At 42.9% G+C, this 71,870-nt stretch overlaps 2 protein-coding genes across 2 annotated transcripts; one reads left to right on the top strand and one right to left on the bottom strand.

Moving 5' to 3' along the window:
• Positions 1–11,869: 11,869 nt before the first annotated feature.
• Positions 11,870–33,713, top strand: TSPAN13 (tetraspanin 13). The gene is made up of 6 exons (XM_074984657.1): positions 11,870–12,042; positions 23,902–24,069; positions 27,466–27,546; positions 31,135–31,248; positions 31,610–31,720; positions 32,363–33,713. The coding sequence occupies exons 1-6, from the start codon at positions 11,980–11,982 to the stop codon at positions 32,435–32,437; spliced, it is 612 nt and encodes a 203-aa protein (XP_074840758.1). The 5' UTR covers positions 11,870–11,979; the 3' UTR covers positions 32,438–33,713.
• Positions 33,714–40,386: 6,673 nt separating this feature from the next.
• Positions 40,387–50,205, bottom strand: AGR2 (anterior gradient 2, protein disulphide isomerase family member). Its single transcript, XM_074986198.1, has 8 exons — positions 50,147–50,205; positions 48,176–48,331; positions 47,758–47,821; positions 47,480–47,532; positions 47,099–47,172; positions 46,630–46,693; positions 42,168–42,251; positions 40,387–41,288 (listed from the first exon to the last, which is right to left on the bottom strand). Exons 2-8 carry the CDS (start codon positions 48,321–48,323, stop codon positions 41,239–41,241), a joined length of 537 nt encoding a protein of 178 aa, XP_074842299.1. The 5' UTR covers positions 48,324–48,331; positions 50,147–50,205; the 3' UTR covers positions 40,387–41,238.
• Between the last annotated feature and the right edge of the window lie 21,665 nt (positions 50,206–71,870).

The following is a 71,870-nucleotide window of genomic DNA, read 5'->3' as shown; positions in this document are numbered from 1 at the left end:
AAGCGAATACAGAAGTTTTTCTTCAGAAAGACAAAGGGAGAAGAAACAGGTAAATATTATTGTCAACTTGACCAAATGCTTAGAGAAACCAAACCCAAATAAAAAATTGCCTAATGTTTTGTTTCAGAGGAAACTCTTTCATATCCGGCATTCTCTTATCCAGGACTCTCAAATCACTGGCATTTTACCCAAAAGTAAATTTTAATTACATTTACTATAAATACAGTATAGTGAAAGTAAATATAGCAGATACATTAGAGCTGTGTCTACACGTGCACAAAACACTGAAATAAGCGGCCCTTTTTCGAAAGAGCGGGAGGAGTGTCCACATGCGTAACACCGTATTTCAAAAGGAAATCGAAAGAATGGGGCACAGACGTCGAAATCCGAACCTCGATCCCAGATCAGAAAGATCATCCCCTTTCAAAATACTAAATCGAAAGAGTATAGACGGTCCACAGTCCGCTTTTTTGAAATATGGGTCCACCGTGGCGCTGGTCAGCGGGAGCACAGGGCCACTCCAGCCAGCAACAACAGGGCTCTATGGTCCCTGCCCTCAACTGCCTTAAAGCTGCATGCACGCAGCAAACTTGTGGCAGGAAGCTGAGAGCGTGCTAGGAGCAGCCTCTGCATGTGCTCCAGCCCCAGCTCCAGCGCCACATTATGGCCAGCAGCCAGCCCCCCGGCGAGCCCCAAGGCCCCCCCTCCGAGCACCCACAGGGCTCCCAGGGAGAAAAAAGAAAAGGGCCCCCTCCTGGACAGAGCAGGAGTGTGGGACCTTCTGGGCCTGTGGACGGAGGAGGAGGAGGCCCTGCACAAGATGGGGGTCAAGCAGTGCAATGCCGCTGCCTTCGGCCGCCTGGCTCAGGGCCTCCAGACCAGGGACCACCCAGAGCGTACCACAGAGCAGGTACGCGCCAAGGTAAAGGAGCTGCAGCACGGCTATTCCCGGGTCAGGGACCAGACCACCTGCTCTGGGGCAGCTCCAGCCACATGCTCCTTCTTCCAGGAGCTCTGGGGCATCCTGGGGCCTCAGGACAGCTCCTCTACCCTGTCATTCCTGGACACCTCGGCCGAGGAGCTGCAGCTGGAGGAGGAGGAGCAGTCTGGACCGGGGACCCAGGAGGGTGAGGGGACCACAGAGTGGTTGAGTGAGGAGGGGGGACCTCACCATCGTCCTCCCCTCCTGCTCCTCCAGCCAGGCGACTGGGAGCCGGACATCCCCAGATGTCGCTGAGGGACCCTCCAGTATGTACAGGGAGGGGCACACACATGCTCCACAGGTGGGGGCGATGCACACAGGCCAGCCCCCACATGAGATGCAGCACCGTGCAGTGGCGCACCAGAGATGCCCAACACCTGCCCTCAGTGGACAGCGCCTCAAACCGCGCAGGGGCAGCAGCCGGTCAGTGCCGGACAGCACCTGGGGCTTGCACACCGCAGGCCGGGAAGGGCCACCTGCAGGAGAGATCCCTGGATGCACCCGCAGGCCGGGAGGCCCAGCCTGTGGCGGGGGGGGGGGGTCAGTGCCCCTGCGGGGGGAGTGTCCTGTTGGGAGGCAGGGTCCCCATGGGGTGGGCTCAGGTGGGTGGACAGGCCACAGCTGGGTCCCCTCCGTCCAGGGCACACTACTGACATGCTGTCCCCCTCTGCACACAACTGCACCATCCGTGGGCCGGGAGAGCCCTGCGCCATCCCTCGTCCTCGAGAGCCCCCCCACAGCCCTCAGAGGTGCCTGAACGCCACCCCACACGGCGTGCTATTGGGGCCGTGGCCGGAGAGCCCCCCACTGGGCTAAGAAGGACCCAGCCAGCCAGCCAGCCAGCCAGCGCCAGGCCGAGGTGGCCAAGCAGCACATGTGGCTCACTGAGGCTGAGATGTAGTGGCGAAGGGCAACTTGGAGAGGCTGTTGACCACCTTGGAGAGCATTGGCCACACCCTCTGGGACCATGAGGCCAATGTTGCCCACCTCCTGGCCCCCCAGCAGCTCCCCCCGCTGAGCTTGCTCCCCCTGCTGATCTTGCCCCCCCGCCCCCGCTGATCCTGCACCCTCCACCCCCAACAGGCCCACTCTTCAGCATTACCTGCCAGTGCTCCCCACACCCTCTCATCCCCGCCAGGGACCCTGCACCCGTGGAGGCAGGGGCTCCAGGGCCCGACAGGGCTCATGGCCTACCACCCCTGCCTTGGAATGAGCCCCCTGCCCCCCTCCAGGTTAGGTTCCCACCTCCTGTGCATAGGTGACAAGAATAGTCTAGATAAATGTTTATCTTAATGTTCACCGTGCCATGATGTGCTCTTCAGGGGGATGGTGGGTGGTGGATGTGTGGGTGTGGTGCTGGTGGGGGTGGGGTTGGAGGGGATGGTGGGTGTCAGATGTGCATGGGAGGTGAGTGTGCATGTGGATCAGAGGTGGCCGTCGGCAAAGGCCTGCCTGAGGGTCTCCCTGATGCGGTGGCCATCCCGGTGGGCCTGGTGGATGGGGGCAGTGCCCAGTTGCTCATAGCCGGTGCCAGCCGGAGGCCCCCCCCCCCCCCAGGAACATAGGCATCCTCCTTTCCCTCCACGACACTGTGGAGGATGCAACAGGCACCCACCACCAGAGGCATGTTGAGGACCCTGACCTCCAGGTGCATGTGGAAGCACCCCCACCACCCCTTTAGGTGCCCCAAGGCCCACTCCACCACATTGCAGGCATGGTTGAGGTGCTAATTGAATGCCTCCCGGGTGGGGTCAAGGTGTCCCACGTACGGCCTCATGAGCCATGGCTGCAGGGGGTATGCCGCATCTGCCACCATGCAGAGCGGCATGGTGACGCCCTCCGCCACTGGGATCTCCCGCTGGGGGACTGGCCCCAATGCACCGGCAGAGGCCAGAGTTCCGGAAGACCCAGGCATTGTGGGTGCGGCTGGTCCAGCCCACACAGATGTTGGTGAACCGGCCCCTCGTGTCCACCAGGGCCTGGAGCACCGCTGAATGGTAGCCCTTGCTGTTGACGTACTAGCCAGTGCTGTGTGGCGTGGTGCGGATGGAGATGTGCGTGCCATCCAAAGTGCCAATGTAGTTCAGAAAGCCCAGGTCCTGGAAGCCGGCAACGGTGTTTTCCAGATCCCCCAGGTGGACGACCCTATGGAGCAGCATCGCATTGATGGCTCTGACAACCTGCATAGGGGAGAGGCGGACATGTGCTCTAGTGCAGGTGTGGTGGCCGTCTCCCCCACAGCTTGGGCCCATTCGGCCCCCCTTCCATCCAGCCCGTGCCCCAGCCAGCCCCCTGGCCCCTTGCAGTGGTGGGTTCTCCCCGCCCCAGCCTCCCCCACCTGCGGGGGACAAGTGACCTAGCCCCACCTTACCTCCATAAGTACAGCCCCAACGGTGGCCTTGCCCACCCTGAACTGTTGTCCCATGGAGCGGTAGGAGTCTGGGGTGGCCAGCTTCCAGATGGCGATCGCGTCCTGTTTCTCCAGGGTGAGGGCTGGCCGCATGCAGGTGTCCCGGTGCCGGAGCGTGGGGGCAAGCGAGTGGCAGATCTACTTGAAGGTCTGCCTCGACATGCAGAGTTCTGCAGCCACCTTTCTTCGCCCCACTCCCCCAGCACCAGGTGCTTCCACCAGTCGGTGCTGCTGGGGTGGGTGCAGAGGTGTCAGGACCCCTGGGGGGGGACACCCACCAGTGCCCCGGGTGGGGGAGCCCCATAGCCCCAGGGGGACCACTCAGCCACCCAATTAGATCAGGTGCAGCTGCAGCGATGGTGCACAGCACTGCCAGCAGGGTGTCTATAATGAGGGTGTCCTCCTGCAGGAGCTGTCGCTGTGCCTCCATTGTGGGCATGGTGGGCTCTGCAGGGCTGGGAAAGGCTGGGCAGCACTTGGCTCATGCGGAGTGGAGGGTGGTGGGAGAGGCCCTTTAAAGGGGGCAGGTGGCTGTAGCCCTGGAAGGGCTTGTTGGCCATGGGACCCCGTCCGCGGCATTTCCTGCCTCCCGTCTTTCGAAAGAGGGCTTGTAGCCGTGTGGATGCTCTCTGTTGAAAGACCTAGACAGCACTTCGAAAGAGCAGATCGAAATGCCGATCTGATAATGGCATTGAGTGCTCTCTTTCAATGGTCGCTATTTCAACTGCCAAACTTCAGTTTTCGCCCTTTCAAAAGGGTGCTCACGTGTAGACCCAGCTTATTAGTTTACAGTGTACAATACTACTGTTGTTGGTAAAATACTCTTCATACATTTTTGTTCATTTCTTAATATCTAATCTTGTTTTTCTTTAGTGTTACGCATTGCTAGGTATATGTCTCTATTATCCAGAGTATTTGAATATCCAGCAACTTCCCAGTCTCAGGGCTCCCGGATATGAAAGTGTTTACTGTAGTTGTTCCCCTAAAATGCAAGGAATATTTCCCCTAAAATGCAAGGAAAGATTGCTTTCTGTAACAGTTTGTGAGGATGCATTCACAAAAATAAACAGGTGTACTCTCACTAAGCAGCTCAAACTACTAGCTTGACTCGTGCAAAAAAAAAAAAATCAGCATGATTTTGGTTAGGAATACAGACCCAACACCTGCAATCATTTCCAAACCCTATCATCATATGGTATTTCCACAGTTCGACCTCTCAGTGAGTAATTATTTAAAAACTGTGTCTCCCTAAACCATTTTACAAGATTATCCCAATAGTAGGTTGGTAATTTGACTTTATGAACAAAGCTGGAAGAGAGTATGGACCAGACCACAGCTGTTATGAACTGTCATAACTTCACTTCCTTCAATAAAGCTATGGCAGGTTATACCAACTGAGATCTGAGCCTAAGAGTTTGGTTGCTGAGGTGGTGTTGGGTAGGGATGCAAGCCATGTTGCAGTAGCCATGTTTGGACATATTCATATTTGAAAAACAATTTCAAATGTTATATACAGCTAAGGGCCCAATCCTGTAGAAACAAATTCATGGTCTGTGAGACAGTCAACGTCAGTGAGACTATTAGATCTTTTATGAGAACCACTGCCATTAATTAATAAAAGCTGGGGCATCTCTTAATTATTAACAGAAGAAATGGATCTTCCAAGAAGAAAGACAGTAGGTAATGGTTTTGAATAATTCAGGACTATGACAAAGCTTTGGAACAATAATACAGTAACTTTATAACTGGGTGTTCGCATGAGTCCAACAAAACACCTGAGTGTCAGTTTTTAAGATCTCTATTTCTCTCCCATAAAGGTTAAAATCTCTTTACTATTTTGTACAGAAACAAAATAAAGCAATTTTGGAAACCTCCTCCAAACATCTGGTAATATTCTGACAAATAAAGACAATCACCTATCTTTCTACTGTACTGGAAGATACCCAATGTGAATATATCATTTTATATTGGAAAGTTAGGCTACATACAACTATAGTGGATCTAAGAAATTGTTATATGATTGATCCGTAACACACATAATAAAAAAAATAATAAAGGAAACACCTCAATTAATTTGATTGAATTCAGAGCAAGTATAAAATGGTACAAATTTACACTAGCTTAAACTAGGTCTGCATTTGGCTCAAGCACTGGTTATAGTCAGAAAGCATCTTGATGGAGCTCCATATGGGCCAAATACATCCAAGCAATCAGGTTAGTTATTACAAAAACACATTTTCATTGGATCATTTTGTCATCTTACTGCTGTCAAGTTTAAAAACAAACCACCAACTTTAAATATAAACACTCAATAGCCTTTAATTTGTGGTCTGAAACATTGCTAGATTGTAACTTAACGCCTTGTTGGCAACTGAAAGGTAAATATTCATCAGTAAGAGCATGGGGAATTCATTACTATTGTCTGAGCAAACGTGTGAAGTATTTAATTGTAAAACCCTGGTAAAACATGAAAAAGCATGTGGGAGGGGGAAAAAAAAAGGCAAAGAGACTAGATCACCATGACAGACCAGAAAAGAAAAAGGCAGCTGTTGTTCAGCCTTTTTTGCTTTGCTGCTGGCTGGGATTAGCCATCTGAAAGCTTTTCTCAAAAGAGACAGGACCCAACCAAATTACATTAAATAAAATGTGTTTGCAGTGCCTTCTCAAAATGTCTTACAAACTGCTGTAAAATTGTCAGAAGGAAAATGCAATTTTCTACGTTTACCCAGACCTGGCCCTGCAAGTTTTGTTCCAGCATGCAGAGATGACAAAGTTACAGTGGTCTGTCATAAACGAAGAATGTATGACTGCCTTCTTATCTCTTTGTAATGTCCTGACAGAATACTAGAAAGCCTCAACTCTGCAACGGTTATACACATTTAGCTTTATTCCTGTTAGCAGTCACCCTGATTTCAAATGTAGTAAAGTACACGCATGAAGTGTTTGTAGGACTGAAGCCTGAAAGAGTATTAATAAAATTGCTTTATGCAGCAGTAGGTGTCCCATTCTATTGAACTCAGGTAAAAAAGATCTTGGTTAACCAGAAGTTAAGCCTAGATCTGGATGAGTTTTTAAAAAAATCACATAAACATCTCTAATATATTTATTTTCCCCTTCAGCTATCGAAATACTTTTTTCACATTTTGGTGTTCTCAAACAGCATACACAGGAAACCTACAATATTTTAATGTAGTTAAAATAACAGAATGCATGGAAATATACAATTAATACCCTTAAAATATTTTTAAATAAAAACATTTCCTGTGCACACGTGGGGTTGTATCATCACTTAGGGCATGATCTCTCTCTTTCTCCCAGTATTAGTCTCAATCTCAAAATGCCACAGAAAACTTCATCTTCTTGGGGAGTCTGAAATGCCACAGAACCCCTATTTTTTAATTTATGAATAAGCAAAAAACTTAACAATAGACAATGGTTCCTCACCATTCACAAAGCATGTTTTTGTTGCAAAGTTTAAAGGTGTCTGGAAACATATAGTTCTTGTACTTACGTATACAAATGTCTTATGTAGAAAAAATAAAATCATGCCACTTACGCTGAAAAAGCATAAATTAGCATAGGTGCATCTTATTTTCTATAAGGTATTCTTAGTATGTTAGGTCCCCGCTATCCTATTAACACAATGTATTACAGTGTTTTATTAAAGGCAACTGGACTCAGAGGTTACATCTACATCAGAGGGTTTTTTCAACAAAACAGGAGTTTTGGGGACAAAACCTGCAGAGCATCCACACTAAGTAAGGTACAGCCTTCTGCCCCTCTTCCACAAGGCAGACTGCCTTTCTCAACAGAATCTGTCTACAAAATGTCATGTGGATGCTGTGGGGGGGTCCTCTGTTGACAGACAGGGCTTCCAGGTCACTGGGCTGCTCTGTCTGCTGTGCTTCCAGTTGGAAGTTCCATCAAGAGAGGACCAGCCCCTCTCTGTCAACAGAGCTGACCACTTTTTCGATCCGCTTTTGTGCGTGGATGCACTCTGTCAACAGAAGATTTTTCTGGCATTGATTTCTGTCAACAGATCACTGTAGCACAGACATATCCAGAGAGTAACGGGATTCCACCTCCCCATTCCCATTCCCACTCCCACCCGTAACGTATCAGAACATGATCAGGGACCTTAACATGATTTTGTACAACATTTGTACAAAAATTGTAAATAAAGTTATAAAGTTGTAAATAATTATTGCTCATTTTTTTTTAAAAAAGGGCAGGTAAAAAGGACCTGAGCAGAGCTTACAACAACCAGCAATCTAACTAGGAAATGTCAAGCACAGATTCGGTACAGAGGACATTTTATAAGAAACCATTAAAACTCTTTTGTGACTCAGATTAGGTTTCACTGGTATCTCCCCTTTTGCATTTATTAATCTGCACCACTTGGGCAGGACTTGCACCATATTATTTCACGTTGAGTATGCTGAAAATGTGCACACCTGGACTGAGGTAGAGATGGATGAAGGAAAAATACATGTTGAGAGTTTCTGGGTCAGGTTAAAAGGGGTGAAAAACAAGGGTGATGTTATGATAGGGGTCTACTACAGACCACATACCCAGGTAGAAGAGATGGATGAGGCTTTTTCTAAACAATTAACAAAATTATCCATAGCACAGGATTTGGTGGTGATGGGGAACTTCAACTACCAGACATGTTGGGAAACTAACATAGCAAGGCACAGACTATCCAGAATATTCTGGGACTGCATGGATGACAATTTTTTACTTCAGAGGTGGAAGAAGCTACTGGGGGGAAGCAGTTCTAGATCTGACTTTAACAAATAGGGAGGAACTCACTGAGAATTTGAAAGTGGAAGGTAGCTTGGGGGACAGTGACCATGAAATCAAAGAGTTCATGATTCCAAGAAATACTGAAAGGGAGAACAGCAAAATAGAGCCAATGGATTTCAGGAAAGCAAATTTTGGTAAACTCAGAGAGCTGGTAGGTAAGGTCCCATGGGAAGCAAGATTAAGAGAAAAACAACTGAAAAGTGTTGACAGTTTTTCAAAGGGACATGATTAAGGACCCAAAAGCAAGCTATACCGTTGCATAGGAAAAATACAAAGTACAGTTAAGGTCTCAGAGTACGTGAGGGTTCCGTTCCATGCACCCTCGCATAAACCCAGATTTCAGACAAGTTGGGGTCTGGCTTTTTCCTGGGTAGAACACAAGTTCTGCAGCCGGGGAAGCAGCAGAAAGGTAAGTCCTGGGGTAGGGGTGGTAGCTGGGGAGGGTTAAGCCCTGGCGGTGGGTTGGTGCTGTGGGAGGATGAGGTATGAAGTTGAGTGCGGGTGATGAGCTGGGCTGCGGGGGAGAGAGGGGGGGCAAAGAGTTGAACCAGAACCAGAGCTGTGCCTGGGTGGTGAGGCGGTGGGGGGGGGGGGCGGGGTTGCACTGGAGCCGCAGGGGGTTGGCAGCTTGTGAGGCAGCAGGGGGGTTGCACTGGAGCCACATGGGCTGGGCAGCTTGTGAGCCAGTGGCGGGGTTGTGTCAGAGCCATGCAGCGTGGGGGAGGGGGTGGGCGGGCAGGCAGCTTGTGAGCTGGCAGGGGTGTTGCACTGGAGCTGTGCGGGGTGGCAGGGGTGGCTTGAACCAGAGCCACTTGCAGGTGGTTTAATCCAGGCCGGGACATGGGGTCAGGGTCAGACGCGTTAGAGCGGGGTCGCCTACTCTGAGTTCGCGTACTCCGAGACCTTACTGTATGGTAAAAGACTGCCTTGGCTTAGCCAGGAGATCTTGCATGATCTCAAAACCAAAGAGGAGTTATATGAGAAGTGGAAATTAGGAGAAATTATAAAAGATGAATATAAGCAAACAATACACATATGCAGGGGCAAGATTAGAAAGGCCAAGGCACAAAACGAGCTCAAACTAGCTAGAGAAATAAAGGCTGTGGCCATTTTGAAGATTACTTTCTAGCCGTGGCGCTTTGAAATCCCCTTTGAAATCCCCTTATTGCCCTCAGCTGAGAGGAATAAGGGTATTTGAAAAGGTGCAGGGTCCTTTCGAAAAGGACCCCGTGTAGCCACGCCGAGCCACGAGCATTCGAAAGCGGCACTTTCAAAGCACCGTGGCCAGAAGTGCCCTAATGTTAATGAGACGCTGAATATTCAATTCAGCGCCTCATTAGTAATCTTCAAAATGGCCATTTGCATGGCCATTTTGAAGTTTTGGCCAAGTGTTGCCACAGCCAAAGGGTAACGAGATATCAGTCTATAAATATATTAGAAGCAAGAGGAAGACCAAGGACAGGGTAGGCCCACTACTCAGTGAGGAGGGAGAAACAATATCAGGAAATTTGGAAATGGCAGAGGTGCTTAATGACTTCTTTGTTTTGGTTTTCATCAAGGCTGATACAGAAATGCCTAACATAATGCATGCTAGTGGGAAGCAGGTAGGTTTAGAGGATAAAATAAAAAAAGCACAAGTTAAAAATTATTTAGAAAAATTAGATGTCTGCAAGTCACCAGGGCCTGATGAAATGCACTTTAGAATACTTAAGGAGCCGATAGAGGAAGTTTCTGAGCCTTTCGTTTTCATCTTTGAAAAGTCTTGGAAGTCGAGAGAGATTCCAGAAGACTGGAAAAGGGCAAATATAATGCCCATCTATATAAAGGGAAAAAAGAACAACCCAGGAAACTACAGACCAGTCAGTTTAACTTCTGTGAGGGTAAAGATAATGGAGCAAATAATTAAGGAATTCATCTGCAAACATCTGGAAGAAAATAAGGTCATATGTAATAAGCAGGATGACAAGTCTTGTGGCTAAGGGAGAAGCAGTGGATGTGGTATACCTAGACTTTAGTAAGGCATTTGACACCGTCAGGCATGATCTTCTTATCAATAAACCAAGCAAATACAACTTAGATTGGTCCACTATAAGGTGGGTGTATAACTGGCTGGATAACCATTCTCAGAGAGTAGTTATTAATTGTTCGCAGTCTTGCTGGAAGGGCGTAACAAGTGGGGTTGCACAGGGCTCTGTTTTGGGACCAGTTCTATTCAACGTCCTCATCAACAATTTAGATATTGACATAGAAAGTATGCTTATTAAGTTTGCAGATGATACCAAGCTGGAAGGGGTTATAACTGATTTGGAGGATAGGCTCATAATTCAAAAGGATCTGGACAAATTAGAGAAATGGTCTGAGTAAACAGGATGATGTTTAATAAGGACAAATGCAAAGTACTCCATTTAGGAAGGAACAATCAGCTTCATACATGTAGAACAGGAAGCAACTGTCTAGGAAGGAGTACCGAGGAAAGGGATTTAGGGGTCATAGTGGACCACAAGCTAAATATGAGTCAACAGTGTGATGTTGCTGCAAAAGAAGCAAACATGATTCTGGGATGCATTAACAGGAGTGTAGTGAGCAAGATAGGAGAAGTCATTCTTCCACTCTACTTGGCGCTGATTAAGCCTCAGTTGGAGTATTGTGTCCAGATCTGGGCACCGCATTTCAAGAAAGATGTGGAAAAATTGGAGAAGGTCCAGAGAAGAGCAACAAGAATGATTAAAGGTCTAGAGAACATGTGCTATGAGGGAAGACTGAAAGAACTGGGCTTGTTTAGAAAAGAGAAGACTTAGAGGGGACATGATAATGCTTTTCAAGTACCTCAAAGAGGGTTACAAGGAGGAGGGAGAAAAATTGTTCTCTTTGGCCTCTGAAGGTAGGACAAGGAGCAATGGGCTTAAACTGCAGCCACTGAGTTTTAGATTAGACATTAGGAAAACCTTCCTAGCTCTCAGGGTGGTTAAACACTGGAATAAGTTACCTAAGAAGATTGTGGAATCTCCATCACTGGAGATATTGAAGAGCAGGTTAGACTGACACCTATTGCAGATTCTAGGTGGTGCTTGGTCATGCCAAGAGCACAGAGTGACCTCTTGAGGTCCCTTCCACTTCTAGTGTTCTATGAGTCTGTCTCGTTCTCTAGCACCCGATGAGCACAGTAACAGTGCAGCTCTGCGGGCACCCTGCTTGCTAGCCATGCTGCCCTGGCCTCAGACATGCAAACCCCAGTGAGGAAGAGGCCTCACCTGCCACCGCCTGGCTAGCGCCACTAGTTCCAGACCTGAGCGCGGGAGATGCACGGGGGTGAGGCTCGGCCCAGTGCCCACTGCTACACAAGCTGGAGGGCACAGATACAAGCCCCGAGTGAGCGGGGAGCTCGCAGAACAGATGCACCCCTCTCTCCCCATAACGCCTCCGGCTGGCAGCGGCCCGCAGCCTGTTACACCCTAGGGTACAACTCCAGCTGCAGCTCCAGCTCCAGCTCCAGCTCCCGCCGCACTCACCTGGGCTCCTCGGGCGGCAGCCGGGCCCCTCCCGTCCCGGCTCCGAGCCGCTGCCGCTCCCCCAACGTTCTACTCATTTGCATATTTCACCTTTGTGGTCGAAGTGCAGCCAATCACCGAGCGCGGCGGCGAGCGCAGCCCCTCCCCCCCACCGGCCCGGGGTGCCCAGGCCTGGGCCGGCACAAGCGACTCCGCGGCGAGCCCGTGAGCAGCGCACTGCGGGCTCCAGCCACCCCTTGCCCGCTGCAGCCGCCGCGCAGGGCGCCGGCGCCATGGTGTGCGGGGGTTTCACCTGCTCCAAGAACTGCCTCTGCGCCCTCAATCTGCTCTACACGGTGAGCCGCTCCCCCCGCCCCCCCGCGCGGCCCCGGGGTAGGGCAGCGCAGAGCCCCGACTAGCCGCTCTCCCGCCTGCAGGTAGAGGGCGAGCACCTCCCGTGCTGCTCAGCCTCGCCGTCTGCGGCGAGAGAGGCCGGGGCGTTGCTCCGGTTGTGCCCCTCCACTAGCCGCAGGCTCCGCCGTTGCGGGAGAGCGCCGCGTGTCCAGCCCGACCTGGCTCGCTCGGCCTCCCAGTGCTGTGGAGCCTCCGAGCTCAGCAGCTGCTCCTAGCGAGGCGGCACCTGCCGGCAGAGCCGAGGAGACCGGCCGGGGAGCAGCAGCTGTAGGAGTCTGGGTGTCCGGCTTCCCTGACTGTCTCTCTGCAGGGGGAGGGCAGCCTTGAATCTCCTCGGATCGTCTGGCCTCGCATCGGGCTTGGATGGGGATGATGCCGAGATCTAGCTGTGGCTAGGGCTGTGGGGGAGGGGAGGAGCTGGCATTGGCATGGGAGCCTTTTCTTCTGGAGCAATAAACGCTGCAGCGTTCAGTGGAATCGGTGTGGTTGCTAATGCTCACAAACTCCCTTAAAAAGCCATCCTGTTGAGCTGGCGTCTGGTAAACTCGAGCAACGTGTCTTGTTTCAGATCAAAATCCACCGTCCTCTCCTTGAGACCGGTGGTGTTTATCTTGCTTAGTTAGTAACTGCTGAGAAATGCACCTTAGGCTCTGCAAAGGTTGTTTTTTTTTTAAATTTTCCCCTAATTTACACCTGACTAAATATTTTTCTTGTCTCACCCTGCATTTATTTTCTCCTTATATTATAACACAGGGCAAACAGAAGAAGTGAGAAAACAGCACTCCAAAGTCTGAATGTCATGTGGTTAAAGTTAAAAGTATTTCTGCTTGCACCTTTTTATATAGCTCTCCTTAACCAGTCAAGGAATGAGGATGACTCCTTTTTATCTTTTTCCCCCAGAGTGCTTAATATAGTTCTAAAATAGGTACCTTTGGCATGATTATATGTAAATGTGCTGTAGTTGTATGTCCTTTAGGCTCTGCAGAATCTTTTATCTAGGCTGCAGATGAGCAAGTTCATTCAGTAGACACTTGTAACACAATGGGGCCAAAATGTGAGCCAGCCTCCTGCTATTGTAGCCATAGTGGTTTAGAAATGCCTATAATAATTTCATAAATACATTTCCTTTTTAAAAATAAGTGATATTTGAAAGAGTTATTGTGTAAGGGTGTAGGCTGTTTGGGGGGGAGACAAAATGGTATAAAATATGTGAATTTTAAAAGCTGTATGCGCAAATGATTAACTCACCTCAGAGCAGTAATTTAAAAACTACCCTCTAATTTTACCTCAACCCCCCCCCCCCCAAACAACGAAGCCGCTATTTCTAATATATAAAATAAAACATTTGCAGCAATATTTTCATACAGCTTTTTTGATGAGATGTCCTCAATCATTATGCCATTTATTTAACTTTTTATTTTTACAGTATTGCCAAATGTTTGTTAAAGTATGAGAATACCGGGTCAGCCTGGAAATCGGTGTTTGGAATCAGCTGTAGTTCTGCATACTGACACCCAAGATGGCACCTTCTTCTTTAGAATCTCTGCTTTAATTTAACTAGCAAAAATAACTCTCAAGCTGTTATGGCTGTGAAGGAAAGCTCAGATATGTGAAAATTGCAACTGATGCTAAGATGTTTTTAGTGCCCCAGCACTGGTCACTATGCAATTCCTCCTGTAAGGGAGGAAGGAGAATCACAGGTCTGCACAGTGTATTGAGCAATGTCTCATTTTGTGTCATGCCTGGAGTGGCGTTAGTAAGATAACACTGCTTTCCTCCTCATTTTCTTTTTCTCTTCTCCTCCATCCCTCAGTCAAGTAGTAGCTATGCCCAGGGAACCTAGCAGAACCTATGGGCAGATCAATGCCACCAAGGGGGGAGCTGAATTCAGAGAGCTGGGATTGTGCAAGTTGTCAAAACATAATCTAATTTGAGGTCTCATTTTGAGAGGTTCCTTTTATTTTGTTTGTTTTGTGGTTGGAAGAAGAACATTGGCACCTCCCTCCTCCACATTCCTTCTGGAAATGTAATTGTGGTTAAAAAAACAAATGGGACTTCTCCTTACAGTAAGGTTGAGTAAAATCTGTTGCATATGTTGTTTATTGTAACAGCAAGCCAAGCGCTCAGAGCTGACCTTGTAGGGCTTGATCCTGCAAGATACTGATTCTGCTCAGTTCCTAGAGAGCTGACATGACCATATTAAAAAACAAAGCAATCAAATGATAGCAGCAGTGCTGGTGACTTAAACTGATTTAAATTTAGAACTGAGAAAACATGGAGGGAAAAGCATGAATAAAAACAAACAGGATTTTACAAAAATGTATCCATTTCAAATAATCCAGTGGGTGAACAACATGATTGAAACAAAATTCTTTCCATCATATGAGTTGATGGTATCTCTAACAATTTATATGGCTAGAATTGGGACAGTATATCTCAAAATGTGACGTCTGTTTTATATTGCATAGTTATAGAGAATTCTGGAAATTTCAGTTTCTGACTGTAGCTTTGAACAGATTATAATTCATATTCAGTCTTTGTAAAATCTTAATTTTCAAAACAAAAAAGACAGGGTATTGTAAGTAATTTTTGGCATTGACTTTTCAGATACTATAGTGAAAATTAACTTTTGTTGAATGTGACAAATCAACTGCTGTCTCTTGTCTCTTGTCATCTTGTCTCTGGTATTTGTAGGTATGCTGTTCCCCTACATCTAGCACCATCTCTACCCAAGGTAATTTTAAGGTAGCTTTATGGTATGGACTCAATTTTGATATCTATGCCAAATGATTATATAGAAGCTTCTTCTCAATATTCAGTCCATATTCTTGTTAACCTAAACTAAATCATGTTGATTCATTGCATGGCTTGTGACAAGCTTGTGCATATTTGAAGTGCACAACATCACTGGGACTGTTTTGAAGAGTCGTGGGACAGACTTTCAAATGTGCCTGGCTTTACCATACATCAGTTTATTACCAGATTTATGACAGTTCCATTTCTTATTTAGTGTCATACACTGTTTATAGACCCAGGCAATTGCCATTGTTTATGCTCTCTTATTAACTGGCAGTGGGTCATGAAAATACTATGTGTAGAGCATGGTGTCTCTATTAAGCTACAGAGATGATAGAACATGAGATCAGACTTAACTTTTTGGTAGAAAGGCTGCTCAAGCAGGTAAAAAGTTAACCTCTCTTCTCTTTTTTTAATTAAATAGGTAGTAATAGACAGAAGGCTTAAAACAAAAGGAAGTATTTTTCACATATTGCACAGTCAAGCTGTGGAACTCCTTGCCATAGGATGTTGTGAAGGCCAAGACTAGAACAGGGCTCAATAAAGAACTAGATAAGTTGTGAGGGTAGTTTTGTCAGTTGCTATGAGTCAGGTTAACCAGGGATGCCTCAGTTTACTAGAAGCTAAGAATTGGCAGTGGGATATATCACTTGATTACCTCCTCTGTTCATTCCCTTTTAACAGCTACTATAGGCCACTGTCAAAAGACCAGATCCTTGGTTAGATAGGCCTTTGGTCTAACCCAGTATGGCTGTCCTTATGTTCTTCTGTTAAACTAGACAGACAATGTTAGCTGTTTCTACTGTGACCATACTACTGACGGTACAGGTTCCCTGACTCCACATATAGGTCTGGGGAAGCATGAGGAGCTGTGCAAGAATTGGAGAGTTACTAGGACCTACATGCAGCCTGTGCTCTTATCAAAGGAATGTATGGAAACTATGCAGGATTTCCAATAACTCAGGGTTTTGGCTATGTAGCCTTTCTCAAGGACTCTTCAGATGACATATGTGGCACAACAGGTGACCTAAACAAGACCTCACAGTTTGGCTTGGGTGTAGTAGATGGATGTAGGTTTGTGATGGTTTACTTTCCTGGTGCTGCTATGTATGCTTCTAAATTCTGTGTGGCACTGTAACTTTTGATAGTTTGAAGAGGAGATGGTTGGAGATGACTTGACTTGTAACCAGTAGTTTGGCTAACAAACTTAAGGCCAAAATTTCAAAAGTGTTCACTAATTTTGTGTGTGTCAGAGTGTTTGGGAGTCTCAGCCCAGCATCAAATACACAAAACCAGATTTCTGCTATAGTATTCACCTCCTTTATGCTGCTTTGATGATATAAGGAGAAGGAAACAGGCCTCTGAGAATATCCTGAGTGTAAGGAAGTGACTTGGTATATAACCACAGGGGAAATGCAAGAGTAATCTGTCTCTTCTTAGCCAGTGTAATGGTTCCTAGGCAGCATTTGCAAATCAGCACAATTTAGAGCAACCTTTAGGTTGGCCCTGAGCAGGGCCTAGAATGTGCAAGGCTTAAAGCTGCCTTTAAGGTACTCTACCATGCTATTCCTGCTGAGGAAAAGAATGTGAGAAGTGAATCCTCAGGTCTTTTGAAAATGTGGTACCAGATATCTCAGGTAGGCCACTGAAAACGACAACAAAAAGTAAAGCCCCTAGGTTTTCTACAGTTGGAAAAAATAAATGGTCCTTGAATACCTGTATCCAAAACATGGATTAAACTTCAGAGGCACTTTGTTACAATTCCTGTGAAAAAGAGATGATTCTTTCAGTCAAAAGCAGCAAACTCCACTTGCTCTGAATTAGCAAGTAGTGTACAGAGTTGAGCTGGACTGTCGTGATAGTGGCAGAACTGGCTTTTTTGCCTTGCGGCATTCCAGTCTTTTCTCAGATATACTGCCTGCGTCATGTCACAGGGCTGTTTAGCAGCTAGGCTCTGGTGTACATGTAATAACTTTCAGTAGAGAGTGGTGTTTCTCCAGTTTCATAGCTAAAATCGTCATTCCAAACTAATAGACACTTGAAGGTTTCTAGTCCAGGCAGTTAGTCTTTCATTTCGGCCCTTGTTCGCTGCTGCTGCTCCCCTGTAAGGCACACGCACACTCCGACAGTCGGTAATGCCCAGCAGCCACAGCCTTTTCCGTGCTCCAGTCTGCATATGACTCCTGCTCTGAGTTCAGCTTTACTCCAGCACCCTTTTTGTCCATCTAACTACTGCTTCAGCTTCTCCACCACAGTTATTGTTGCTGCTTCCAAACATAAACCAGACACTTCAGTCTGAACCTTTCTCCATATCTGGGCAGAGGAAAGAGGCAAGCAGTGGCCAATAATTATACATGGCTGAAGAACTGAATTCAGTTAGCCTGAATTGAAGCCTCGGGACACAAGAGTAGCCTATGAATTTGAGAGACGTTTCAGATCATGTGCAGAGGAACAGACACTGTATTCCAGACTCTGTTCGCTCTCAGATATTGATATATCTATAGCAGTGGTTCTCAGCTGGGGTAAACATATTCCTCCATGTACACAGATGTAGTCAGGATGTAGGTCAGTTTAGGATGTAGTCAACTCATCTAGAGCAGTAACAGAGAGGAAGCCATATTAGTCTGTTCTAAGAATAAACCAGGTAGCACTTTAGAGACTAACAAAATAATTTGTGGGATAGACCCACTTTTTCAGATCAATAACATTTCCAGTACAAACTGGCAGTTATTTCATTTTTTTTGGACTTCTGTGCTATATAACTGACAACTCAGATACTTGGAACTGAAGGGGATGTCTGAGGGGGAGACGTACTAATTGTCTTGCCTGAAATCATTACGAATGCCAAAGGGAGGGAAACAGTCCTTGTAATAGGTGAGATAATTGCTATCTCTACTGAGTGTTAATGTATCAAATTTGAGCATGAAGTCCAGTTCATATATCTCTTGGTAATCTGCTGTCAGTCTCTTTGTTGTAGGATGGATATTCTCAGGTCTTTAACAGAATGGCCCACTCCCTTGAAATGCTCACTGATAGGCTTATGTGTATTAAGATTCCTAATTGTTATGCATCTGTGGTTATGGTTTTAAGGAAAATGCTAAATATCTTGAAACTCCTGAAGTAATCAGTGAGTCTGGAGCATTGGGTCCCAACAGGTGATAACACAGGCAAAAGGTTCTCTCCGGCCACTTCTGTATGTGTCTTGGATTTGGAATATATCTGTCACTGTAACTTTTGGCTACATGAAATTGTGGAAGTATATATTTTTTTTCTCTAGCAAAATTGATCTTTGCATTTTAAAATCAGAAAGATGATGATGCTTTATAAACAATATTTTAAAAAGTATGTGGGAGGCAGTTTACCACCTCTTGGTTTTGAACAAGAAGTGTGTTTCTTGTTTTATTTTGAGTTTTGGATTAGAAAATTAGAATGGTATACTCCTGATTACTGCTATAGTGTGAGCGGGTGACTGTCTAGGTAACATGTTCAATGTGAGCTACATTGTTCAGGTATATGAAATATTCACACCTGTGATTGGCATAGCTATGGCAATCTAACCCCAGTATTGGATCCCCCGCTAAATGTTCCATGTAGTATGTACAACTGAACCACTCTCACTTTAACTTGAAGCATCATGACAAAAAGGTAGCCAGGCCAAATTTTAGTTAGTGGTAATGTGACCCATAAGTGGGATCACAATGCCACTCATGTTTGGCTATGTCAAGGGACTTCTGGGCCAAAGTGCATGATGCTGTGACCCACTTGTGCCAGGTCACGATGCTACTGTCCTTGGGTGTGAAGGAGGAAGAGAGCTCTCAAACATGGGGCCAGGAGCAAACTGACACCCTCGCACATCCAGCCTCTGCCCAGCTAGTGGGCATCCCTGCATTGATATGTACCGAGGTAATATGGATACCGCTGCGGGCACCACTGTCCAGTGTAGAAGGAAGAATGCTTCAGCCATTCTATCTACTGTTGCTCAGGGTGATGGTGTTTCTATAGCAAAGAAAAAAGCCCTTCCCTCTGTATAGGTTTCATGTATGTAGTGGGTTATGCCACTACAATCTCCAGATGCAGACATGGGTTTAATCTTCCATAAGTAATCACTGAAGATATCTCAAAGTATTAAAAGGAAAAAGTTTTTAATATTCTTTAAAGCTTGTTACTTTGAAATATGAATAATGCATGTACTGGAAAAGAAGCATTTGGATTTCCTACTGATGAGTTAAAGCACTTTTTTTTTTTTTAAAAAAAAAAGAGACTCATACATATTCCAAACTGTCTCTTCTCTTACCCTCCCTGCTAACAATACACACAACCCCCCAAAAAATACCAGTAAATTGCAAAACAAAACAGCAATTCCAGAACAGCTGGGTTGCTGACAGGAACTTGACTCTCTTTCTCTCTTTTTTTATTTAAAGATTGCTGGTATGAGTCTAGCCCAGCTTGTTAGTGACTGAACGTCATCATCATCTGTAAATGTTTCTGAAATGTGTTTAGTTTCAGTTCAGTTTTTAGTAAACAAGTAGTCATCACAAGACTTTCTAAGGCATCTTTGTTGTTCTCCTCAGACATATCAAAGATTTGAGTAGAAGAATGATTTTATTGCACCAGCTTTGTTCTGAGTGCTACAAGCTGTCATTCATTCTGGGAAGTTTCTGCTTATGTATAAATGCTGCTGTAATATTATGTGGGCTTTGGGGCACAGCTGAGAGAACAAATCCTGGGCAGATTTCTTAAAACTGGGCCACTTACAGCCCAAGCTGTAATTTTATCCTCAATAAGGCAAACCAAGCCAGCCGCAAAAGTACTTCTGCCAGCCCTACTGGCCAGCCAGAAGCTGCACAAGCAAACCCAGAGATTCTCCAGGTGCTCCTAATGCCCATCCAGCAACCCTCCTTACGCCAGTGATAGGCTATGAAAGTCTGTTTCACCAAAACCATACAGATTCTGCCAGGCTCCAAAGGGTCTAGCCGTATTTCCAGATCAGAATATAGATTCTAAAGGATTGGCACAGTGTGCTGTTTTGGGTAAGATCAAAGTATATATTGAAGTTTTATTAACAGAGAGAAAGAATAGGGTGAGAGAGAAAAATTGTCAAAGTGATATTTTAGATGCATCAATTGAAGCTACTGTTGCAGGCTATCAGTGCTAGATGCTGATGTTTTGAAAGTCTCTGAAAATACACCCCATGAGGGATGGGAACCCAGTTTACATAGGCTTAGTTCATAGGAACGAAGACAAAGATGGTCACTCTCTGGGCCATCTTTATAGCTGTCCATGTGGAGGGAAATATTCTTTTCTCGTGCCATAGACAGGGGAGGCTCACCTGACCAGGAGGCCAGCTGTGGCATTCAGCCGTTGGCTGCATCCCAGATGACAAGTCCCAAATCCCTGAGATGTGTGTTTGACATCTCAGTCTTTGTCCACCATCCTGGCTGGGAGGAGGCCATGCTTCCCATTGTGAATTCTTACCTCCAAAATATTTCTAATACAGTAAACCCTCGAAATACGCAGCTTGAATTTGCATGTAACTCACTTCAACGCAGGCTGAAGAGCCCCTTCTCTCAGCTGACAGCCACACTGCTAGGGGAAGGCAAAGGGAAGCAGCCAGGAAAATGACCAGCCTACCAAGGAGGGGAGGGGAGCTGGAACCCATGGGGGCTCCCCTCCACTGGCTGGAGCCAGGAAACTGACCAAGGCTGCTGCCCTGGTCAGTTTTTTGGCTCTGCAACAGGAGGGGAGCCAGGCTGCTGCCTGGTTCCCGGCTCTCTTCTGCTTGGGTGACCCAGGAAACTGACTAGCTCATGGCTGGTCAGTTTCCTGGTCCCCCAATGGCAGGGAGATGAGAACCAAGCAGCAACCTGGTTCCTAGCTGCTCTGCGCTGGTGGAACCAGTCATGAGCTGGTCAGTTTCCCTGGTCCTACAAGCAGCGGGGAGACTGGAACCAGACTACCCCTGGTTCTGTACTCCCCGCCACTCTGGGGGCCAGGAAACAGACCAACCCTGGTGGGCTGGTCAGTTTCCTCGCATTTGCAAGCCCAGGGGAGCAGGAAACCATGCTGCAGCCTGGTTCCCGTATCCACCTGACCTGCACAAAAATTTGAATTATGTGGGGTTACAGGAATGCAACCCCCATGTAACTCGAGGGTCTAGTGTACAGCTATAGAGCCAATATCTGTAACTTTTCATACAAGGATTGTACAGATATGCAAGGAGCATAACCAGATGCAAGGCATTACCAACTTTCATCAGACACCTCACTTGGACCAACTGGCACAAGATTTAATGAAAGCCTGATACAGGGATCACAGAAATGGTTTAATAATTTAAAAAAAGTCCAGTAAGTCATAGCTGCTTACTTGAGTAAACTTGACTTAAATCACATACAGCTTGTACTTATTATTCCAGTCACAATCTGTGGTTACTCGCAGTTATGTCAAATGGAAATAAACTAAAAATAGTCCCATTTATTCTATACCATATAGTTTATTTATTTGGGTATTTGTAATTGTGTGCATCTTAATATACTATCATTCAAAGTAAAGAATACGTTTAATGGGGTACTTGAAGAATATACTTATTGTTGAAAGTTTTTAATTAAAAAGAGCAGCGGCGTGCTCTTACTGCCCACCCATATATGCTGTCCAGTAAACGATCCCTCCTGGTCAAATTTATTCCAGAGCTGAGTAATTAAATTAGTGTGGGGTTTTTTTTTTGGTTTTTTTTCCTCCTCCCTTTATCTTATGGATAGCTTGAGAATTACCAGCTGCATATAGAAGGAGCATTTCTTGTATGAAATCTTGGCTCCGCTGCAGTTAGTGAGGAATACTGCCACTGATTTCAATACGGATAGGTGCTCGTCCTTAAGTGTATGAGTAAATTGACATTTTCTTACAGGTTTCTCATGGATCAGAATATCAATGGCTTATAGAATGCTAGACCTCTTTTCCATCTCCCACCTTCTGTCTTTCTCCCTCTTTTCACCATCCTGTTACTCCATCCAATGTCTACATAGTATTATTTGATCTTTCAGCTTTAACCTATTATAAAATTGCATAATTGTTTTGGAGACCCATAATGCATGTCCTGTCCAGAGACTTATGCAAGTTGTATCTTTACCTTTTTGAACTTCATTTTCTTTATGAAAATCAAAACAAAACTAATTCCTGTTTGTTCCCCAACACATCATTAGAGTTGTCAAACCATGGGCATCCGCCCCAGGCAGGGGGCCTGTAGCTGGAGCCCTGTTGCCCAAGGTTGAAGTCCTTAGGCTTCAGCTTTGGCCATGTAAGGTGGGGCTTGGACTCTTGCCCCAGGAGCCAGCAAGTCTGTGTCAGTCCTGGAGACTCCAATAAAATGGAATCATGATGCACTTTGGGGTCCTGACCCACAGTTTGAGAACCACTGAACTGAATAAAGGCCCCTTTAACTGCATTAAACTCCTGTATGAACACACATTTAGAATTAAACTATTTCATTTCAGTTTTACATGGTTACTTAATTTGGAGTAATTTTCCTGAACATCTGTCCTGCTGTAGACAAGCCTTTGTAGTTGAAGCATGTTTATATTATTTGAAAAATATTATTTTGGGGCCTAAATACTTTTGAAACAACCCTGACTAACTGAATGGGAACTGAGAATGAGTTGGAAATCTTTTATTTGGGGTTGGGAAGGGAGCATGAAGGTGAATAGCTGTTAATTTGTTTAAATGGCAATTGAAATCCAGGTTTAGTGCTCCAATAGTATTATCTGATTAGTAACATACAGGTTGAACATCTCTCTGATCCAGAACACTCTTATCTGGCAAACTTAATAATTCAATGTGATGTAGTTAGCCAGATGACCACTTATTGTGGGTGTGGCAAAGTTTATTGTGGTCCTGTGAAGTTTATTTACAGCTACCAGTCCAGTCTCAGTGTTCTGTAAGCTTAGTTAGCTGTAATTTACCCCAGATGCCTTCTGAGAGCTCAGTAATCAGCAGAAGTGTTAGTAATGTGGAAAAAATGTTGACCTGCCATTGTATGGCACTGGTCAGATCCTGAGTGTGCAGGGCAAGAGAGGTCCAACCTGCAGCTGTAGTAGGCAAAACACTTACAACTACACTTAATTACAAAGCTGTCAATTACTTTTGGCTTGGTTTCTCATGGCTTCAACACTTCTCTTTGTGTCAAGAGTGAAAACAGGAAAGGTTGGACCTTCCTGGTTCAAAAAACAGTATTTCCAGTACACTACCTGAACAACAATCTGCATTTTCAGAACAATGTCCTCTTAAAAGGAAGGAAATTGCTTACTTGAGAGCATTTTGAATTTGCTGTGATTATTGGAGTTTTTTGGTTCACACTAAAGGTGTTTTCCCAAAGGAATGTTCAAGGGGGATAAGGCTCCTGACTGTTTTGCCATCTGCAATATTTGGCAAACTACTCTAACAAAGAGCATATTTGCATTTGAGCTCTGTAAATGTGTATTGTCCCCACATCCGCAATTCAGCAAATGTTGGATTAACGCTCTTGTAGTGCTGATTGGATTGCACATCTAGAAAGTCAGATTTTTTTCCCAGCCTGTTCTGTAGCAATTGAGCAAAGTTTATCCTGTTTCTTTCAATATACTTTACATTTCTTGCAAGGTAGTTAGAACCAATCTGTGGTTTGAAGCTGTTATCCTTGTATCAAATGCATATTCAACTCTATTGTAATCTCCATTGTGGTATTGATGTTTCTTGAATGAAACCTTGATCTTAAAACTACTTCTACTGAGGACTGAAGGTGCTGGAAGAGACCTCATGGTCACAACATTTAAAGGTAATGTACACTTAAATGTTATAAATGAGAACTCTCCACAGGAGCTTATTTTTAAGTTAAGTGTTAATTTTGGATTTATTACTGGTGGTGGGAGAGAGAGAGCATCTTTCAATGGCAAAAAATGTAAGTGCTAGGAGAACTGGCAATCTAGGTTATTTTCTTTTACATGCTAATTGTCTTTTTTTTCCCCCTCTCTCGCTAGCTGGTCAGCCTGCTGCTGATTGGAATTGCAGCATGGGGTATAGGCTTTGGACTCATTTCTAGTTTCCGAGTCGTTGGCGTGGCAATTGCTGTGGGGATCTTTCTATTCCTTATTGCATTGGTTGGATTGATCGGTGCAGTCAAACACCATCAAGTTTTGCTCTTCTTTGTATCCTTTGACTTGGAAATTTGCAAACACAAGAGGTGGTGGTGAGGGTGTGCATGTGTGTATTGTATTAGAGTAACACCTACTTATGGCCCAGACCCACATTGTGCTGTATAATGCACAACTGAAGGGTGCCCTTTCCAGTGTATTTGTCTCAACCCCCCCTTAATCTGCTATAGATCTGTTTTTAAAATCTCTTGCTTCCTTTTCATTTGTATGATGAAAATGTTACTTCTGTCAAGGTCCTCACCTACATTACACCCATAACAGTCACAGGAGATTTTTATCACGTTTTGTCCCCAACCAGGTAGCAACACAGTTCTAATTGAAGTTAATGTAAACTAAACTGTGTTATACAAGAGTCAGATGGCACAGCCGGGGTATAACTGCTTCCCTAGGATTTGTTATAGGGATATGTAGCTATTTTCTCAAGCACTAACTGGATTTTTGGATTTCTGTGAAGTGGATTACACTTATTTTATTTAGTCTCCCTTTGTTTTAATTCACAGAGTCCATTGTCAACCCAAATTAGAATTAAGCACATAAAACACATTCTGAGGGTACCTTGGATTGTGCATCTCCTTGTTACTTTTGTGCCACAGTGAAAGGAAAATGTGCTGGTACTTAACTGGTTGTCAGCACTCTAAAATCACTAGCTACCCAAACAACTCTTTGGGGCTTTGTTCTGCAGGTTAACAGTCGCGTATTCAAGCGTCACTGGAAACACACGCACCCCTACAGCATCCAGACCTTCTAAAAGTATGTCCACAGAAATTACCAGATTTTCTGTCCCCAAGGGAACGGTACATGCCCAGCTTCTCAGATACAGCTCAGGAGTACGTCCTTGGTCACATCCCATTACTGAGACACATTTATAGTAAAAATAAGTTTATTTTCAAAAGCCACAGCCCAAGACAGTGAACAAGATTGACAGGTAGAAACAGAAACGGTTCCACATAAAACAAAGGACGATCCTTAATCTAACCTTAACTTAACAAGCTAAAATCCTCATCTAAAACAGCTAACTCACCTAAAGCAATATCTCAGCATCACTAATCAGCGTGGCTAGGATCCCACAGTCCCTTTGGTCTTTCAGTGAAGGATAAAAAGTCTCCTCTTGCCACCTTGTTACACCTCCAAATCCACTCTTTGTCCCTAAAATCAGGATAATACTTGCGGTTTGCTCCCTGGTGACGTCTTTTGACTCCATGTTGCTTTCACGTTCCTCTGTGGATATGGTGGGCCCACCTACTACTTTTGTATTGGCTTACAATGTTTACCTTATGTGAGTCAAGATAGACCTGCAATTCTACATCTTTGTCTGTTAAAACCTGTTTGTTTGATCTGCATGGGATGCAGATTGTGAAGTGTAATTTCAGTACAGGCATCTCAAAAATTAACATCAGTAGGACATAAGCTTACAATCATCAGTAATCCTGTTGACCTGTCCCCCTCCCCCATCCTGGTCCTGATCAGGTAACCTCCAGTAATACGATGGGGCTCTGAGTCACTAAAGGAAAAAGACTGCACAACGGTTGCTGCCTGCCCACTGAGGTGGCTAGGAAAATTAACTGCTTTGTGCACAAAACGTTGTCACTTAAGCCCTTGCAACCTGAGTCTGTGATTAGCAATGGGAGCATGGAACTTCCCACTTTTAGGTCAGCTGGAGAATCAAAAATTATTGCTGATCTGAATTTGCACCCTGGTTAACCAGGTCAGCAGATATTCTCTAAAGCTTTTGTTTTGTCTGTACAGCACCTAATATGATGGGTTCCTGATCCATTAGTCAGCTTCCTAAGTGTTGCTGTAATGCAAGTAAATAGATTAAATAGGCATGAAGAGGCAGATGGACATTCCCTGTTTGAGTATTTTTCCATTTTGTCCAATGTGTTGCAGCAGAGCTGGATCTTACTTTCTCTCCAAATGTACTTTTTAAATCAGTTTTGCAATTTTATTTGTACCTACTCCTTTAGTATGTAGAGAGCCATAAATTATGCATTGGATCTTCACGCTTTTACATCTGTGCTCTCACACATCTCTGCAAACCACTAAGTATTTACTGCTTTTGCATTGCAGCAGTGACTTCACACAACTAGTTTCCACAATTAGCTTTCACCATACCATCAAAAATAAATCATTTGTGGAGACTGTTAAAGATTTTGTGCAGTTATTTTTCCCCAATCCATTCTGCTCAAAGAAAAAGCATGGCACGTACAGTACGCAAGAAGGTGCCTACTGTTTAGTCAATGATTAGAGCAGTTGTCTGACGTTGGTACTTCATATGAGAGTTTTATACGAATTCCCCGTTATGTACAAATGTGGCAAGCAAGAGAGATTGCTGTGTGGTGACTAGCCTACAGTGATGGTTTTTAAAAGCAGACCCAGTCATTGATTCACTGAACTGCCTGGGCAGCTGGCACCTGGGCATTGATTGCAGAGTTAAAATGCATTAAGCAGGCTATCTCTTCCTCTAGAGTAACCAAGCCTTGCTGATATGGGGGTTTATGGGCACTACTGTAGCTACAGTAGAACCCCCCCAGAACTTTACACTGCAGCTGCCTATAGGAGACACTTAAAAAATTTAACTGTTTTGCTGCTGCATGTGGATAAATGGTATGCAAAAATCATGTTTGCATTTGAGTTTAGCTCTGTTATTCAGCCGTGTACAGGCCAGACACCATCAAGTTACCAAGACCACTTGAACACACATACAAGAGATGTTTGATATGAGATACATATATATCCCAAGGATCACCATTTATTCTGGTTTTTGTGGTTTCAGCTCTGCAGCTTTGCTCTATTAAATATTAAGCCTTCCAATTAAGTCATATGGGCTTTTCTGCATTTAAAAGAAACAAACTTAGAAATGGACTTACTTGGAACTAAATGTCTTTAACTGTAAAAGTTCCTCTTAATTGGGAAATATTGCCATTTAAAGATTCACTGAGGAAGATAAATGTCAAGTATGAGGCTATTATTCCACCACAAAGTGGCCTGGTAATGCCTTAAGGTATATCAAGAAAGGACCTTAAACTGCTTGTCTAGTTGAAGGAAATATGAAGATTTTAATGGGGTATTTGAATCAAAGTCTTAGATTGTCATTGTAAAACTTTAATATATAGAAAATAAAGAATTTACGTTATTTTTAAAATCTTGTGCCTTGTAGGAGCAAATACAAATGATTGCAAAAAGATTTTTACTTTGTCTGGTTGAGCTGTTGCTTGCTACTTACATATCGTCATCAAAAAGATGGCCAAGCCTTCCCATTTAGATGCTCAATAGTTTTTATATTCTTCAGCACTATTTATTTACTTGCTTGACTATGCATGTAACTCTTAAGCATGTGCTTTGCCTACTTAAAAATCCTTTGAAAATGTAACCTTAACTGTCATTCTTCAGTACATGATTATTCTCTTGCTAGTGTTCATTGTCCAGTTTTCAGTCTCCTGTGCTTGTTTGGCATTGAACAAGGAACAGCAGGTAAGAAATTTCTTCTGAATTTTCAGTTGAACAAAAGTGTATTGTAGATATTGTACTGGTGCCTTGACAACTTGAACTGCAGTATGCATAGTATATGGATTGTGTATATTTGTAGATGATGATGGGATCTTCTTCACAAGTTTTATTAAGCTAAAGACTGCTGCAAAGGCAATGCTGGGTGTCAGGTTCCAAGGAGGAAATTTATGCAGTTCAGTATTCCTTTTTGGTGGCTTGTATTTTGACTCTTCTACTTTCAGGGCTTGTCTACAGTGGAGTCCCCGTTCCTCTCCCCCCCCCCCCCCCCCCCAAAAAACGAAAAAAAACAAAAAAAAACTTTTTTTTTCTTTTCTGGGTGGAAACCTTGCATCCACACTGCAAAGCTTCTTATTCTGCAATAATAGGGCATGTAACTTGAACTAATAACTCCACCAAAACAAATAACTTTCGCTAACCTACCCACTTTCAGTTTCAAAATTGACTTGGTGTATAGGAAGCAAAAGGTAATTACAAGTTAATTGGCCTCCAGGGAGGCATCCTATCATTGTTCTTATTTTGAAATCGGGCTCTCTAGTGTGAAGGATGAATTTTGAAATGCTCTTGGAAGGTGAATGCTCTTTTAAGGAATACCTTATTTTGATATTAGAATGTCAAAATAAGTTATTTCTGAAAAACCCTGCAGTGTTGACATAACCTAGCTGAGAAATCTAAGGCTTCTTTTCTCAAGTACGTCAGATCTGTGATATGAATTTCAGCAATTTGGAGCAAGCTGAACTAAGGCAGTAATCTAAATTTAGGATAAAGGCAAAGGAGACTAACGCTGAATTGCTTTATGAGCATAAGCTCAATGACTGCTTTAGCTGCAACGGTCACTTTCCTATATGGAAATAGTCCAAGCCATTTCCTAACAATAAGATGAATCATCCAAAAACTCTGGCTAATCATAGGTGCATTCATTCCAGTCTATTAAGCATGTAAAGTCTATTTGATTTAAATTGTATCTCCTTCCTCTATTCACAATAGTCAAACTATTGACCTCAGCTTAGTGACTGTCAAGTTGTGAACGAGCCCCCTCCCTGGCCATTCAATCTGCCTCTAAGAGCTAGTCTCATTTTTAAGTTGATATCCTGCTTGAACTGTTAAACTTTACAAAACTATGCTATTTATTAAAGGTTACCTTCTTTGTGTAACTTTGCTTTTGTAGCCTCTGCTTTGTAGCCTAGTGAGGTCCACACATCAGTGTGTAAGATGTTATCAAGCATAGTTTGCGCAGGAGCTACTGATGACAGTTGTCACACTTCTCAATATGTGGGTTAAAAAGTAGGCAGCTGCCACGGGAGAAATTCTAGTCTGAATTTGTCTAGCTTCAACTTCCAGCCACTGGATTGTGTTTATCTGCTAGATTGAAGAACCCACTTTTAAATATTCATTCTTCTTGCAGGTAGTTATGGACTAGAATTAAGACATCCCTTAACCTGCTGTTTGTTAAACCTAAGAAACTCAGTCTATTTAGCTTATCACTATAAGGCATGTTTTTCTAACCCTATCATCATTCTCATGGCTTTTCTCTGAGCCCTGTCTAATTTATCAACACCCTTCTTGAATAGTGGGTACCAGAAATGGACGCAGTATTCCAATATAGAAGTAAAATAATTAGATTGAGGTTCCCCCATTCATGCATTGCAGGTTACATTTTTCTTTTGCCCATAGCATTGCACTGGGAGCTCACGTTCAGCTTATTAGCCACTACAGCCTACAAACCATTATCAGTGTCGCTGCTTCCCAAGATAAGAGTTCCCCATCCTGTCAGCATGATGGGCATTGTTTGTTCCAGTTATAGACATACGCATTTACATTTAGCCATATTAAAATGGATATTCTCTGTGCTCAGTTTGCCAAGTTATCTAGATCACTCTGAATCAGTGACGACACATTGTCATTATTTATCATTGCCCCAGTTTTATTTTGTCACCTGAAAACTTTTAGTGATACTTCTTGTATGGTTTTTCTTCCAGGCCATTGATAAGATTGGTAAGTAGCGTAGAATTCAAGAATAGGTGCAAGAGGACACCATTGGAAACAAACTCACTTTGATGATGATTCCTTGTTTACAGTTATATTTTGAGACCTCTGTTAGCTTGTTTTTAAACCATTTCCTGTGCTCCATGTTAATCAAAAGGTCATGTGCATGACAAGCCTAATTATATTACGTTAACACTGTAATCTTTATCATCCAAATTTGTCATATCAAAAAAATCAGAATAATAGGATCTATTTGCCATAAATCCATGTTAATTAGCATTAATATATTACTTTCCTGTAGTTTTTGTTTATGGATTCCTGTATTAGCCACTCCATTATTGTGCCTGGGATTGATGTCAAGCTGAAGTAACCTTTAATTACCGTAGTGGTACAGCTTAGTCTCCTTAAAAGTTAACAAGACACTAGCTTTCCTCCACTACCCCCCCCGCCCGACCCCCTGTCCAACTCAGTGCAACTGAGCAGCTTGCTGCAGTGGTTACTACAGCTTCTGACTAACTTCCTGCTCTGGGTGAACAAGATTACCTGTGCTAGGTCCCAGCTTCAGGAAGTTTGCCCATTACATTTACCATGTTTTACTCTACTTTGGATTTTGTGAGGCATCTTAACCTTTAGCATTACTATCTGATACACATCTACGTCCCATCAGTGGCAGGGAGTGAATGGTCACCAAGAGCATTGGTCCCAGTAAAACCAGTATTTCACTAACATCTGGCTAATGAGCTATCTGAACATAAATGGTCATATTAGGTCAAACCAAAAGTCCGTGTCGCCCAGTATGCAGTCTTTGGAGGGTGGCCGATGCCAGGTGCCCCAGAGGGAATGTGCAGAACAGGTAGTCAAGTTGTCCATCCCTGTTGCCCATTCTCGGCCCCTGGGAAAGAGAGGCCAGGGACACCATCTCTTCTCATCCTGGCTAGTTGCCATCAATGGCTCTAGCCCCATAAGCTTATTGGCTGTGTCTACACTAGTGCTGTACTTTCAAAGGAGGCATGCAAATGAGGACATCAGAAAGCAAATGCAGGTACAACATAAATGCAGGTTTACATATCTGGTGCCTTATTTGCATATTCTTTTGAAAGAATAAAAGCAGTCTAGATGCAGCTCATTTGAAAATAAACCCCATCTTCAAAAGAACCCTTCTCATCTGCATTTTCGATGTCCTCATTTGCATGCCAATTTCAAAAGTGCAGTGCTACTGTAGACACAGCCATCAAGTTCTTTTTTGACCTCTGTTCTAGTCTTAGCCTTCACAGCGTCGTCCAGTGAAAGAAATACTTCCTTTTGTTTTAAATCTTCTGCCCGTTAAATTCATCTTACCACTTGACTGGTGATACAACTGATCTGACAGAGTGGAGGTAATCTGTTAGGCCTGTGAAGCTTGTATATTTGATTTTTTTGGGGTTAGCTGTTCAGATGCTACACATATTTGTATGCTGCTTGAAACAGTAAATATACCAAGCGGGGGCTGTGTCTGAGGGTGCCATGCATACCATGTGGCCAAAAGATAACACATTTATCATTTAATAAATGCTAACTTGTGCCTTGTAGAGTCAACTTCTAGAGGTTGGATGGAACAACACAAACAGTGCTAGACAAGATATTGAGAGGAATCTAAACTGTTGTGGTTTCAGAAACTTCAATTCAAATGAAACCTGCTCTGCTGTAAGTAGGCTACTTAGTTATAACTTTTGTTACTTTCACTCATTCTTTTCTAGAGAAGTGTGTAACCATATTACCATTGTTTAGCAGTTCAAGTATATCATCACACAAGAATACTACATAGTTTGAAAAATCATTATCAAAAGCACAGGATCAATTCATTTTGTGATACTTCCTTTAAGCACATTGAGATCTGTTGATTAAGAAGCACAACACAGGAGCTGTGTATTATTTACAGTCTAATTTATTAAAAATGCCAGGCATGGGCAAAACTAAGCCGTCAGAAACTAGGTGTGTCTGGCTAGCTTCACATGTTTCTGCTTCATTTTTTAATAAGCTAAAAGCAGGAATTTCTTTGTTACAGGCTTGCTTTAAAGTCCACCAGTGTTCAACGTGTGCACATATAATAGAAGAATATTCAGGAATGGTACTGAGATTTGTAGGGGGCATAGGACTCTTCTTCAGTTTCACTGAGGTGAGTGCATGTTACACACACACATCTCCCAGAACTGGAAGGGACCTCTGGAGGTCATCTAGTCCAGTCCCCTGCCCTCTTGGCAGGACCAAGCACCATCCCTGATACCTATTTTCCCCAATCCCTAAATGGCCTTCTCAAGGATTGAACTTGCAGCCCTGGGTTTAGCAGGCCAATGCTCAAGCCACTGAGCTATATCCCCTCCCCCAAAAGAAAGTCCTGTGTGCTAAAAATTTACTATGGAAATATGTAACACTATTACTTGACATTGCTTGAGTGTTGCTAGTTAGAAAAATCATAGTGTATAGAGAATGAAACTGCCAAGAGGCAGGTAAAGTCTCTAATCTTTAGCATATATTGTAACCACACCTTTCAAATTACATTGATAATGCTGTAGGTAAACGGTGATGCTATAATTGTAGATATTGGTGTGGTTGTAAGGAGGGAATGTGACAAGTATATGTCAGCCAGTAGTCATGAGGAACCTTATGTGGTTTTCTTGTGATGTCAATGCCAGTGCATACACATCCTGAATTTACATAAAAGTTCCAAATGCATCAGACACTATGGAAAATATTTTGTTCTTTAAACCAGATGGGGAGGATAAAAGCAGTATTAAGTGTCTCCTCTCTTATTTTGCAGATTTTGGGAGTTTGGCTGACTTATAGATACAGAAATCAAAAAGATGCTCGTGCAAACCCTAGTGCATTTCTTTGATTGGAAAATTTCTCAAGGACTGAATCTCTTCTCCCAGTTTAAAATACAAAGTCTCTATCAGTTGGCACTTCTGCACTCCAACGACCTGAAAGAAAATAATTTTCCTACATGAAGATGTTTTGTGCTCGTTATCTTTAGTTTCCCATCTTTGCCTGTGGGATTCTCTATCTTGAAATAGGTGAATGTGTGTTCTGTACCTGAACAGAATGTGAACACTTCTGAGTTGATTAAATAACTGTTTGATCACAGCAATTGCTAGTCTTCTGTCTCCAGTCAGTTTTATGACACTAGGATGTATTCCCTTTCTTAGCATTTAAAAGAAGAATTCAACCAAAATGTATTTTGACATTACCACTTTCTTGTGACTTTTTTTGGCTTTTGTTTTACAATAATGCACACACTTTCTCATTAAAGTGATGCAGTTGTGTATTGAATGCCTATAGGGTTAAATACAGTAAAGCTTTTTTTCCTTTTGAATCATGTCCCATTCTACTCTAAGTAATATAGAGAACATCTGAAATATTTAAATTTATCAACCCTTTATTTTTTTTATATAAATTCAAGATACCATTTTGGATCATGAATATAAACATACATTAACTGACTCCCGGAGTCTTTAGTTTTGACATCTTTAATATTGCATTTAAAGAGAATAAACCATTGTTTAAAATCTGTGTCTAAGCAACTGAGAACAATAATGAATGAGGAAAACCATGAAAACTAACCTGACTAATTTCAAATCTCCTATTTTAAAAAAAAAATATCCAAAAATTTTAATAGTATTACAGTTCATTCACCTGAGACAATATCAAGACTGGTAATGATCCATTTTGTTAGTGTAACAAATTTTGATTTAATCCCCAAAGATTGTATACAACTTTTTTAATAGGTAGCTATAGTAATTTATAAAAATTGTTATAGTAATTTATAAGAATGTGATGCTACCATTCCTCATCAAACCTGACCCACCTTCATCCTTCAGTATCTATTTAAAATACTTGATTTGACATGTAATTGTAAAAATATTATTGTGGCATTAGTAGTAGTTTAAAAATTAAAAGAAAGTGATTGAACGTTCTCTAAAACATCAGATGAAATCACTGTCCTTGATTAAGTTGTTCACAAGCTAAACGAGATGTATTGTAGACAGCTGATGTACTACTTTGCAGACAATGCGCTTGGATGATGAGACAACTTAATCCTTGATGTAATTGATGTGTTTTTAACATGCACTGTTTTCTCCATATTATGATTAAATGTTGTCATTATGTCTTTAGTGGAGCTGTCCCTCTTGGCTGAAATGCCTGCTCTTTTCCTTATGTGACGCACAATATGAAAAACTGGGAAGATCTCCAAAAACAATATTTAGGAGAACAGCTACAGAAGAGCGCAAGCAGCACAGGTGGAAGAATATGAGGAAACAAGCGTAATGCAGGTTGGGGTGGAATTTTGAAGGCCATTACTAAATAGGAGAACTGAACTAAGTATAGTAAGAAGGGAGCTCCAGTACAGGGGCTGTGAGACCTGTAAAGGCATGTATATGCTCCCTGTTTTCTAAGTCTGAGATTGGGTAAGGACATCTAGGTGCAGAATTGAGAGGGACAAAAGGGAGAAGCCTTAAGAATGTCTGGTATAACTCTGTAGAGAAATTATTTGTAGTTCACAAGTTTTTATTCTTTCTATAAAACTCACCAGCATGCTGCATATACTTGAGTGCTGACATTTTACCGGTTTGCATGGGTGCATGTGTATTCTTGGAGGCAAGCTTCTTTTTATAGTGCACTCATTGGTTACGTCTACACTTACAAAAAACTTTGAAATGGCCATGCTAATGGCCAAATCAAAGAATACTGATGAGGTGCTGAAATGAATATTCAGGGCCTCATTAGCATGCCGCCAGCTGCAGTGCTTCAAAAGTGCCGCAGTTCACTCACCCTCAGCTCATGTACACGGGGGGGTCCTTTTCAAAAGGAGCCTGCAAACATTGAAATCCCCTTATTCCAATATTCATTTGAGCACCTCATTAGTATTCTTTGATTTGGCCATTAGCATGGCCATTTCGAAGTTTTTCGTAAGTGTAATCGTGACCATTAACTGGGTGGAAACGTGGCTTTGGGAGTCATATTATGCACAAACAGCATTGTGTGTTAACACTAAGAAGCTCTTACAATCTACAAATATATCTCACTTTTCACTAGGTAAATGGTTAGCAGTAAGGCCCTCTTTCAGGTGCTGCTAAACTTTGTTTTTTCACTACATTAATAGCACAACCATTTTTAACATCAGTACAGAGGGAAGTCACAACTGATGGCTGTTTTTTTCAGCACCAGATTAATTTCGTTATGTAGTTGGACCATATTTCAGCAAAGATGTAGCTAAAAAATAAATGAGGAATGCTGGAAATGTGGAGGTTACAGTAAAATTAAGTAGCTGTCGCCATTTATGTGGTTTTTTTAATGCTTACTTCATGGCGCTGCTCTAAGTAATGGCAAAGTAAGTAAAGCTCTTTGTAGTTTCTTACCATAAATATGGCTGAAACTATGTAGTGTGGGTGAACTCTGAGCTTATGGTGAACACATGAGACTTTATCACAAGACTTCAATATTTGGTGGTGGTTTATTTTTGTGTTTGATGGGGCGTCAGGGTTATTGAAGCACCTGTAATTACATGAGAATCTATTTTCATGAACCAAAAAGAAATTCTGTCCCTGGTGATGATGTAGGAAGGTCTGAAAATGTGACCACCAGGCACCCAAAAACTTTGGAAACTGAAAAAGAAATTCAAAATTGTATTTCTTAAAATTGGCTTAAATAATGTGATTGTGGGAGTCATGTATTTTCATGAGAGGGCACAGCTTGTGCTTATTTTCAATGACTGAGATGGTCAATACCCCACTTACATGTCATTGGAGAGTTGAGAGGTGTAGCTGATTACATGCTAACTGAGAGAGGGAAGAGTTATGCCTGTCTGTGCATGGAAGGTGTGACCAACTTTTTAGAAGTAGAATCAAGGGTAGGTTGCAACTGCACTTATTGTGTGTTCCTTAAGGTACATAAAATTGACTTAGTGCTAAACATATGATGGCCCAAATTTTCAAAATTAAACTGATTTTTTTCAGGTGTTCCTACTGCAGACACCTTCAAGTTTCAGTGTGAGGAACCTCCATAAACCCATTTGAAATTTGGAAAATTGGGCCCAACGTGTGTCAAGTTGGTGCCCCCCATTTCAAGACTAGTCTAGAAAATCTGGTCCTTTTGTGTTTGAGATTTCACTGCTATGGATGTACGGTAATCCTTCAAGATATGCGCATTTCGAATGCGCCTATCTTGTGTTTATGTGAGATGGAGTGCGGGGGGTGTCAGTACCATTGGGGTGCAGGGAGACCCTGCAGCTGGAAGCCGCCAGAGCCAGCCTGTTGGGTCCCCGGACAGGGGATGGAGAAGACCCCGCAGCTGGGAAGCAGCTTCGATCCCAGTCTAGCCCTCATCGGCAGCCCCAGATGAGGCTGCCATTTGCTTCCCCACTCCTCTGCTTGCGGGACTCAGGAAACTGACCAGCTTATGGTGGTCAACTTTCCAGGTCCTGCCAGCACAAGGGAGCTGGGAACCAGGCTGCTGCTTGGTTTCCGGGTCCCGCCAGTGCAAGGGAGCCAGGAACCAAGCTGCTGCATTGTTCCCAGTTCCCCACCATTTGCGGGATCAGCAAGCTGACTAGCCATGAGCTGGTCATTTTCCTGGTCCCGCAAGCAGCAGGGAGATGGGAACCAGGCTGGTCCCTGGTTCCCAGCTCCCCACCACTCTGGGAGCTAGGAAGCTGACCAGCCCTGGTGGGCTGGTCAGTTTCCTGGCTCCTGCAAGGTCTGGGAAGCTGGGCACCAGGCAGCAGCCTGGTTCCTGTCTCCTCTCCACTTGTGTGAAAATTTTGAGTCATGCTGGAGTTGCTGGAAAGCAACCCCCATGTAACTCAAGGGTTTACTGTACAGTAAACTCGTGTTTAACAGCTATTTGATCAACCGGCGCACTCGACTAACCAGCATAATTTACAGCCAAGCAGTTCTGATGAGTGGACACCAAGCGTGAGCACTTAGAGCAGAGGATGCTAAGGCTCCACTTAGATGCAGCATGGAGCGGCACAGAGCTAATGTGATGACTGATCATTAAGAGAGAATTTATGCCAATTGCAATGTAGATATTTCTTCAAAAAGATCTAGACAGAGGATCTGCCGGTAACCAGCAGGTAGTCATTTTGAACGACCACCACTAATACTTGTAAACAACCCCATCTCCCCCTTTTGGGGGACACACAGGCTGGCTACACTAGCTTCCAGCTTTGAAGGGAGCATATTAATTAGGGTGTTGGGAGATTACCAATGAAGTGCTGTGGTGTGTATATGTCTATATAGCACTTTATTAGGCTAAATCTGCCTCCCCAGTCCTGGCAAATTCAAAGTGCCAGCTTGTGTGTAGCCACAGCTAATCCAACTGGCACTTTGAAGTTCCCAGGCTACTTCGAAGTTTGCTGCCTTGAAGTTGCTGCAGGGGAGAATTAGCTTAATGAAGAGCTGCATATGCACCACAGCACTCATTAGTAATCTCCCTCAGTGCTGTGGTGCATATGTGGCACATCATTAAGCTAATTCTCCCCTGCAGCAACTTGGAAGTAGCCTGGGAACTTCGAAGTGCCGGTTGGATTAGCCGTGGCTACACACAAGCTGGCACTTCGAATTTGCCAGGACTGGGGAGGGAGATTTAGCCTAATAAAGTGCTATATATACACTACAGCACTTCATTAGTAATCTCCCACCATCCTAATTACCATGCCCCCTTTGAAGATGGGGGCTAGTCTAGACTCAGCCATATTGGCCGAGTGGAGGCAGCAGGCTCCTCTGTTCTCCCACCCAACATGAGCTACTTAACGCTGCCCAGAGCTACTCAGCTGAGGTTGTGTTCTGCTGGTAGAGGGTAACAGTCTTCTAATGCACGTGGATGCTTGTGGAAAAAGACGGGAAAATATTCTGCATACATTTTTGTTTCTTAATATCTAATCTTGTTTTTATTGTTAGGCATTGCTAGGTATATCTCTGTTATCCCTATTATTTGATTATCTGGCACCCTCCCAGTCCCGTGGATGCTGGATATCAAAGTTTACTGTCGTGTAGATACTTAAATACCAGGATATTCACTTTTAATCTAGGATGTCACTGTACTTGGCTTCAAGTTATTAGCGTACATGCTCTCATCTGGAATGGCTAACTTAAGCCTAATCAAAATAATTAACTATTCAACAGCTGTATATACATTAACAGTATCACTACAGTAACAGTTGTAACCAAAAAAAAAAAACCTGTTTCCAGAACCAACACAGAAGCAGCTTTTGCCTTGAATTGGATCTACTGATCTCAGCTAATGAGTTCTGTTCCAGGTAGGTGGATTAAGACAGTTCTGACATGGGGAAAAACCATCTCTCCTGTTGTACTTGCTGAATCACTTTCCCAAGGTGCTTCCTCTATGGAGCTCAACAGGTTCTTCCTTCTCTGCTGACACCCATTCTTCTAGACTACATTTTTTGCTTAGGGGAGAAGGGAATTTCTATAGGGTATAATTCTCACCTTATAAGTGGTGGATTCTTTTTAACAACAGGGGCCATACATGTCGTGTCCTGATCACTTTTCACCTTCTGGACTGTGAAAGCACTTTTTAATGCATTGTGTGCACTAGATTCCCTTTTATACTGGAGTTTCTCTTACTGGGGCTATTCATTCGCCTATCACGAGGCCCTGTAGCCTCTGGTATAAGCTGCCTTTGTTTTTTGCAACACAGTTATCCTCCCAAGTGCTTTGCAAGGTTGTTTCCATATCTGAACATAAGTGTCTTCTTCCACCATTTGTCAGGTGCCACATCTCCAATGGGGTTTGCTTGCTGGCAAGCAATTTGCAATCACCAAACAGGTGAGACATTTTCCACCTCTTTCCTCAATGGGGTCCTTCCTCTTCCTCCTCCCCGCTCTGTGGCTGTGTGTACACTAGACAGATTGTAGCCAGACTGCCAAGCAGATAAAAAGAGGAATCCACTCTGGGGACAGTGTGGCTGACTGCCCAGATGCGCTCTTGACAAAACAGCCTACCAGAAGCGCAGCAAACAAGGCTGCCTGGTGAACCAGAAGGCCTGTCTGTTGACAGAGGGGCTCCCCCTTCCATCCAGACTGGCTTTCTGTTAACAGAGTCTGTCAAAAGAGGTGTTCTTCCTCATGGGGGAGCAGGATAAGGCTGTCAACAAAAATGCTGCATTCTGTGAATCTACTCTTGACAGAAAGCTTGGGGAATCTGGATGCTCTGCAAGTTTTGTCAACAAAATGCTGGTTTTGTGGACAAAACCCTCTTGTGTAGACTTAGCCTGTGATCCTAGAGTTGGTTAAAGAAACACCCTTAAGAGCTGAGCAAGAGCGTTTTTTGGTCTGGAACTCAGCCGTGTATGCCATACACAACCCTATTTTTAGGTGTAGTCTTTGACTCCTTAGCTTTTACCTAGTATGGTACAGAACTGCCTTGAGACTAATAGTGTCCTAAAGTAGTGCCACCTATGGGGTCTCAATTTACCTGAGGGCCAGTGCTGGTCTTTAAATCCTCCTACCAGGCCACTAGTCACAGTGCCCTGGTAGGGCTCCAGGTGGAGGTCTTGGTGTTGTCCCCCCTTGCCCATGCAAGGCTGGACCTCTCCTGCTGGCCAGTGTGGCCCTGGTCCTGCTTGCTGCTTCCACTAACAGCCATGTCCTTGCACAGGAATCCTCCATGTACTCCCCTGGTAAATGAAAGCAAAGCCCTGGCCAGTGGGTAACAAAATGAAACTGGACAGACTGCAATAAATGAAAGTGAAACACTGTGCCTGTGTACAGTCATCACTCTGACATTTTCCTAGAGGGAATCTTACAACTCATTGGTGCACAGCTGATTTTTGTTGCAAAGGTGAATGTTAAGGTTTTCTAGTAATAAAGTCAAGAATAACATGGTAGGTACTCTGCTGTTGCACAGGTCAGAGAAGTTTTTTGGCTTTTACAGCAGAAAACTGGGGCTTGTCACTGACTGGGATAGTAGAGGGATGCAGGAAAGATGTTTTCAGGGGACATATGTAAGTAGCACCATAATGTCAATAGGGAGCCCCCTTGGGCTGGGGACTAGACTGCTGGGCACCAGACTGCTGTGATGGCATCCAATAACTCTGCTTTATGCTTCCAGCGTCTGAATGAATCCATACCTTAGGGCTTCTTGGCACTTGCCCTAGAGTGAAAAAACCATCCAGAACTACCTCCAAAGAGCTCAGACCTTGCCGTCCAAGTTCCTTGGTCCAGTAGACCCCTCAGTCTCCCTTCCCTGTAGTTTAAATACACATTCTCTTAGAACTCCAGGTGTGCTGAGGTCTTCATGTTAATGTCAAAGGCCCATGAAAGGTGTAAGAACCCAGACTTTGTGCAGGATTCTAGGCCAATATTGATTTTATTTAAATTGCATGTCTATTTGACGCTATTCCCCCCCACCTTGGTTTCCTCAACATTCCATTGTCTTCTGTGGGTGGAGTCAGTCTTCTGAGGCTGCGTAGGGTCAGTTAACTTCAGTGCATCACTTGTCTGAATCATGGACCTTCTCAGACTTTGGCCAGTCAGTGCCCTTCCCTCTTTCTCTCTCTCTCTCCCCCCCCCACCAAAGTTTACCGTTTAGGTGAATCCCTCTAATTGTATATGCCCCTCCAAACAGCACTTGCCACCCTTGTTCTTCTGGAAATTTTCTACTTCTCAACTTCTAGTCGCATACAGGAAAACCGGGAGGGGAGATCATCTCCCATCAATACCCTTAGCACACATTGTTTGGTGAAAGTACAGTTAAAGTTAGCATGTCTCCATTGTACCTAGCCTTGGAAACACACATTTGAAGTCTTGTCAGTAATGATACACAGAGGCATGAGAATTCTTGTTTTATAGATTAAAATTCATAGTTGCACTGACAGATCCCCAAGTGTCAAAGCCTAGCATTCCTCTCACTAAACATTTAAATATAAAAGTGCTAGAGACAGGTAAATAATTTTCACATTCAGCATTATTAGAAATCAGACTTGTTACATTATGGAATAGATCTGGAAATAATTTCTGGTTTAGTATTATGAACAACATTATGAAGCTATTGCAAATAATACCAGGTGACTCTCCCTTACTATATTAGGCATTTTACTATAATTCCCTTAATCTGTGAAAGGTGGTCAAATCAGTAGTGCTAGCTTATGAAGTTTTTCCCTATCCATGCAGTATACTTTAAAAAGTTAAAGAACATTAAACAAGGAAGTACACTCAATAGAAGCCTGAGGAATCTTACATGGCTGTTAAAACTGTAGAGAAGATGATGATTCCCTTTCCAGTCAACCTGAAGTCAACCAGATTTAGCATCTGGATGTTCTAGTGGGGAAGATATTATTGCTCTTTTGCTAATATTTTTATAAAATGCTGCACTCTTTTTGTTAATATTGGAGGGCTATTTGAAATACAGTGTGGAGTAAAGCCACAAGACACTGCAGACACCTTAAAATATTTTTTAAAACATGGTTTACTGTTGAAGCATACAGTATGTGCCTGAATGCTTTTTAAAAAGCAACACACTTAAAATCCCATCCCGTATAAAAGTGTTAACATAAAACCATACAGTTACTTATGCACATAACACTATGTATTTCATTTAAAAAAAAAAAAGCCTAAAAAAAGAAGTCTTCACCAAAGAGGGATGATCAGACATCTTGGCAATGAGTGAGCTTTTCCCCTGCTTATAATTCAGTCTTCAGCAGTTTCAGAGCTTTCTGCATATTTGAATACACTGGAAAGGAAACATTCAGAAATGTTGTTAGGTTTTTGCAGTTATATTCATTCAATTGTTGAAAATACTTTAGGGAAAGTGCAGATACTACTAAAGAGACCTTTGTCCCAAGCTCCCTTATTGTACTAATTCTCTCCCAAAAAACACTTAAACAGTCCCAACCACGTTTACAGTTAGTGGCTGCAGAAGGTGATTTCCAGAGATGGGTTGGAGGAGTCCAGTCCTTCCACACAATTTAATTTCTCTTACATTACCTCACATTTCCTGCACTTTCATTACAATTCTTGGTTCCCCTTCTGCTGCAAGACACTAATTATTCCTGCTACCTTTAATAGGATTCAGTCTGTAGCACCTAAGGTGCTTAGAGCACTAGTATTTAACCTCTTATGTAAAATGAATACTGATTAGTTATGCAATTTCCTACAAAAATGCATTATCTTTCTTTAAAAGAAGAGGAATTTTAATGTTCCAGATATACACTACTGGTCTATCAGGATAAATGATGGGAAAATATTTAGTTTAACATCACTTTACATTTAATTTCTTGTCAAAGCTGCTGTCTTAATGCATTTGTGTAAAGTATAGAAAAATGAGCTGTAGTTTTTATCAGCCTCATTCTGATACCTTTACCCTGATGGTGAACCTATTGATTTCCTATGCAATTACTCATGCAATAAGACAACTGAGTGTAAGGTTGTCCCAGTTAGACACTAAATAAGCAAGAGGTCATGAACGATTTGGTTAAGTCTGGCAATTCAATCATGTTTCAATGAATATTGAGTAAAAAACAGAACAAGCATTTCTCATTGCTCTTTCAGAGGACATTTGTCCCTTCTAAAAATGTTCGTGCGAGCTTTGGCTGGGAAACGCAATACTTACACAATGAAATATCTGAAGGCTCATACGCATAGAGACGGTTTGAGTATCTTCCAGTAATATCTGCTCTAACTGTCAGGGAAGGATCTTGAAAGGAGATAGGAAAAGCAATGGATGAAACTATTAATTTTCAAAAAGCAGTCTACAACAACATTAAGTATAACTAGACAGGCCAAAGGGCTAAAAGATAAGACTAAACCGCAAAAATATGTATGAGTATATCAAAAGCAGGAAATCTTGATTGTGGCAATACTAAAGGAGCACTTGAGTTGGGTAAGGCCATTGCAGAGAACCTAAATGAATAATTTGAATTGGACTTCACTATAGTGAAGAAAGCCAGTCTTTTTGGGTTACAGAACTGAGGAATGGTCTCATATCGAGCTGTCTATGTGGAAGCTTTTGAGCAGACTGGTAAGTTATGCAATTTAGAAATGTGTAATTACAGTACTAACAACAATGGTATGTCAACTATCATTTAAGTCACCCTCTGCACCAGATGACTGGCAGATAGCTAATGCAGTGCCAATTTAAAAACCAAACCAAACCCTTTCTCCAGTGGAAAAAAAAGCAGTCCAATAGCAGTTTAAAGACTAACAAAAGAATTTATTAGGTGGTGAGTTTTCATGGGATAGACCCACTTCTTCAGACCATAGTCTGTTCTGGTATGGCTATGGTCTGAAGAAGTGGGTCTATCCCACGAAAGCTCACCACCTAATAAATTCTTTTGTTAGTCTTTAAACTGCTACTGGACTGCTCTTTTGTTTTGATAGTATCTAGACTAACACGGCTATCTCTCTGCTACTTTCTCCAGTGGTGATCCTGACTATTACAAGCCAGTTAACCTAACCTCAGTACCAGGCAAATGAGTTGAAATTTCAGTAAAGAACAGATTTGTCAGAAAAATTATATGTTGGGAAAAAGTCAACATTACTTTTGCAAAGGGAAATCTACTAAAATTCTTTGCCAGAGGGAGTTAAACATGTGAACAAGGGTGATCCAGTGGTATTAGTGTACTTGGACTTTCAGAAAGCCTTTTACAAGGCCTTTCACCAAGCGCTCTTAAGTAAAAGCAGGCAATCATTGGGTAAGAGAGAAAACCCTCTCATGGCTCAGTAACTAGTTAAGATAAGCAGCAAAAGCTGGGTCTACACTACAAAAAAAACACAGAAGTTTCACTCTCTCTCACACACCCACCCACCCCTTACTTCAAAGTAGGGTGCTGTTCCACTCCCAGGAATGGAGTAAGGGCTTCAAAGTTGGGCTCCCTACTCCAAAGTCAACTTTGAAGCAAGGGTAAATTTGTGTAGACTCTCTGCTGGCTACTTCAATGTAGTGCTTAACTTCAAAAGTCAGTTCTTAATGTAGAAACACCCAAAGAGAGGTAAACAATGGGGTCAGGGTAGTGGGAAGACCAGTGCCGTTCAACATATTCATCAGTAGTTTGCAAAAAGAGTTAAATAGCAAGGTGTCAAAGTTTGCCATGGTGCAGAATTTCTTGAGTAGTCATCTGTGTACTCCATCCAGTAAGAATTACAAAGGGCTCTTATGAAAGTTGGGTAACTGGGTAAAGTAGCACAACAAATTCAGTCAATGCCTGTTGGAAAATAGGATTCCAACGGTATAAACATTGATGGAGGTCTGTATCAGCTGTTACTGCTCAAGAAAGATCCTGGAGTCATCATGGATAGCTTTTGTGAAAACATCCGCTCAGCATGCAGTAGCGGTCAAAAATGGTTAACAGAATGTTAGGAAAGGACAAGGTTGGACAAAAAAAAAATATAAATTACACTGTATAAGTATATAGGGTATGTCCCACTACAAATACTAGGTACAGTTTTGTCCCCCCACCACATATATATTAGAATGGGGGAAAGTGCAGAACAGGGGAACAAAAATGATTAGCAGGATGGAAAAACATATGAGAAGAAATTAAAAAGATGGACCTTTCACCTAAGGAAAGAGATGATTAAAGGAGTAATATAGTAATAGTGATCAAGGCCTATAAATTCCCAACTATCAACACAAAAAAAAAAGCAGTCCAGTAGCACTTTGAAGACTAACAAAATAATTTATTAGGTGATGAGCTTTTGTGGGACAGACCCACTTCAGATCATTGCCATACCAGAACAGACTCAATATTTCTCTGTTAATTATTTTGTTAGTCTTTAAAGTCCTACTGGACTGCTTTTAAATTCCCAAATGGTGGGGAAAAAAGCATATAAGGAAGTATTATTCATCCATTCACATAACACAAAAAACAGGCGCCATCCAAATAAATTAATAAGCAGCAGTAAGTAAAAGCATGCCTAAGGAAGGGCACACAATTAGTCACCCCGTGGAGCTCTTTGCCAGGGAATGTTGTGAAGGTCAAAAATAAATATAAATGGGTTAAAAAAAATAGATAAGGTCACAGTTAATACCCAAGATGGTCAGGGATGCAACCCCATTTTCCTGATGTCCCTGAATCCGCAACTGCCAGAAGCTGGGACAGGACAACAGGGGATGGATAACTTGGTAAGTTACCCTGTTCTGTTCATCCCCTCTGAAGCATTTGGCACCAGCCACTATGGGATAATAGGATAGTGGGCGAAATGGACCATTGGTCTGTCACAATGTGGCCATTCTTATGTTCTCAAGTAGTCCATGCCTGTACGGGAAGATAGTGTGTTGTTCCAATAGCTGATATTCATGTTTTATAAATGGTGTGAACAAAACCACAGTATTTCTGAACCAGTATGGAGGGGGGGGGGGGGGAGTATTTCAGTGTTGAATAGTGCAGTTGCCCAATTTACATCCCACATCATTACATGATACTTGAATTACCTTATGCCCCTTGTTACAAATATTAATAGTTACAAAGGACCATGGTGCTTTAGCCTTCTTATTTCAGTCAATAGATTGAAATAAATGGTCTCAGCAAGATTCACATGCAAGCCTTCCTCAGAACCTGCAAAGGTCCTCCTAAGGCCAGGGAAGGAGATGGCTGGGAGAATAAGCCACTTTCCTTGCAAGGCTAGCAGATAAGGTCTGAAATTACTGTTGTTTAAGGTTGTATTAACTACTATGAAATGGAGCTCTCTTTGCATCAGGACATTTTCCCCTAGGCCCCTACCCCACCAGGCCCTTCAGGTTAGCTGTTCCCGGGGGGCAGCAGTGGACAGAGGAATCCCTGGCAGTACAGACCACTGGAATCATGCTGTTGGATCTAGAGAGAAGGCGGAGAGTCCTAGACTCAAGTATGGAGACACAGAGCCTCCTGTGAATACCTGAAATCTTTGTTCTGGAGGCAAACTCCCTATTCCTTCTGTAGGTGGAGAAGGCAGACTCACCCTATCTGATGAAAGCTTCATGAGAAGAAATGTTAGACGTTCTCTCATACTTACCCCTCCCCAGACAGTTTTTGGTTTTATTTGGCTATTACAGGGGTGATTTTGGTCTAAAAATACTAAGAGCATCACTGCATTACTCTGTTTTCTAATGTCAGCAGCTGTAGTGAGTGAAAGTCAGTCAATTTTAAATGACACTTTTCAGATTACGAGTGACTTATTTAACAAAAGTAGATTTTTCAAAGCTATTAATGAGCAGTGCCTGCACCACTGCAGGATGTGTGGGCCGTTATTCACCTAGCCACACAGTTGTGTGCCTAATTAGTGTGCATTAGTACCTGACATGCACACACAAACCTTTGAAAGTCTGGCCCTTTAAGCATGTTGGATCATTGCTGCTTTTATGGAAAAGACGTTGTTTGAAAGGAAAAAAGCCTTCAATTGTTATTTGTGTTCAGAAATAGCTTTGTGAAGCAAGGAGATGGTCAACAAGTCTGTTTTGAGCTTTGATACCCTAGATACCAAACTGTGCTGCTTTAAACAGAGACCTAGAAGATAAAGTCCTGGAGCTACAGAAGACAATGGCAAAGCTTCAGAAGCGCTATAATCACATCACCCGTAACTGGCAAGATTTAAAATCTGAAGGGAGAACCAAACCCCGGGAATGGTTTCACCTCTGGACACACAAATAAAGGACCACCACATAAAATAATATACATGAAGAAACATGCCTCGGGTAATGTGGTTTGCAGGCCAAAAAGTATGTGCAGATTAGCTTGCGTCTTCCTCATTCATAACTGAAGAGTCAGGTAGGTATTCACTGCCTCGAGCTGAGCTCAAGCTTTCATTGGTGTACTCATCTCTACTTAGAACACACACCACAAATTATGGACTAAAAATTTCTCTCTAATTATTTAAGCCTCATCCCCTAAGATAAGGCCCACACACAAATGCCTAATTCCTGTTGTGTTATGTCACATTAGCTCTGTTTTGCCAGAACAAAAGATTCCATTCTTCTTTTAGTGTTAGCTCTGATTAACAACAATGCAGATATTTCCCCACTGGGGGACCCAGCCTCTATAGCTTCAAAACTGGCTGCCATCCTTGGTAGTTATGCCATTAAAGCTGACACTACTCACCTACAAAAATAACTCTAGGGACATACTGGCCATCGGGTGAAAGATGCTTGTCAGTTGTTTCATACTGGAACAAAAGCAATAAGGGTTGATAAGTCAAGATTGCTGCAGACAAACAGGACATTTGCTTTTTGCTTGATAATTTCTTGATTACACTTAATACATAGCTTGAAGTTTTAGAAATACACTAACTAAAGAACACTCAACTGCAGATATCAGTTTTAACAATGGTTTATACTGGTTTGAAATAAATATTTTATACCGTTTGTGTATTTTTTGTAATAGATTTTTAACAAATGGGTTCTAAAGCTATCTGTTGTCGCACCAGACACTTCTAGGCATATCTGATTAACCCGATTCACCTTAGTCAAAGACGCCATGATTAAAGATATGCATTTGCTATTACCAATCACTATTTGATTAGAGTTAGTTGAAATTTTAATTATAGATAATATGTAATTGGAGCACTTACCACAAGATTCAGAAGAATAAACTTTTCAGCCAATTTCTGTATTTCTTTGTTTTCAGCAAATACTTTCTTCAATGCTACAATTAATAAGTTGAAACAATTATTACAAATGAAATACAAACTGTGTGTGGGTGAGGGGTGGTGGAAAACACACATTTTCTAAGATGTGATATAGAAAAACATTCAAACATGATTGATTGACTCTGTAGTGCTCTTTCTGAGATTAAAATCTGATCCTTCAGACCAGTCATACAAATGGACTTTAATAACCACCCCAGAGAGTTCTCCTAAAATCAGTAGAGTAAGCCACTGAAGTACAGAGCAAGTTTATATTTTAGTATTGTGTTTGAGGTCATAAGGTAGACAACAAGTTCACATTATTACCTTGACTGTGTGGGCAGTCCTCTAAATGGTGTATAATCATCAGGGGCTTGTTGCTGGAATGGAAGAAGACGCTACATTTAAGTTTTTCCTTATTAAAAACCTTAAAGCCAGGGCTAACCAGGGAGGACCACCTCAGATTGTAAAGGACAATTAATGAACACACAGATTTCTAATGCTACAGAGTTCTTTTTAATGACAAAGGAGTCAGGTAAATCAAATTACACTAGATGGCACCATTGAAACCTGTGGCAAGGATAGAAAGAACATGGTTGTTTTACCTGTTCTTGGATCTGAACAAGGCTTCTTCGTAAGTCTGAGTCCAGATAAGATTATCTCCCCACCCTAAAAAGAAAATGACAAACAGCAATTACCTTTAAAAAAGTGTTGTTGATGAGACCATTATTTTGTACTTGAAGCCTAGATATAGATGAAACTGAGAAGTACTTGGAGAGAATTTGTTACTAAGAAAGGTATTACAACTGAATAAACATGAAATATTTTCCAAGGGGAAAAATTACTTGGGGGGAAGATAGTATTTCAAGATGTGAGAAATAATATTTTTTTAAATTACATACACACGAAAGGAAGGACTGTAGGCCAGACAATTATTTAAAGATGTAATAGACTTAACTGTAGCAGGTGGGGGGTGAAAAATATTTATAAAGCTAGGCTTGATAGAATGAACCAAGTTTTTACCTCGGGAGAGAGTTTGAGGCAGTTTTGGTTTGGTCTCAGGTACTTCTTTTGCATCCCTTTTAGCACTGTTCTTAGCTGTGAAATCTTTAGCCAGGGTATAAGAAACAGCAACAAGCAGCAGGAACACAGATATCAAATTCTTCTCCATGGCTGGTGCTGAAAAGACAACCAACCCTTACAATGCCTGCAGGTCTTCAAACTGCCAATCAGAAAATTGCTCAGCAGGATTATGTGTATGAACCTTCCTTGTACAAATAGCAAAGTCACAAATATAAAGCTGGTCTGAGCCACTGCTAGAATTAACAACACCTGCTAGTTTGCCTTGTCAATGAAGTAATGTGTAGCAAACACATTATTAAAATGCTTAAATCTATCACCTCCCCAAAATTTTAAAAGCTACTTGCTACCACTCAAAAATAAACCCATCCTGTCTCAGTGCAGACATTCCTGATACACTGATGTTAGTCTGTTTTTCTTCACAGGGGCTTTGCAAACATTGGCTTCACTAAATAAGATTCACCAGCTGGATAATATTTATAGTATCAGTTATTTAATTGATTAGATGCCCTTGCAAATCTTAAGGGTCCAATAAAATTTATTACCTCACTTATCTAATTATTATGGTAATGAATAAGTTTTATAAATGAGAGGGACAAGGTATCTCCCAACATCCTTATGGGGAAACTCACGTGAGCAGGATGGGGACCTCAGATATAGAAACTGAGGTACAGCAGTGCAAACTTCCTTACTGAAGAGTGTCTCAAGGTTTGCACACACATTTAGAATTGTGCTTCACCGCTAATCATGCTTCCCACTTATTTTTGAAGGTTCAATTATTGTGTTACTATAACAGCTTCTTTTAGAACAGCGAAGATTTGTTTGGAAATGCAACCTGTCAGTTTAAGAGATGCCTTGCTATGGCAATCTCCCCCACAGTCTGACTCAGGAAGTGAGGATAAAGGCTAGAAAATTGGACGAGAAGTTTCATGATCTTCTAAATAAGATAATTCTACTGGAGAAATAAATGTAGTGCTCTTCCTTTGTGAGATTCAAATTTGCTTTTTCATGTTTCATATGAATGCTAAGGTAGCTGGGGGGAGGGCTACTTCATAAAACTTATAATGGACAGATATGCATGCCTTGGGATGCCTAGGAAAAACAAAATGGATGCATGAGCTTCAGCAGGTGTATTTTAAAAGCAAGTTGCAAATATGAAAGTGTGACAAGGGTGACTCTTTTCAAAGCTTTGGGCAGGGGAGACCCATATGAGGGCTTATTCATGTGAATGGGAATGCCTGGTGGATAACCCTTTGTTGTGCTCTAATACTTAACAGAGCCTGGTTCTTTGCTCAGTCCCAGCTTCAACAGCATGCAAAACGGAATGCTTTTTGGAAGCTGGCTGCTCTTTAGATTGCAGGGTGGGGAAGGTCTCTTTGAAGGGAGAAGGAAATCTAGTACATTTTCATTAGAAAGCCCAGAGGCAATTCAGTGCGGACTCCAGAGACCCATTTAGAACACTGCATAGAAAATACCACTGCAAAACAATATTAGTCTGTCCCACAAGAGCTCATCGCCTAATAAAACATTGTTATTCTTTAAAGTGCTACATTTCTGCTGCTTTGCTTCAAAAAAAGACAAGGGGAGAGGGAGGAGGAGACTGGAAATCAGAGAGCAAACAAATCTCAGCAATTGAAAGCACTGACCAACCGGCATCAAACCTGCTCCTTAAAGCATCACTTGTACAAAGTTAGACACTGCTATGGCAATCTGCTAAAGGGAAAATAAAATGCCTGGTTCTCTTCATTGAAGAGATACTATTACTTGACCTGCCCTCACTATGGCCGCTCATGCACTTTAAGTTGCCTGTTTCTTCCCTTTCCATTTCTCACCTGTCACAGTAATAAGTAACTTGAGTCCAAAGTACACTAGAAGCTAACAGGTGCATTTCTAATCAAGAACTCATAGTCTTACCTTCTTTACCCTCCCACTTGCTCGAGGAGCCGGGCACGTTTTCCAAGTTGCAGTGCGAACTGCACAGTCTCAGTAAAATCTATTTATGTACCTTGGCACACCTGAACTCCACCCACCAGCAAGGTATTTGAATGCTACGCCCTGTGAGCTAAACATTCTATTTTTTAAAAGAAAATAATATTCAAAGTTAATTTTTGAATCAAGTCATGTCAATCTTTTATACCAATTAGCCCTTGGAAAATATGTTTTATCACAGAGACATTTACATGGATTTTTGGGTGATTTTTTAAAAGACATTTTGACATATGGGCAAAGAGCCAAGTCCAGGTAAGCATAAATCAAGATTCCTGATTTGCCTGAAGGCTGATTTGTCTTTGCATGATTGGATGGAAGTTTCAGCCTGCAGCACAGTTCTTTTATTCCTTTGAGAAAGTCACAATGATGATTCAGAACTCCAGATTTCCATCACTGTGATAATTAGGTGATCATGTGTGCTACATATTGTAGTTTAAGGTAGAACATTGATTTTTGTTGTAGTTTTCTTTAAAAAACTAATCAAATAGGAATATTTCCAAGGAAAATTATTTTAGTAAACAGCGATGCAGACCTTGGGAACTGTCACATTTTGGGGAACTTTGAAAACAAATAATGTTAAGTGTCACATTTTAAATATATCTCTGATTTATGTATTACGTAACAAAGCAATCTTATACTTAATTTTGCTATGAAATCCTTGATTTTATAATTGATATACATGTAGTACAGTGCAGCATTTAGGAAAAGTATAGAATCATTTGTCTGAAAGACATCCATCCAATACTATTTGCTCTGAATAATTTAAGAGTAATATACATACATTGTTTCTGACTTGGGCCTGGGTAACATAGTTTGAAACTATAGTATATGTTAATTGAGGCCTGTCGGTGCAGAAGTATTTTAAGGAACCAAGAATAATAGCCATTTCTGGTAGGAAAAGTTTAGCATTATTTGGATAGGGAGATGAAAACTACAGATGTCGAATTCACTATGCTTTCTTGAGTCCACTATTGACAGCCAATTTCTGAGCGTATTTAAGAGGAAGTACTGCTTATCCTAATGCACCCCTTATAGGTTTTAGCTTTCTCAACATTTTGTAAATCACAGTTAGGAAAATACTGAGCACAGAAAAGATGATGATCTCGTTTGGCTGTAATTATTACATTTCATATAAAGTAACTCAGCAAGGTGATTAGAAATGTAATTTTATGAACTAAAAGTTGAATGTGTGCTAAAGAGGAAATCTAAGCATTCATAGAGATCAGGTTGTTTTAAGTCCATATTAAAGGGCTTGTCTACACTTGCCCCCAACTTCGAAGGGGGCATGTTAATCAGGGCCATGGGAGATTACTAATGAAGTGCTGCGGTGAAGATGCAGCACTTCGTGAAGCTACTTCTCCCCTGCAGCAACTTTGAAGCATCAAACGTCAAAGTGCCAGCATGCGTGTAGCCACAGGCGCTTCAAAGTGTCCGCACTGCATTACTTCGAAGTCCCTTTACTCCTCAAAAGTTGACGCGTGTGAAAATTAGCCTAATGAAGTGCTGTGTATTCACCACAGCATTTCATTAATCATCTCCCGTTGCCATGATTACCAGGCCCCCTTCGAAGTTGGGGGCAAGTGTAGAGAAGCCCAAAGTGTTTTATATTAACTTTATATATAGACTGATAAATAAATGAAATAAGAGTAGTAATATGAGTGTTTTACCTGAGGTGGCTTTATTCCTGTATTTCTCCCATAGGATGCAGAGCTACATCTAAGGCTATGTCTATGCCAGAGGGTTTTGTTGACAAAATCCGCAGAGCATCTTGATGACCAAGGAATTCTGTTGACAGTAAATTGACAGAACTCAGCAGTTTTGTCAACAGCGTTCTGCCATTCCCCAGGAGACAGTATGCCTCTCTCGACAGAGATCTGTTGACAAAAGGTGGGTCTGGACATTCTGGGGGCCTTCTGTCAACACCCTGTCCACAGCAAGCAGCACTCCATGGTCCCTGCTTCTGGCCATTCTTAAAGATGCAGGGAGTCCTGGAAACTCTGTGGCAGGAAGCTGTGAGTCTGGAAGCAGCCCAGCAGCATGCTGTTTGTCCCCATGCCCTAATGGCCAGACCTCACAGAGATGGCAGAGAGCCAGGCCCCTCGCGACCTCCCTGGTCCTTCCAGAGTGCAGCCTGAGGGGTCACAGGACCCTCCCTGGGGTTCTAAAAGACAGTCCTCCTCCTGGAATGGGGCTGAGGTCAAGGACTTGCTGGACATGTGGGGTGAGGAACAGACCCTCCTCAACTTCAAAGTCAAGTGGAGGAATGCCCCCCCGCATATGCCTGGCTGGCCACCACCCCGGTGGCACAGGGCCAACCCACGCACACCTTGGAGCAGGTGTGGGTGAAAATGAAGGCACTCTGGCAGGGCTACACCCACACCTGTGATGCCAGGCAGAGATCTGGGACATGACCTGTGACCTGACCCTATTATAGGGAGCTTCATCACCTCCTGTGGGGGGATGGCATGTCCCCTCCACTTGCCGCCATCAACACTGTGGAGACCGCCCTCTTCCCACAGCTGGAGGTGCAGCACTCTGGGAGCCAACCCCCAATGGAGCCAGAGGCCAGAACTTGCAGGGGATGTTGTGCTCCCCCTTTGTCCAGGCTTGTGAGCAGGTACCATACTGGCTGAGTCAGGCATTAAATAGTTCTTGGCTTGGGTCCAGCTGCCCTGTGCAGAGCTTCATAAGTCAGGGCACGAGGGGGTAGGTGGTATCCTCCACAATGCACAGTGGCATGTGCACATCCCTGACTTCCAGCTCCCAGCCAGGAATGAAGGTGCCCACCACTATCCTCCGATACAGGCTGGAGATGTGGAACATCTGTGCGTCCTGCGCCCAGCCTAATCACCTGACATAAATGTTGATGAACTGTCCATGGTGGTCGACCAGGGCCTGCAGCATGATGGACTTGCAGATGTACTTGCGGTTGATGTACTTTGCCATGCTGTGGCCCAGGTTATGGATGGGGACGTGTATCCCATTGATTGCCCCAAAGCAGTTGGGGAACCACAAGGTGGTGAATCTGGCCATGACCGTGTCCATGTCTGCCAGATGGGTGATCCCCTGCAGCAGGAGTGTGTTGATGGCCGTCATGACCTGCAGAGGGAAGGGACCAAACACACGTCAGTGACTGAGGGAAGGAGTCCTCAGCCCCCTCATGCTTCCTCTCCCAAGCTCTCTGGGAGCCTCCCATATGAGCCACCCCCCTACAGCAGCAGGACTGTGTGAGGGTGGGATGGCACAGTCCCCCTGGGACTGGGTTTCTCATACCACCACACCCCTCACGCCCCTTGACTACGATCCCCGAGGATCCCCATTGGGTTCGACATCTCACTTTCCTCTGTGCAGGGCCTGAAGCCCAAGAGTGCCATACCTCCATGAGGAGGGCCCTGATGGTGAACTTTACCACACCAAATGGCTCACCCTGGATCTGTAGATGTTGGGGGTGCTGAGCTTCCACAAGGTGATGGCGACCCAATTCTCTGCAGGGACGGCGGGCTGCAGCCAGCTGGCCTGTCTCCAGAGAGCAAGGGTGAGCCAGGCTCAGAGCTCCAGAAAGGTGTCCTTTCACATGCAGGAGTTCTGGAGCCACACTGGTCAGCCCACTGCCCCATGAGAAGCCCGTCCCATCAGTCAGAACTTGTGAGGTGCTTCCAGATCTGCCTGTGCACCTGGGGGGGCAGGCGGGAGGGTAGGTGCAGGTGGGCTCGTGTGGCAGCAAGAATGTGCTCCTCAAAGGGGGTATCAGGCTCACCCTCCCTGAGGAAGAGGAGGATGGCTGTGATGAGGTTCAGCACATGCTAAAGCACTTCTGGATGGGGCCAGTGCATGCCTGGGGGCTGCTCTGGAACCATGGCTAGCTGGAAAGCGCTGTCCCCTTCTCATCAAGCATCAAAGCCCTGCTGTAGCAGCTGTGCTGTCCCTCTTGGAGGTAGGCAAGCCTCAGCATGGGCAGGGAGTGGGCACTAGGAAGCTGGGGAGACCCTTTAAGGGCACACCTGTCCAGGGCTCCTGGAAGGGACTGCTGGCCATGCAACCTGTCTGGTACGGTTCCTGGGGGATTTTCTGTTGCAAGAGCGGCCAGGCAGTCTGGCCACTCTCTGTCAACGGAGCAGGTCGCTTTTCGATCTGCTTAGCAGTCTGGCTGCAATCTGTCTACAGATGTTTTGTCGGTAGATATCTTCCAACAGTAACTTGTGTTAACATATTGCTCTGGTCTAGACGTAGCCTTAGAGATGGCTTCTGTAGCATCTGTCCAAATTAAATCTCCTTTAAACCAAGATTTTCAGAAATTAGGCTCCTGAAGTCAATAGGAGCCAATGGGTTCTCCACAACTTTGAAAAACAGATCACTTCTTAAAATGCTAAATGAGGCTCTAGGAGCCTAACTTTTGGTGGCCATTTCTGAAATCTTGATCTTATATCAGTCAGTATCTAGCTTTTTCCAAATCTGAATTCAATGTGTGTTTGCTAAATGTCTTCCCTTAGCTCTACCCAGCAGTCTCTACGAATGTTTTAATCCTCACATCTATTTCTCAGCAGACTTTGCTGCAGCCTACAACCACAAATATGGCTTCCAGAAGAGACCATAATCTCCAGCACTCTCACTTCTTGGCACTACACAGAAAGGCTGGCTGGAAAGTGCTCTGAGCCTGTCTTGTTTGTCACTAATGAAAGGAGAGGGGAGTTCTAGCCTACCTTTCTCATAGAATTCAAGACTTTAGGCTCTAAACCCGGAGCCAACAGTATGAATTATGTAGATTACTTATCTCAGGCGTCTTTCTCTGCCTCAGCCATTATGTTCCCTGTCCTGAAGGAATTGTTTCATGAAAAACTGGAACAGCATGTCACTGATGCAGATGGGTAATCCCTACTACCCTTAAAAAAACGTATGTTCTATCGGAGTTAATATTTAACCATTTCATGTGCAATAACTGACCACTTTTTAGTCCTTTCACTTCCATTGATTGTGAAGGACTTGACACTCCTGTATTTCATATGGTTAAATAACAATCCTTGTATTTTTGAATTTCGCCTTGTAACTTTTCTAAACAATTTTTAGGTAAGTGCTCAGATGAAATTGGGCTATTGTCCTTTTCTTAGTGTTTCTTACAAAAATTCTTTTTCTAGGGACTTAGGCTACATCTTAGAAAATACATTTAGAAGTTGATTTATAGATTCAGCTCTTTCTTTCCCTCAGAACATATCCAATATATGTTTCTAATGTAGGTGAGACCTGCAATGTGAGATACTTTACAATAAACAGTACGACTTAATGGGATGACTAAAACAAACTGTTACACGTACTCTATAAATGAATTGAGCTCAGACCTAGAAACTGCCAAATTTCAGAGCCAACAATCTCCTAGTGCTGCCAAAATAGTAAAGCAGATTTTGAGATTAGTTAAGTGGAATTACAGCCAGATACAGTGAGATGGTGAGTAACCCCAATGCCCACTGACTTTAATTAAGTATTGCTCTGATTTATGACACCTGAGGATCTGACCATCTGTCTTGAATACTAATAATATAGTAATCATCTTTCAGCTTCACATCAATGTTATGCTTTCCCGTCTGCAGCTAGGGGAGTTCTCGTATTATCTGCAATCTAAGCAAATACCTAACACACTGCATATATGTTTCTTAAATGAAGTAGCAAATACAGATAAATAGACAGACATAAGTGAATTGGATTTAAAATTCTATGCTCTTTCAGGTATTTAACTCACAAGCTGTTCCTACTAAACCCAACCACTATCATTTTGATTTTTCCAACAGGAATTGTTTCCCATGGATTATAAATGATGCAGATCAGCATTACTTGATACGAAGTGATGGAATGCAATGCAAGTATGACATTCTGTCATCTGGCAAGTTTGGATGACCTGTAATATTTCAGATAAGGAGGCAGGGGGTTACCGTATAACAAGTTTTCAGTATTATGTACCATTTTGTGTGTTAGTATGTGCTGAGAACAATGGCTGAATGACCTAGCTTCAAATCACTTATGAAACAGTGAGTGGCTCCATCAGATATCTAAAGCCCCCTTCTGTTATATAGTTTAATAAACCATCCCATCCCCCTACCCTAAGAACTTTAGAATATTTCACCATAGGGATGACCAGGTTGCTCATATTGTGCCACAGAAGAGAAGTTGAGTCCCAGAAGCTTGAAGAGCACCATAGAGTTTGGCAGGAATGCTTTATTCAGTCCCTCAGGGCACATTAGCGAGTTTGTCTCTGACAGCCATTTTACAGGTGTCTGGAATTTTGGAGGGTCTCAGAAAACCATCGTTCAGCATAGTCCATCAAGTTCTCAAATGGAACCCACAAGGAAAACTCGAAAGCGGAAGACTCCAGACAACATGACAAAGATCTACTGTGATTTAAGGACAACAACTGGGGTTGTTAGCTAGAAGTTTTGTCCCAAGACAGAGTGAAGTGGAGGATTACCTGTGCTCCCCCAAGAATATAAGGGTTTAAGTCAAATAAGTAATATAGACTTTCAGAACAATTATTTATCATATTGTAGTGGGACACATTGAAAGTTGGGAGGACTTATACATTCTTCTGGTGTGTTTTGCAGCTGATTTGTCCTTAGGGAAAGTGTTTATGTTCAATTTTTAATGTTTTATGCTGTCTTTGTATAGACAGTATTTTATAGGACTTTAAATTGATTCCTTAGGAAGTATGACTCTTCATTCCAGCTATCCCAGGCCCAGGAACCAGTGTCTCAGACTTCCTGAGTCTCCTAATGATTTACTCACTCCCTGAGTGCTCTGGGCTGTGGGCACTCTGGGGTCTCAGTTTGTTCCCATCAGGGACAACAAGACAGGGAAGCAAGGAACACAGACTCAGCCGAGGGATTTCTTAATCATAGAAATGCCACTCTTAAAAAACAAGAGAGAGTTATAGACATTTCCAAAATACAGGAACTCCCCAAGTTACAAACACCTGACTTACCAACATCTCCACATACAAACAAAAGCTCATCTGCAGCCTCACAGGAGCAGGCAAGAGGCACAAGTGGCAGTGAGCAGCTCAATTGCTGGCTGAAGGACTCTGGAGGAACAGCAGGTGATCATGCAGCCAGCAGCTAAGAGACGGGCGCTTTGAAAGGGAAACCTCTGCTTCTCTTCAGCTGCTAGTTACCGGGCTGCTTCATCTTCCTCTGGAGTCCTCCAGCCCAGGCTCATGCTGTTCACCAGGGGCTGGGTGCAGCCCACGAGGGGTAGGTCAGCTAGGGGATGGGTCTCGGGGCTGCCAGAGCCAGTTCTGAGCCTGCAAGTGAGGTAACCAGGGGCTGGGGCTGGCTGCAGGAGCTGGCTCAGAGCCCACAGTGAGGGAGTGGCAGCTGGGGAATGCCCAGGAGGTCCCTTCAGGATCTTCACCTACCTCTTCATTCTCCTCTAGTTGAACCTGCTTTTCCTCAGGCACCAGCTTTGAAGGTAAAATTTAAAAAAACCCCTATTTCTATGATTTTTCATTGCAAATTTCTGGTATTTTAGCTACATTATGGCTTAAAGAGGCTTTTGTGGCCTAGCCTGGGAACACACCTATCATTTATAACATTTTTTTTATGGGGAGATGTGTTCCAAGTTCCAGCTTACATCCGACTTACAAAATTTTGGACCACAACAACCTGTTCATAAGTTGTGGATGTTCTATAACAGAAGTCACCCAGCACTCCCTCACACCCCTTGCCTGCTCTCATCCCTTCTGTGAGTCCAAGGTCTCGTCAGTGTTTTAGGTGAGGCAGAATCTGTCAATCCCTACTGCTTCTCACTTGCCAGTTCATTTTTCATGCTGATGACAGTGTGTGGTTACTGTCTCATTGAAGCACTTCCCCTTAAATAGCGTCTATCATCTTTAGGCATATGATCAGCTGGCAGGCCTGTACCCTCCTGTCCCCTTCACTCCTTTCCCCACATGCTCTGGTTGAAAGAGTCCATTGTTTCTTGGGGTTAGTTGAGACCATTAGAGTTGAGTTCTACATTGTCACACTGATGGCTTCTGAGAGACCCTGAAGCATTTTTCCTCAGCATAAGTGTGCATCACCCAAAGTTAGAAGTGAATTCAGCACATGGTACAAAATGGAGGTCACAATACAAAATGGAGATAATATTGCAACCCAGACATACCCAAATGTGTCACAGCTGATATATTGCCCCAGTGCGGCTAATCTAACTGAAATGTGACTTCTTGTACTCATATGTTGAATTATTATTGCGGGCATAGGATGGGTATTGGCTTCTACCTCTTGAGATGGCTACATTTAATTGATGTGTAGATTGTTCCAGTATACAAACATAAACATAATTCATCAAGGTGAATAGCGAGCTGGCTGTGTGAGCTATTTAGAGTGACAGATAGACACGTGTACTTAAAGTCTTGTTTTAGAGCTATTGCCTCCTGAACAAAGCAAACACACTGGCAAGTGGAGATGCTAATTAAACACTGTCAGAGCCACAGAAAGCTGTCATTCCTATCTAGCAGGAAGGGTGTTATCTCTCTTATCCTTTCCAAATTCCAACTTGTGTAATTATATCATCCAAATTCCTCCTTTTTCTTTCAAGTAGTGGACATGATCTGCATTGCTGATCTTCAAAAAGTGTGTTTACTACTTTTGACACAAAATAGGTGCTAGCTTTCAATCCAGGAGTATCTGTAATTCAGTGCGAGTTACCAAGTTTATCACCCGTACTGGAGGCCATTCGCGGTAGTGGCATCTGGTCTGCGAGAGCTGTCAGTTTTCCATTTATCTCAGTATACCCTGGCCCAGGGATGGGACGAATCAGAGCTATACTTAGCACAGCTGTGGAGATAGTGAGGCAAAGGTGACTGCACAAAACCTTTACGAACCCCTAACTTCAGGAGCCAGGGGAATCTTGCTCTGCCTTTCCATTGGCTGACCATGGCCTCAGGAATAGAGTGGAACTTAGATAATATCTTGTTCCTGAGTGCACGGTCCCTGCTAGAGGATACAGCTGCTACCTTGGTCTATACCATGTGAAACTTTCTTTTGTGTGATGAGAATTTCAGTTTAATAGAAGGAAAGAGTGAGGGAGGCATCAGACACCGAGTGCTGCGCCCATGGTTGTGGTTGTTGTTGATGATGATGATGATGATGATGATGAATTTTCTTTTAGTCAGATGAGCTTTGGGTTGCTTGGTGCTATTATAGTCTGGTTGCTGCAGTCTGCTCCACTTTCCATCAAGTGCTCTGGGAGTGTTACAAAGTCCTAGACATAAATCAGCTGATAATTATTAACATCTACTGACTAAAGGGTCCAAAAGGAGAACTTGGGGAAGGGCAGATTTTTCCTGTTTACTGGTACCAGACAGATATGTGGCTATCAGATTTCAATCCTTGTTGAGTAAGGTGGATGAACTCTTTGTGAACCCAGGGAGGCAGGGATTTTCATTCCTGTCATGTGCCGCAGCTGCTGGCATTACAGAAGGAAAATGACAGCTGATGCTCAGGCTGCTTGCAGTCTAGCAGCCAACCTAATTGATTGGCAGGGGGTCTCTGAAGGAAATATTCAAGACAGCATCCACCTGCTTTCTAGAGTTGGGGAGATATAAAACAGTAGCTGGGAAGTCAAGAGAAGGGAAAGGAGAGCACTTTGTTAGGCAAGCAGCTTTGAAGGGGGAGAAAAAGACTCAAGTGGCTTTGTCTACACTGCGCCTTGAACGACAAAATGTTTGTGGTTCATGGGTGCTTAAAAAAACTCCAATACCCCCTTCCCCTAGCCCAAGGGACAAGTTTTGCCATGGCAAGTAGTGGCATGAATGGTGGTTGTCAGCAAGAGCTCTGTCCTGTTGACAACACAAACGCTGCTCTAAAGGTGGAAGTTCTTTGTCAGAACAGCCTTTATACTGCCAGACTTTTAGTGACACAGTTGAGTCAGCGCTGCCATGTCACTAAAAGCTGATTTCAGTGGATTCCATGTCTAGGCATCTTCTGAAGGCTGAAGACTTGGCCCTTTTCTAGTCTAGAGTGTGCTTGTTTTATCTAAAGCTTGCATGTTGTCTGAGTTCCTCTCTTAGAGCAGGTAACTGCCGTGTCCTCTAGCCCAGGGATGAGCAAACTTTTTAAGTCAGGCTCCACTTTTCATCCCTGCGATTAGACCCTGCAGGTCTAGCCTATTTGTCTTACATGTCAAATCTTTCATAAAAGAAAAAGTAACAGGTGATTGACTGTTTGACTCTTGGTTTCCCAGAACAAGACAAAATTTTCATTCTTCAATAACACCCAACTGACTGGACACCCTGGTTCTGGAAATAGAGCATAGAGAAATCACTACCTGTGATTTGTTCCCAGCTCTCCTCTTGTCTCCTTCCAAATCAGTTTTCTCCATCTCTACAATGTTAAGTGCTGAGTCTAATATTTTTATTATATGTAAATTACTGTGATAAATTCAGTTGAATGTGGCTGACCACATTGAAATTGAAGCCGTGAATGGAGCTCTGAGGCTTTAGAATCCTGCTGTGTAGTTTCTATAATATTTTTAGGGATTTTGCTCTGAAACAGTGAAAAGATCTGGGGTTCTGATCAGAAAGAGCAAACCAATTTACAGCTTCAAACAAATGTGATGAGTTCTCAGGCTTCAGGTGGTTGCTGGATTGAAATAGTTGGAAAGTCATATATTGTGATTGTCAATATTTGTGAATCTTCCTTTTCTGTGGTACACCTGAAGGCCATGTCTACACTACAGAAATCTTTCAAAAGATAATCTTCCGGAAGATCTCTGTCAAAAGAGCACGTCCACACACAAAAAAGCAGATAGAAAGATTGATCTGGTCTTTCGATAGAGAGCTTTCACACAGCCCTCATGCTTTCGAAAGAACAGGCCAGGGACTGAAAAATCTGGCAGCACGAGGACTGCTTTTTTGAAAAAAGATGTTTGTTTTCCAAAGATTTTGAAAGAAGGTGCTCTTCCTGATCCAGGAGCAGAAGAGGGCTTCCGGAAGAAGAGCCATGTTCTTTCAATTTCTGATCAAAACAGCACATTTTGTGTGTGGACACTCCACATTTTCATTCAAAAAAGCCTGATTTTTCAAAAGAAAAGTGCCTTATTGTTCTGTTTGCTTTTGTTGTTGGGAGAGGTAAGCGCTGAACTACAGATACTAGTCAAATAGTTTTGCAAATTAGTGGTTTTTTTATATATTCTATCTTCTAATTTATGAGGTTTATTTCTAGAAACCAGTAAAACTGCATATCTGTTTCACCCTCCTTACAAATCTTTTTGGTTGACGTGTCCATTATTTCTATGGCTAGAACTGTTTGCATTTGCCTGTCGTGTAACTATGATGCAGAAGTACTTCCATGACTTCTGCTTTTACTGCACTTGCTCAGCCCAGAAAATAAACATATGCTCTCTCTTAAGACCTCGTCATCATTCCAAAGCTTAACTGGATAGCTCTCTCAGCTGAAAGATCTCTGCTGGCTGTGTGCATATTAGTTACTTATCTCTGCAAGTGCTTCATCTTTTTGATGACTGATACTATTAGCTATGTCAGTAAAATCTTAAGCACAAGTGCTTAATTAAAGGCCATTTTAGAACTCACTCAACTGCAGTCAAGTACACGAAAACTGCTTTTTCTGCTAAATAATAGAATACAGGGCTTTTCATGAAAATAATTGTACTTATTAATTAATGCAAAAATCTTTCTTTGGGACTAACAATGGCAGGCTAAGATATTGCTGAGCAGGTGCAGTGAGTCCAAATATCATGAAGAGAAAAATGAGCACTTAATGTGCTTTTTTTGTTTGTTATAAAATTACAGAGCTTTCCCTCCTCTTGTGACATAGCCTTCACCATATAAAATAGAATTAGTTTATTTGCTCATTAAGTAAACTGACAGTAGTAGCTTTCAGATGTGAACTTGAATCCTGTTTCCTTTGACATCAGAGGGAGCAGTCCCCTGTTCTTGGACTTTTCTTGTCTCAGGTTGACCATGGATACTCATATAAAAATAAGTTTGCCACCTTTCCTACCACACATTTCAAATGTTTAGTCTACCCATGCACAAGGCAACTTTATGAACGATGTTAACCAAAAGACAGTGTTCCAGAACATTTGACAGAAATGCATTTTCATAGCATTTTTAGCTAACAAGCTTCCTGCTGCCTTTAAATCAGAATGTTTCACTGCATGTGTACAATTTTGTGAAAGCATATTCATGATTGCCTGTTATTCCATCCCTCCCATTGTAACTCACCGAATTCATCCACTGGAAAAATTAACTTTTTGCTCAGGATTTGCAGAACTGGAGAACAGGTATATTGCAAGCAGCTGGGCTGGGTGTCATCTTAGGTTGCTTAGTGCTATGATGATTTGGGAGTGGCTTTGTTTCACTAAAAGTTACAAGCTCATGTCTTGGCTTTAACTTTATTGTGAGGGGCACCAGCAGCAAGGTGCAAACCATCTAAACAGACTGGTTTTATTGTGCTGGGAGGTGAATGGCAAATACCTTATCTGGTGTGTGCAGGATAATATCATTTTACTTCCTCTTTTTTTGTATTACATGGTAACCTTAGTGAACAGTAGTATGCAATAGCTTCTACTTTTCAGTGAGCACATATGAAATGTGCAACTTCCTTGTAGAATCACCTGGATTTATTGAACATGGCAACTACTAATTCCAGAAGACACAAAAAGAATTGAAGTTCCTGCTAAAAGCCTCAGATCAGATATTAGAAGATGATAATATAACTTTATCCAACAGATAAAGATACACCACCAGGTCTTGGTGGAGGTGGTGTCTACAGTGATAACTTCACCCTCTCAAGTTAAATAAGAATTAAAAAATGTAACTCCTTGGAATCCAGATACTCAACCATACATGAAGGTTTTGGTGTTGGTCTGTCTGCCTGAGTCCTACATTTGATCACAGACATCCATTGTGTACTCCACTTCCCTCCCTGGCTTACTCTGGAGTAGGCACCACTCACCAGTGGGCTTGGTCATTTGATGTTATTGATAGTAAAGAGACACTGAATATTCCAGTGGTGATGTTATAGGTGGGACTTCTCTATCCATCCCCTCCTGTAGTCATTTTACATGGTGGGAGACTGGTTATGAAGGAGGAATTGTCAGTGTCCTCAGGAACTCAACACATTGTACTCTTCAACAATGGATAGGCTTGACCTAGGGGATATGCGCTCTGCACTTATTGACAAAGTAGATCTAATTACAAATGTAGGCGTCCTTTATTATGTAAATTAGGTGGTCATGGGATAGGAGGAAAGGTCCTTTCATGGATCGGGAATTGGTTAAAAGACAGAAAACAAAGGGTGGGAATAAATGGTAAATTTTCACAATGGAGGGGGGTAACTAGTGGTGTTCCCCAGGGCTCAGTCCTGGGACCGATCCTGTTCAACTTGTTCATCAATGATCTAGAAAATGAGGTAAGCAGTGAGGTGGCAAAGTTTGCAGATGACACCAAGTTGTTCAGGACAGTCAAAAGCAAAAGGGATTGTGAAGAACTACAAAAAGATCTCAGCAAACTGAGTGATTGGGCAGCAAAATGGCAAATGAAATTTAATGTGGGTAAGTGTAAGGTAATGCATGTTGGAAAAAATAACCCAAATTACACGTACTACATGATGGGGTCAAATTTAGCTACGACAGATCAGGAAAGGGATCTTGGAGTTATAGTGGATAGTTCTCTGAAGACATCCACGCAGTGTGCAGCGGCAGTTAGTAAGGCAAATAGGATGTTAGGAATTATTAAAAAAGGGATCGATAATAAGACAAAAGATATCATACTTCCCCTATATAAAACTATGGTACGCCCACATCTCGAGTACTGCGTGCAGATGTGGTCTCCTCACCTCAAAAAAGATATATTGGCATTAGAAAAGGTTCAGAAAAGGGCGACTAAGATGATTAGGGGCTTGGAAAGGGTCCCATATGGGGAGAGGCTAGAGAGACTGGGACTTTTCAGTTTGGAAAAGAGGCGATTGAGGGGCGATATGATAGAGGTATATAAAATCATGAATGGTGTGGAGAAAGTGAATATAGAAAAATTATTTACCTTTTCCCATAATACAAGAACTAGGGGACACCAAATGAAATTGATGGGTAGTGGGTTCAAAACTAATAAAAGGAAATTTTTCTTCACACAGCGCACAGTCAACCTGTGGAACTCCTTGCCCGAGGCGGCTGTGAAGGCCAGGACTCTATTAGGGTTTAAAAAAGAGCTTGATAAATTTTTGCAGGTCAGGTCCATAAATGGCTATTAGCCAGGGATAAAGTATGGTGCCCTAGCCTTCATAACAAGGGCAGGAGATGGATGGCAGGAGATAAATCACTTGTCTTCTGTTCTCCTTCTCTGGGGCGCCTGGCATTGGCCACCGTCGGCAGATGGGATGCTGGGCTTGATGGACCTTTGGTCTGACCCAGTATGGCCATTCTTATGTTCTTATGTTCTTATGTTCTTATTAGGTGGATCTCTGAGCTTAAAAGGGGAGATCCTGAGTGCTGAAATATGGCCTTTGAGACTACACTTTCCATAATGCCTTGGGGAAAAGAAAGAAGGAGACTTCCAGGGAGAACATGCAGTAGGCTGCATCCTGGAGTGGCACTGAAACTGATTTTTGGAGCTCTGTCCACACTAAGAGCTTCAGCTAAACTGCAGCTAGGAATCCAGTTGCTGCTGCTAATAGCCTCCTGGGGCTTTGATCAAGGAGAAAACCTCAGAAACTGATGATGGATTTCAATGGAGTCAGGGCAGAGATGGTTGGTTGCTGTGCCTCAAACTGACTGAGGTGGGCCTGCAGGAATTAGAGGTGTGTGTTGGGGCAGGGCGGGGGTGCTGCAGCATCCCCAGGGTTTGTACAGGTCCCATATGCCACCCTATTCCCATCTGTTACTCATAGGGTGGAATCGCTTGTTCTCACCTTGGTTATCAGCAAGCCTTAGATAACAACTGTGGTTCAAATTCACTGATCAAGCTCATCTGATCACAGCAGATGCATCTTGGTGGGTCAACCTGCAACACAATGTGTTTCATTAGTGCAGACACAACTCATAGTAGTTAAAGCCTGAAGGGACCATTATTATCATCAAGTCTGACCTCCTGCACACAATAGGACACAGAATCTCAGCCACCCATCTTGCAATGGGCCCGTACTTTCTCTCTGAATAATTTGAAGTCATCATATCTTGACTTAATGACTTCAGGTTGTAGAGAATTCACCACTTGTTCCACCTCAAATCGATAAGTGACCAGTGCCTGACACTGAAGGTGAAAAGCCCTGGGCTTCTCTGCCAGCCTTACCTGGGAGAAATTCTTTCCAGACCCCAAAGATGGTGAGCAGCTATAGACTGAGCATGTGGGAGAGCCCCATCAGCCAGACACCTGGGAAAGAATTCTCTGTAGTAACTCAAAGCCCTTCCCCCTCTAGTATCTCATCTCCAGTCCATGGAGATGTTTGCTAATAACAATTGTTTACAATGGCATATGGTTCATCTGCAATCTTACTGTAACTTCCCCTCCACTACTGCCCCCAGTACTTTCCTGGAAAAGATGTTCCAGAACTTCATCTAATTTGAAGGCTAAACTTCTAGGCTACACCTACACTAGGATTACTCTTTCAAAAGAGTCATACAAATGAAGGAAATAAAATGTAAATGAGGCACAGATTTACATATTTGGCACCTCATTTGCATATTCTTCTTTCAAAAGAAGAAAAGCAGTGTAGACGTGGCTCTTTTGAAAGTAATCCGCATCTTCTGCTGGCTGTGAGTGGCAGTGGGTGCTCTGCTAATCAGCTGGGCAGTACCTGAATCTCCTCTGGATGGCCACCCAAGCACTCAGCTTACAGGGAACACTGGCTTGTGGATCTTTGCAATAGCCAGACAGTCAAATACTGTGCACAAAATCCTGGTTTCTCTCACTTGATTTTTGATTGCCAAAAGCCAACAGTCTGTGGATACCAACAATTTCAAGAACAAACCCTACAGCAACCTTTGAGACATCATAGGTTGCTGGAAATGGAAAACATGCATCAGCAGAGATCAGATGTCCTTCCTTCAGTGACTCACTCTTTTGATGTGTCTGAATATTGTCCGGGAACAGGTTCAGTCTATTAATGTCATTAATACCAGGACTTCTTGTGATTCCCCCAGATTCCAACATTAACAATATTGGTCATCACAACAAGTTTGCAGCCGGACTAGGAAAAAGAAATCTTTTCGCTCTCTAGCCAGGGATCACCTGCTGGCCAGAGTTCCCTGGGGTTGACCTGGTGTTGACAGCTGGAATTGGGTTTATTTTCACCCCACCTGTCAAGGGCTTCTGGGGTAGACCTGGTGTTTGTGGCCAGATTGGGAGAAAAAAATCTTTTGCTGCCCCAGGCTGGAGTTGACTTGTTGGCTGGAGTTCCCCAGCATTGACCTAGTGCCTGCAGCCAGACTTGGAAAAAGAATTCTTTCAGTGCTCTGGGCTGGGGCTGACCTGCTGACTGGAGTTCCCCAGGGTTCACCTGATGTCGGTGGCCAGACTTGGGGGTGGAAGAAAAAATCTTTTGCCACTCTGGGCAAAAAGACATTATTCCTCATGGCACTGGCAGGCTGTTCTATCACAGACAAATGGCTCACCTGCACAGAGAACCTCATAGAACTCTGAACTGGCAGGATGTGTATTGGACATAAAGTTCAACAAAGTTCTTATTGTGGGATGTGAGGTTTTTTTGTCCTCCCATCCTTCACTCTTATTCGGGTTTTATTACCTGCCATGTTGCTTTGTTTAATGTTTAAATACATCAATTTAAAAAAAAAGTGCAGCTGCCTTTTATTGTAAATTAAATTTTGTTGTAAATCAATGGGCATTTTGATGTTGATAGCAATCTAACATAAGTTCTATCCCACTGAAATGCACAGAGTGAAATCCACCTTCTGCAGAAGGCTAATTTAAACATAATTGCTGGGTCTATGTATGCTAAAAAAATAGGTTGAATCAGATATGTTCGTGAGGGATGTGAAAAATCTATGCCACTGAACAATGTGTTTTAGCCTAACTCTTCCCAGTGATAGGCTGATGGAAGGATTTTTCCATTGACCTAGCTACTGCCTCTCAGCCTTTCAGGAGTGGGAGAATCCATTCCATTGTTCTAGTGAGTGTCAACACTATTGTGCGCCTATAGCAGTTTAAGTGTAGATGTAGCTGCAGTGTTATGCAATTCCTCAAAAGAAAACTTGGGTGGCACACAGGTAGCTCTTTCTACAGGAGGGAATTTCATCTGAGTTCCACGAGCTCTTTGGAAGACAGAGTAGAAACAAAGAGAAATGCTTGATGTCAGCTAAGGGTAGCTGACCTCTCTAAAAGTTACTTTACTGAACTATGAATCATATTGTAAGTTCTTAGGTTCTCAAGCCCAAAATCTTTACACTAGCATGATGGCAAGGTCTTGGACAATTAAGCCAAGATTTTGAGTGCACAATTTGAGGACTCCTAGAGACGCTTGATTTAAAGACCGCATTGAGCCTTCTGAAAAACCAGGCCTGTTTGAGAGGGCATCCAAAATCATAAGTCCCTCAGACCTTGGCTTTGCTGTATATACCTGTCAATATTTTTATAAACGTTTGTGTGGTAAGAACATTTTAGCTAAATTAGTACATTGCTCAGGATCTATCACTCATACCATCTCAGATAGTCAAGACCTGGGAAGGAACAATATTGGGTCATAGTTGCTTTGTATGTTTTCAGCTGCTCTTGCAATGAACCAGACACTCTTTGGAGGCAGAAGAAAGGCATATCTGAATTGTACTCTGGTAAAAAATATTCCTTCAAGCTTTCGAGTTACTGTTGAAAAGCATAATAAACCTATCAGAGAAATTTATAGTGTTAATGTCTTTGAAGATTTGGTCCTAACAGAACTGTATTGGAACCTGAACCTGAATCCAGGTCTCAGCTTTGCATCTGGCCTCTATTCATAGAGTGGATCAATATCCCGTAGTCAGTTATCCCTATAAAATTGTGCATTTGACATATTTTTGTTTGCATAGAATTTCAGTGCCTAAGTTGCTTCAAACCTTTATGCTCAGGTCTGTACATGATACACTCTTTAATCTACTGGAAAGATTACTTAGATTTGAACCCTCCTGTAGTATTTGCTTGCTGTGACGCTTTTGCAACCTGAGCCTTTCTGTCTCTTAAAGGCCCCTCTCTTACTTTCCACTGGGCCCACGCAAAACCAAACAAACTAAATAAAAGGGAAGAGCAAAACAGCTGCATATAGTCAGTCCCTAGTGCAGACTAAATTCCATTCCTTCATAACTACAGGTTCAGGACAAAGCTAAATGAATGGAAACATGTTTGCTGAAATACTTCCTTGCAAAGGCCAGACTAAATGTTTGTTTGGAGAAGAAGTGGTAAGTGGGCTACTGTTGCAATGTCTGTTGGTATTTAAGACATCAGACCAGTTGTTAAAAATGTGCTGAAATCATGTAGGCTAATATTTGTTTCCCCTGTCATCTAGGCCAGTTTACCAACCAGCTGTTTTGAGTGTACTGTAGTGAATATTACAAACATATTGTTTTCTGGAAGAATCAGTGACATTAAATATTAAAAACTTGTGTTTGGACTAATGCTGTTGTTGATTATGATAGAAGACACCACGCTGCCAAGTGCTACACAAACACAGCAAGCCATAGTTCCTGCCTTGCAGAGCATGCAATCTGATAAGCAATGTTGCCTAGATCAGTATCATAAATTGCATGTGATACGTTACTACTGAAAGAAGTTGTATGATTTAGTAATGAATGCTTGGGAAGTTTCTGTGTTGGATTAGGACTGGGATCATGTAACATAAAATGAGGCTTCCCAGGGAGAAGTAAATCAGGCCATACAAAACCAAGGTTTGGCTGGTAGACAGGGGAGATCCCATCATTCTGCAGGGCGGAATGCATCTGCCACTTATTAGTCTGGTTCACTGCTGGTCCTTAGCATCTTCTTGGTGACCAGGTAACAAGTTTGATCCATTACCTTCTTCTCACATATGCCTGCCAAGAAGGGTGTGAACTTTGTTAGTCATCCATACCTTTTCCACCCTCAAGCCTTAGCAAAGGGTATCATACATGAGGCTACATCTTAAGTCCATTTGGAATCTTAAACTGGTGCAAAAGGTGGCTGCCATTCTAGCATATGGTATTCATACAAAGAGCATGATACGCTAATGCATTGAAATCTGCCCAGTGAAATCTGTTGCTGGATGCAGTTTAAAGGGTTGTTTTTGATAGGTAATGCTCAGAATGGTTTAAGACCTATCCAGCAAAAACTTCCTCATCCCTGTGTAACACTAATACATTTGTAATGAAAAATAAGTTCTGTAGCACTGCAAGACTAACAATTTTACTTATTAGGTATGAGCTTTTGTGGGTAAGACCCATTTAATCAGATCTGGAGCAAAAATATGTGTAATGACAGCAGACACTTGAGCTAACAATTGATTTTGAAAGGAAGCTGGGAAAACAGTATTTTGTTTGTTATTCAGAGCTTTGGAATTCACTCCTTGAAACCATAGGAGAGACCCTGCAATGATTAATCATTAAAGCTCCTTGAGTGCAGGACTGGCATTCCATTGATATATAAATAAATTAAGGTCCAAGCAATGGAGTGAATATGTAAGTATAACTAGGCATACTGGCAGAAGTGTCCAGGAACTACCTTCCTTTTAGTTCCTGATTTGTGGATATCGCGCGTAGCTGAGTGGATACAAGTTACTTTCATTTGAACTGTTGCTTAGTTTGTATTTCAGTTATGTTTGAAAGACTGTAATCTCCTGACAATCCATATGTACTTTGTCATGAGGCGAACAAGGGCAGTCAATGTAACTGTGGAGAAAGCTGGTTCCATAAGCAATGTAGTAAAGTGGTGAAAAAACAGTTCAACATTCCTGTACTTCCAAATCCATTTCAAAAGGCTGACTGAGGCAGTTGTCTTGTGGAACGAATCAATTTGTAAATGTCTGTCTCCTTACTTCTTGTTGTGTTAGTGGCCTTCAAGAAAAGTTTAGGACTTCAGTAGCACTAGTGCTGCATTTATCCAGAAATGCTTTAGTTTCTAGCTGCTATGTACTGTTGAAAGGGAGTTCCTTTTTCCTGAAGCCATTTACTATTAGTTGATCAGAAACAAAACATTTGTGTGCTGACATTTTCTGACTCCAATTTACTTTGTTCTAAATTGCCCTTATTCCTATTTTCTTCCCGTCATATGTCATAGGTAGCTCATTATCAGATAGATACTTGGTGCACACATCTCAAACAAGATGCTATAATCTTAACTTGCTATAAGGTAGAAGTTGCTTAGAAACTGAAAGTGCTGGCCTGGAAGGGGATGTGACCATGGATGTTGAGTCTCTGCTGTCTCCACTGAAGCTGCCCTGTGCAGTGCTGTTAGGAAGGACAGGTAGCAGATTCAATCCCTATCCTTCTCTTAGCGAATCTCCTGAAGTGCAGGAGGTACAACGGTACTGGCAAGAATGAATCATTAGGGTGCATTAGGAGGAGCATTTCAAGCAGATCTAGAGAAGTGGTTGTTCCCCTGTATTCAGCACTGGTGAGGCCACATCTGGAATATTGTGTCCAGTTTTGGGCCCCCCAGTATAGAAAGGATGTGGATGTGATGGAGAAAGTTCAGCGGAGGGCAACAAAAATTATTAAGGGGCTGGAGCACATGACCTATGAGGAGAGGCTGAGGGATTTGGGCTTGTCTGGTTTACAGAAGAGAAGACTGAGGGGTGATTTAATAGCAGCCTTCAACTTCCTGAAGGGGAGTTCTAAAGATGATGGTGAGAAACTGTTCTCAGTGCTGTGAGATAGGAGAACGGGGATAATGGTCTGAAGTTACAGAAGGAGAGGTGTAGGTTGGATATCAGGAAAAGCTTCTTCACCAGGAGGGTGATAAACACTGGAATGCATTGCCTAGAGAGGTGGTGGAATCTCCATCCCTCAAGGTTTTTAAGTCCCAGGTTGACAGGGTCCTGGCAGGGATAACTTAGTTGGGGGTTGATCCTGCTTGAAGCAGGGGGCTGGACTAGATGATCTCCTGAGGTCCCTTCCAGCCCTGTGATTCTATGATTCTTTCAATCTGTCAACCACAAAACACACATGTGCTCCCTCTACCAACTAGTGGCCAAGAATCTAGTTACAATGGCTGGACTTAAATTGCACATGCACTTGAGCCTCAGAATGCGGTCTCTGTATTTAAATAGACAGCCTTCAGCTAGACAGGGCGGGGACTGATCTCAGATACCACACTGCCCGTGAATACTTCAGTGCCCATTGTAATTATGTTTTCTCTGCCTGGCCACCCAGACACCAGATGCATGAAAGTGAATGGTTTTATGAGCAGCAGTTGTCCAACCGGGCAAACCAATGAAGTTTTTACAGGTAATATTCTGTCCCTAAAAAACCCTAAATATAGTTGTGTGAAATATCCATCTTTCAGACACCCTCTTTCTCTCTGCATTTGATCACACATAATAACAACAAAATGTGGAAGGAAAAACGTATTGTGCCAGAAGAATCATGCAGCGTGTAAAGCAATTACATAGGGAGCAGCTCTTTTTGAATGATGGATCATTAGTGCTCTCGCGTTCACATTCTCAATTTGCACCATGAAAATATTCGGGTGGAA

Source organism: Carettochelys insculpta, chromosome 2 (genome assembly GCF_033958435.1).
Source record: "Carettochelys insculpta isolate YL-2023 chromosome 2, ASM3395843v1, whole genome shotgun sequence".
Taxonomy (NCBI): Eukaryota; Metazoa; Chordata; order Testudines; family Carettochelyidae; genus Carettochelys; species Carettochelys insculpta.
The sequence above is the reverse complement of the archived record's forward strand: the minus strand, read 5'-3'. Positions and strand labels throughout refer to the sequence as shown.

Bases quoted from the DNA above. Each gene is read 5' to 3' on its own strand.
- TSPAN13 (XM_074984657.1), top strand. From the start codon at position 11,980: ATGGTGTGCGGGGGTTTCACCTGCTCCAAGAACTGCCTCTGCGCCCTC. The intron at 31,249-31,609 runs GTAAGTAGGCTA...TCTTTGTTACAG, and splicing joins CAAATGAAACCTGCTCTGCT to GCTTGCTTTAAAGTCCACCA. The intron at 31,721-32,362 runs GTGAGTGCATGT...CTTATTTTGCAG, and splicing joins TCTTCTTCAGTTTCACTGAG to ATTTTGGGAGTTTGGCTGAC.
- AGR2 (XM_074986198.1), bottom strand. From the start codon at position 48,323: ATGGAGAAGAATTTGATATCTGTGTTCCTGCTGCTTGTTGCTGTTTCT. The intron at 42,252-46,629 runs GTGAGTAGTGTC...TCTCCTTTCAAG, and splicing joins CCCTAGAGTTATTTTTGTAG to ATCCTTCCCTGACAGTTAGA. The intron at 41,289-42,167 runs GTAAGTATTGCG...TTTCCTTTCCAG, and splicing joins GCCTTCAGATATTTCATTGT to TGTATTCAAATATGCAGAAA.